This window comes from Hippoglossus stenolepis, chromosome 9 (assembly GCF_022539355.2).
Source record: "Hippoglossus stenolepis isolate QCI-W04-F060 chromosome 9, HSTE1.2, whole genome shotgun sequence".
In the NCBI taxonomy this organism is placed as follows: Eukaryota; Metazoa; Chordata; class Actinopteri; order Pleuronectiformes; family Pleuronectidae; genus Hippoglossus; species Hippoglossus stenolepis.
This window is the reverse complement of record NC_061491.1, coordinates 10,138,517-10,198,902: the sequence shown is the minus strand read 5'-3', so window position 1 is coordinate 10,198,902 and position 60,386 is coordinate 10,138,517. Positions and strand designations below refer to the sequence as shown.

The 60,386-nt window shown below is 41.2% G+C and overlaps 5 protein-coding genes, 1 long non-coding RNA gene and 1 other non-coding gene across 8 annotated transcripts; 4 read left to right on the top strand and 3 right to left on the bottom strand.

Moving 5' to 3' along the window:
- The first annotated feature begins 4,490 nt into the window (after positions 1–4,490).
- tmc1 (transmembrane channel-like 1) lies at positions 4,491–13,562 on the top strand. 2 transcript variants are annotated; one of them, XM_035166243.2, is made up of 20 exons: positions 4,491–4,710; positions 6,256–6,279; positions 6,639–7,119; positions 7,213–7,407; positions 7,507–7,597; positions 7,690–7,771; positions 7,878–7,984; positions 8,240–8,338; positions 8,511–8,653; positions 8,738–8,882; positions 8,967–9,161; positions 9,653–9,832; positions 9,923–10,075; positions 10,892–11,020; positions 11,149–11,216; positions 11,330–11,569; positions 11,649–11,774; positions 11,921–11,999; positions 12,467–12,575; positions 12,866–13,562. In XM_035166243.2, exons 1-20 carry the CDS (start codon positions 4,674–4,676, stop codon positions 13,087–13,089), a joined length of 2,907 nt encoding a protein of 968 aa, XP_035022134.2. In that variant the 5' UTR covers positions 4,491–4,673; the 3' UTR covers positions 13,090–13,562. The 2 variants fall into 2 exon arrangements, with proteins under 2 accessions (XP_035022134.2, XP_035022133.2); XM_035166242.2 differs by having other exon boundaries at positions 12,863–13,562.
- Positions 13,563–16,174: 2,612 nt separating this feature from the next.
- Positions 16,175–26,407, top strand: tmc2b (transmembrane channel-like 2b). Its single transcript, XM_047341498.1, has 20 exons — positions 16,175–16,313; positions 16,440–16,481; positions 16,636–17,035; positions 18,426–18,575; positions 19,556–19,646; positions 19,755–19,836; positions 19,945–20,051; positions 20,153–20,251; positions 20,632–20,774; positions 20,868–21,015; positions 21,734–21,928; positions 22,047–22,226; positions 23,238–23,396; positions 23,580–23,708; positions 24,045–24,112; positions 24,243–24,482; positions 25,050–25,175; positions 25,678–25,756; positions 25,846–25,975; positions 26,077–26,407. The coding sequence occupies exons 1-20, from the start codon at positions 16,268–16,270 to the stop codon at positions 26,280–26,282; spliced, it is 2,820 nt and encodes a 939-aa protein (XP_047197454.1). The 5' UTR covers positions 16,175–16,267; the 3' UTR covers positions 26,283–26,407.
- trnaa-ugc lies at positions 21,319–21,390 on the top strand. The gene has a single exon. It is a non-coding gene; the product is annotated as a tRNA-Ala (tRNA).
- Positions 26,381–33,116, bottom strand: LOC118115656 (aldehyde dehydrogenase 1A1). The gene is made up of 14 exons (XM_035166958.2): positions 32,979–33,116; positions 31,948–32,120; positions 31,066–31,170; positions 30,608–30,748; positions 30,341–30,470; positions 30,030–30,091; positions 29,438–29,566; positions 29,145–29,258; positions 28,867–28,969; positions 28,425–28,609; positions 28,176–28,340; positions 27,859–28,016; positions 27,577–27,651; positions 26,381–27,402 (listed from the first exon to the last, which is right to left on the bottom strand). Exons 1-14 carry the CDS (start codon positions 33,037–33,039, stop codon positions 27,330–27,332), a joined length of 1,674 nt encoding a protein of 557 aa, XP_035022849.2. The 5' UTR covers positions 33,040–33,116; the 3' UTR covers positions 26,381–27,329.
- Positions 33,117–33,885: 769 nt separating this feature from the next.
- Positions 33,886–37,496, bottom strand: LOC118114575. The gene is made up of 3 exons (XR_004697472.2): positions 37,429–37,496; positions 36,011–36,218; positions 33,886–35,900 (listed from the first exon to the last, which is right to left on the bottom strand). It is a non-coding gene; the product is annotated as an uncharacterized LOC118114575 (long non-coding RNA).
- Positions 37,497–38,598: 1,102 nt separating this feature from the next.
- LOC118114502 (cytochrome P450 1A1) lies at positions 38,599–45,190 on the top strand. Its single transcript, XM_035164946.2, has 8 exons — positions 38,599–38,823; positions 39,019–39,310; positions 39,401–40,021; positions 40,847–40,970; positions 41,081–41,170; positions 42,494–42,617; positions 42,965–43,051; positions 43,172–45,190. The coding sequence occupies exons 2-8, from the start codon at positions 39,041–39,043 to the stop codon at positions 43,452–43,454; spliced, it is 1,599 nt and encodes a 532-aa protein (XP_035020837.2). The 5' UTR covers positions 38,599–38,823; positions 39,019–39,040; the 3' UTR covers positions 43,455–45,190.
- Positions 45,191–56,183: 10,993 nt separating this feature from the next.
- Positions 56,184–58,119, bottom strand: si:dkey-96l17.6. Its single transcript, XM_047341445.1, has 4 exons — positions 58,000–58,119; positions 57,464–57,621; positions 56,638–56,826; positions 56,184–56,356 (listed from the first exon to the last, which is right to left on the bottom strand). Exons 2-4 carry the CDS (start codon positions 57,564–57,566, stop codon positions 56,328–56,330), a joined length of 321 nt encoding a protein of 106 aa, XP_047197401.1. The 5' UTR covers positions 57,567–57,621; positions 58,000–58,119; the 3' UTR covers positions 56,184–56,327.
- Positions 58,120–60,386: the final 2,267 nt, after the last annotated feature.

The window sequence follows — 60,386 nt, the reverse complement described above, 5'->3', positions numbered from 1 at the left end:
AGCTTTGTTTTGATTCCTCGAAATGTTCAGTTCCATTCACACTGTTGTGGCTGTAATTGTTGAGCGGATGAAACACTGGAGGAAAGGTGGAACAAACTAAACACTCACAGAGCGATGGAGAGATGAATAGAGGGCAACAAAAACAGGTTTGATTCACTGTGATGTGCTGATTCAGCAGCCACTGACCATTCAGGCCCTCACTTGTGCTGCTACACGACTCCTCTCTACACTCCTCTGGTGAATGTGTTTCTTGTTATTTCTGACCAGGGAGGAGTCCCCCCCCCCAGAAACTTTCCCAGCTCACGCTCTCGGTCTAAGCTCTATCCTTCTTCCCTTCTCCTCCCTTCTTCACACACACAGACACACAAACTTCACCTTACATGGGCATCTGGGCGATTGCTGGACTAGCACATTGTGTGCGTGTGAAAAAAGTGTGTGTATGTGCAAATGTGGCTCCCGTGTAAAGTGGCAGGAGAAGTAATACTTACTATGCTTTTAACCAACGTGTCCATGTGTGTTTACAGGCTGCTCTGTGTGGGTCTGTCCTCGGCAGCTGATATATGACACTGCATGGGCGCTTGGGTGCCTGTGTGTGGCGAACAAATGTGAGTGCATGTGTGCATGTGTGAAGGGGAGAGAGAGAGAGAGGGAGTGTGTGTGTGTACATGTGTGTGCAGCAGATGTCCTGTGTTCTGCTCCTCAGACTGGCTGCTCTTTGTTGCTGCTCCCTCGTGCAGACGGGCCTAGCCACGTGCTTCTCTGTCTGTGAGGACAAGCCACGCCCCCGTCTGTATAATCTGTCAATTGCAGCAAGCCAAGCCCCGCCCTTCGCACGACCCACAGTTGCGACAGGGACCGCCCCCCTGCTCGATGACGCGGTTTTACTCACGCATACTTACCATGCTCTCTCTCTTTTTTGCTCTCCCTCACTCACACCTACACACTGTCTCTCTGTGACTGGCAGCGTCATGCACACGCTTTGCAAAAGGTCTCTCCTGCACTTGATTTGTTGCAGGCTGAGATTTCTTTCTTTTTCGACTTCCACCACAACAGTCAGCTCTCTGCATGCACGCGTAGAAACAGGAAGGAGGAATTGAGTAAAGGGGAAAACAAGAGAAGAAGAAAAAAATTCCAGCAAATGGGGCCTCTGTTTCCAAGTAAAGACACGTGGCTGGTCCAATCTACCACTGTTGTTTTCATTTTAAGAACTAGATGATAAACTTCATCAATACTCAAAGATGTCTGTTTTCCCCTGTAAACCGTAAAAAAAACAAGTCTAACCTCTCCCCAATCAATCAACAGTCTTCCAGATAAACAGCCTGTGTCCCAGTGAGAATGCATGTGAGACACTGGGCTGTGGACGTCTTTAATGACAAGTCTACACTGATTGCTCCACTTTTAATTCTTCTGGCAGAAATGTGTTTGTTTTCTGAGTTACAGGTGTGTAACTCACATTCTCTTCTCACCTCTCTTCTCCCTCCTTCCCTCTGACAAAAACAAGCCAGGTATTAACCCTCGAGGCCACAACTCCCCGCTGCTTTGCATTTACTGTCACGAGCCGAGGACACGTTAATGTTATACCAAGTTCACTGGTGGATTGATATCAGTGGAGAAGGATAGGAGTCCACTGTCATTTGTTTTGACTGATAATAGGTACACTTTGTTTTAAAAAAAAAAAAAGTAACCTCTGACATTTATTTTAAACAAAGATACATTACAATTCCTGCGGATCTCACTCGATAGGGTTCCACTGTTTGGGAGCTGTTTTTTCCTGCCGCTCTGACCTGCATTAGGGTGAATGGAGCCTGGTGACAGACTGATCATCTGTTGCAGAGCGGCTGTTTGACTCATTACAGTACATTCAGGCACTTTGCAGGGCTCACTGGCCGTTTGTCACGCCAACAGATGGATGAATCACTGACTATCCCCTGCACACTGATAGCTCCAAATGATTTGAGTCTTTCACCAGACAGACAAAAAGCAGTACAGACTGTGTATGAACAGCAATACACTCCTATCAATTCCAGTTCAGAAACACATACGTACTCTTAGACACATTTGTCAGAACAGACCGGGACACAGTGCACTTTCAAATACATAACATTTGATAAGATTACGTTAGATTAATTTAAGCACATGTTAGTCTTGTTGTAGGGTTGCTATAATTATTAAAGGTGTTCTATAAGAAATGCAGTTCTTTAAGGACTTGACATGTACAGTTTAAACCATAAAGTGCACATACTCAGCTTCGACGGAATAGTATTGAAACACTGCATCTGCCCATAAGGCCACGTCACCTGTACAAATCCTTCTCTTTAAATGTTCTGTCTGATCATCCAAGTTTACTAAGGATAAAGAGTTTTCTCATTTAACCTGTCGTAAGTGGATACTTTTGAGTTATCTTTTGCCACTGACTATTTTTTGGAGTACAAAGTAGATTAAATGAAAACGTTTTTGTGGAAGGACAGTAACCATCTTTGACATTTTTTAACGTGTACTTTGACTTTTATGTTTGGTCAATGTCCCATCCCCTAACATGGAGGAGGTGGAATTAATGACCTATACTGCAGCCAGCCACTGAGACGGTTTGGCATAATCTTCTATCTTTATCATCTATGGACTATACAAATCTTCACAAGAGGTAAATTTGTATTGTCGTATCATTCTTCACTAATTGACTGGATACTGGATATATAGTTTTATCTGTATCAGTTATAAAATATCCTGTTGCTTCTTTTAACCGCTTTGTAGTCTGTCGGTAATCCTGATATATTATGTGCCGCATTGATGTATCCATTTACAGTCAGATGCATCTTGTAGTGGCTGCAGTTTGTTTTTCGATGCTACTCTCTGCTCAGATGGCCTCGATGACCCTCATCACCTCTGTGTTCAATGATTCCTCGAAATTGCAGCCAACTTTAGCACCAGGAAACTGATATGTCTCCTGTTCTTTCCCCTCCACGAACACACACGAGTTCATACGCGTACACACAAACAGACAGTTGTCACATGCTAGACTTTTTCCACATGTGCCAGCACAAACTGTACACAGACTCAGACACACATGCAGAAAACAAATGTGGTTGGGATAAAAGTAATCTTTCACAAGGCAGATATCTTTTTCTACTGATCGTGTAGAACAACACCGCCCTCTGCAGGTTCATTGGCTTGGTGCTCACCTCCTTGCTTTTCTTTGTGGGTTCATGTCGTGTCAGGACTCAAGCCTCATTAGTCACTACCCTTAACACTGATCTTTCAAATGGCCACATGATTTGTTCTGCATTTTCTTAAACTCTGACTTCTCCCTGAAATTCTGAAGATGATATATTTAACGTTGGGGATAAAAAGAATACGGCAATAACATTCAAAATGCAACCTCAACCCCAATCCTTATACCAACCTTAACCAACTCTTATACTAACCGTTATAAATCCTTATACCAACCTTAACCAACCCTTATACCAACCTTAACCAACCCTTATACTAACCTTAATCAACCCTTACCTTAATCAACCCTTATACCAACCTTAACCAACTCTTATACTAACCTTTATCAATCCTTATACTAACCTTAAACCTAATATGTAATAGTTTTCGTTGTGGGAGCCAGGCGAGTCTCTTTTTTAAAACTTGTTATTATACAACCACGTATACACAAACACACATTCAGATGTGTCATTTGACTGAACGGATCCAGAAACCTACATTACCACACAAGGCTAAGACAATATCTGTGACCAGTTTCTCATTCTTCATCACACTGTGAAAAGGTTTTATAACCACAAAAGGCACAACAACTCACAGATAAATAGTTAGCATTACGTAAAGAATAAGAGAAACAGGGCATGTGGTGTGCACACTGACTATTCAAGTATCAGCTCACCCCTGCTTATTGATATACAAACCTCTAATGAAAGCAAATTTTAAAAAAGCGAATTCAAAGAAGTAGTTGGTCAAGGATCAGTATCATCTAGATTAATTTCGCTATTTTATTCATAGGGGCTGATTCAGATATGACGAGGTTGTGGGTATGACTGTACACTGATAAAAGCCACTATAGACATTGTCCTTATTTCATGAATAAAAGCAGATGGTGGATCACAAGGACATTCAGCTACATAAGGTTAATGTGATTTATGAATATCTCTTCTTAGTAAACAGCTGAGTCATTTGTTATGATACCATTAAGACAAAAGAGCCATGACCCACATTTAGGCCTACTGCTCTCACAGCCTTTGTGTTTAGTTTTTTTGTCTGCCACACATACACACACTCAAAACATTCACAAACACACATTCACAGCTGCATAAAGGCTGTCATAATTGTTCTGAATAATTGATTGCCAGTGAAATTGCGTGGCTCTAGGGTTTCCATGGCGTCTTTGTCCCTGTTTCGGGTCGATGGGTGGTGAGGAAGAAGTGAACTTGCTCACCATCGTTCCAGCCGCTTGACACACACACACACACACACACACACACACACACACACACACACACACACACACACACACACACACACACACACACACACACACACACACACACACACACACACACACACACACACACACACACACACCTTCCCTGTAACGATGCAGCAGGTCAGAGCCCACCTCACATGCCCACTGGATGCTGGAATGACTGTTGCAGGAGACACAGGACCATGAGAGGAAGATGCCTCGAGACGGTCTGATCACCGCTGAGAACAACAGTAAGACCATGACCATCTTTATATTTCAAATTTAAAAACAAAATTGATGCTCTGCTTCGCGTATTTTTATATTGCGGGGCGTTTTTTAATGGAGGGTGTTTATCATTTGTACATGTTCAGATACAAAATTTCATAGATTTAGCTTCCATTATCCACTATATGTCTTTTTTATTAATTTTTCAGTTAGTGCCAACATCTTCACTAGGAGAAAATATTACAGATTATCAAAAATAAACAAGTCTGATTAGTTTTAGATTTATATTCATTTGTTTATTCTGGGACAATTCAGAAAAACAGGAACTTGATACTCATGTACTGCATGTAGGATTTCCAGCCGGGGCTAAGTGGCAATCCCTGTCTCTGGTGAGACTTTTCTAATCTAAAAAAAGGTCACAATACATTGTTGCAATAGAAATACAAATTAAAAAAAGATGTTGTCAAATGATCAGTCTCTGAGTTTGTAATGTGTTTTTATGATATAGATATATTTTGTGCTATATTTATTGAGTTTAGTGGAGCCTCAAGTTCAGTTATATGAAGAGAACATACATGTGAAAATGGTAAAGCTACTGTTTGAGTTTCTAAGTTCAATGATTGATAAAAAGCATCAGTCCACCACCACTAACACACATATACACTACTTTCTTGCGTCCCCCTTATTGGGCTGCATATTTGGGCGCTGGCCTCTGGCCCTCGTCTGTCTCCTCTGTCCTCGTGGGCTCAGCCGACCCGTCTCCCTTCATTAGACCATTGTTTGTCTCTTTTGTGCCCCTCTCCTGCACATGGCCGTAATGACCCGTGTGCTGGCCACTCCGGTTACACTAAGGACACACATCAAAGGGCCGACTACATAAATATCTGTTCAGTCTTTCAGTGGTCCTTTTTGTTCTCCTCTTCATCCCCTTTAATGCAGGACAATAGTGCCAGGTACACAATAAGTTAGTCATTCAACTCTGCCAGTGAAAAGGGTCATGGTGGTTTTTATAGCCATAATAAATGCACTGGATTTAAGGAGTTGAGGTCATCAGAGCAGGCAGTTGTTTGTAATGCCATGGAGAAGGTAGTTATTTAAGGAGTTATTTAATCATTAAAAATGCTAATAATACCAACAATAGGCTTTTTTGTACATAACAAAGTTCAAAACAAAGTCACTTTCCTTCACAGAGATATGATATAAAACAATGCAATAAAACTATCTAAAACTTAAAAGAAATAAAAAAACATATGAACCATGACGATGAGGTTATGATCACCTCATTTAACTGAACTACTCAGAGTCTGACTATAATGACGCAGACGATGCACTGATTTGATGCTATGACACATGAGGCATCTTTATCAGGTTTGGAAATTAATTCTGAGAATAAACTAAAACGTCTGGAGGACAAAATGTTTAAACTCTGAAGACAAAAGAAAAGTTGTCGTAGTGTAAAATAACAAATTGATTCCAATTCGTCACAAGCTGAGAGAAGTGAAAATTAAAAGGTTTTGCAAAACACTTTTCACCTTTATATTTTTTACATTGAAATTTCGTCTATTTTACAGGTGACATTGAACTGGAGTTTAAAGGTGAGTGTTTTTTTTTTTTTAGATCATAACATTAATCACTAATGCGTCACATGGTTTCGGATCACTTTTTGCTTTACAAAGTCTTCAGTGTCTTGGACCTGTTCTTCCTCCACTTTTCTCAGAGGCTTCACTGTCACTGCTGCCACCATGTATAAATATTGCTTCATGACCTGGGACTCTATTCAATAAAGACAATCCTATTTGCCTGTCTTTCATGACCTGGGTCCTCCTCTGTATGAAGGGGTGAATGTGGCTTGTACTGGTCGATAAGACAATATATAATACACTCCATTAATCTGTGCAGCATATTAATGGTTATTCTGCCACTGAATAAACACAACATTCACGTTTTACTGCAGGTGACGAGGATGAAGAGTCCACTTTTCAAGAGGAGCTGGAGAGGGGAAGACACAGAGGGAGGAGAAGGGATGGTGACAGAGAGAAAAAGAAGAGAGGGAATAGGAGGAGGAAAGGAGCATCTAAAGAAACGGTAGAAGAGGAAGAGGAATCCCAGAACAGGCTTGAGAAAAGAGAAAGGAGGAGAAAGAGAGCAAAACGCCATCAAGAAGCAAAAGGACGAGAGAGGGATGAGGAGGAGCAGGCCAAAATAATAAGTGGTAAGAAGGCAAAAACAAGGAAGAATGTCAAAAATGAGAAAACAAGAAAAGTGGAGGAAAAGGAGGAGGAGGAAGGAGAGGCTGAAGAAAGAAATGCAAAGGGAAAAAGGAAGCATGGAGGTGCCAAACATGAAGAGAAAAAAGACGATGGAGGTAAACACACAGTAAAGGAGAAAGCAAAGGAAGATAAGAAGAAAAAGCACAAGAAAGTAGTTGAAACAAGGTAAAGTCTTGCAGTTTCCTGTACTGAAGAAAACTCTTGGATCATGCTCATGTGGAGGTGCAACATTAAACCCACTACTCTTCTGTGTCTCAGTTCAGAGCAGGAGATGAGTGAGGAAGCCAATGAAGACAATGAGGAAGAGGATGTTGAGGAGAAGGAGTTGAGGCCAGAGTCTCTGTCGCCGGAGGAGCTGGAGAAACTGAAGGAGGCAGTGGACGAGAGGAAGAAACTGATCCAAAGTCTGAGGGGGAAACCCTGGCCAATGAAAAAGAAACTTGTCACTTTACGGTACTTTACTTTGCAGTATGACAAAAGCAGGACTTCATCCAAAATGCAATTCAAGTTATCACCTGTAAATCTGTGAATCATTCGCCTGCTCTCTTCCAGAGAGTCTCAGGAGTTTGTGGAGAAATATGAGGGCGCTCTGGGGAAAGGGAAAGGCAGACGGCTCTATGCTTACAAGGTCATGATGACCAAGGCAAGGAATCACTGACCTTTATATACAATATCATTTAGATCATGATGTAAAGGAATCTACGATGCATTTTCAATTAATTTATTTCTTATTAGAAATGGATGAAGTTTCAACGGGACTTTGAAAACTTCAAAACTGTTTGCATTCCATGGGAGATGAAAATAAAGGAGATTGAAAGTGGGTTTGTTTGTATATGTACAATACATAGATTGAGTTTCCCATTTAAAGTGTTGAAGTCATTAGTGTAATGATCATCCTTCCATTTATTCCCTCTGCCTCTCAGGTCATTTTGGCTCCTCAGTTGCTTCTTACTTTATCTTCCTGAGGTGGATGTATGGCATCAACATGATCCTGTTTGGTCTGACCTTTGGCCTCGTGATGGTTCCAGAGGTATGGTGCCATTTGTCATCAAAACGTCCTTATTATTATATTTGTCGTTCTGATTTTTGCAGGCTTTTGTTTGTTTTAAATGGATTTCTGCAACTCTTTAAATTCCACAAAAGTAAAAATGAATAAAATGCCTCTTGAGGAAAAAGCTATCTCCTTATTTAAGTATCATTTTATTGACTTCACATACTGTACAGTTCAAAATTATTTGTTTCCCTTTAAAGAGGGGACAATATTTTATCATTGTTGTTGTTACAGGCATTGATGGGAAGGCCCTATGGCAGCATCTCAAGAAAAACTGTCCCCAGGGCCGAGGAGGCCAGCGCCATGGACTTTGCTGTCTTATGGGACTGTGGGGTGAGTTGACAACATTCTAACCTCGCCCACTTTAAACAGCATTGTATGTTGCCTTGTTACATATATCTGATCGCCACTTTTTAAATAAAGAGCTTTTGCAGCACAAAGTTCGAAGTACAACCACAAATATGAAAATCTGTGATATTACGGCAACAGAAATTTGTATTCACAGGGTTATGCTCAGTATTCCGTCCTTTTCTATGGATACTACAACAGCCAGCGTGCCATTGGCTGGCTTAAGTTCCGTATGCCTCTGTCGTACTTCCTGGTCGGTGTGGGAACTGTGGCCTACAGCTACATGGTGGTCATAAGAACGTAAGTTAATCATGACTACAAACAATGAAGTGATCTCTCTGAGGCTCTGTGTTCTACTGAACCTGTGATGATCTCTTACTAAAGGATGGCCCGTAATTCCAATGAGTCGGGGGTTGGAGATGATAACAGCTTTAATTTCAGCTGGAAGATGTTCACCAGCTGGGACTACCTGATAGGAAACCCTGAAACTGCAGACAACAAGTTTGCCTCCATCACCACCAGTTTCAAGGTCAGTGCAGCGTTACTGTTTTTGACTTGTGTAGTAAGTGTTTCCATTTATGATACAATCATATACGTCCTCCTTCCTCTAAAGGAGGCGATCTTAGAGGAACAGGAGAGCCACAAGGACGACAACATCCATCTGACCCGTTTTCTGCGGGTGCTGGCCAACTTCCTGGTCTTGTGCTGTTTGGCAGGAAGTGGATACCTCATCTACTTTGTAGTGCGTCGCTCTCAGAAGTTTGCCCTAGACGGACTGGATAATCACACCTGGTGGGAAAGGAACGAGGTAGAAATGAAAGATGGAGAGACAGGGAATCATTTACACAGTGTGGTGTGGTAGCCTTTATAGTTTTTAAAGCATTAGTACAACAGGATGATTTTGAACATTTCAGTGTCCTTTCCTTTTTGCATTACTTTGTGGTGGAATAGTTTACTTGAGTAACACTCAAAAATCGTAACATCTTAGTACGATCATTTATTTTGTCACTTTTCCAATAGGAATAAACAACTTACACTTTATATGCTCAGTATCTGTATTTATATATGTTTGGGACAAAGCCACTGCGCTATGTATTGAGAGTTATAGGTATAAAGACTGAGCCATAAAAATCAAACGGTGAAACGCACTGCAAATCAACAGAACAAAATGTTTATATTGTCTAGCCTGACTAGAAACATAACAATATACTGACTCAAAAGAGGCTGTAAAAACATCTAGGCTGTCTATTTGCGTTGCCACATGTGACATGGGGTTTCTGAGAGCCATGTGTTTCTCAGGTAAACATGGTCATGTCACTGCTGGGGATGTTCTGCCCCATGCTGTTTGACGTCATCAGCGCCCTGGAGAACTACCACCCGCGCGTCGCCCTGCAGTGGCAGCTGGGTCGCATCTTTGCCCTCTTCCTGGGAAATCTCTACACCTTCATCATCGCATTGATGGACGAGATCAACCTGAAAGTGAGTGGGAGTGGGTGGGGACGTGTGAGATACTTTTGTAATGTCACATTTTGACTGATGTGAAAGCGTGTGTGTGTATTTCTGTCTCAGAGGGAGGAGGAAATGATCATAAAGTATAATATAAGCATGTGGGAAGCCAGTTTTTACAACAGCTCCGTATCAGGAAACAGCACTGCTCCTCCCATCATTATCCAACCTGCTGACGTGCCCAGAGGGCCCTGCTGGGAGACCATGGTGGGGCAGGTCAGTGTGCAGGAGTGTTTGTGACCTGTTATGTAGCTCTATGATGTAATTGTAGTTGCAGCATACAGGTATGGGTACTCAATGTGACTGCTTGATTATATGAGTACAAAGCAAAGACAGCTTTCATGTCCCACCACCATTTTCCAAATAACAAAATAATTTTATCTCATTTCAGTTCATTACTGTTTTTGTCTGTCAATCAGCGCTAACATGGCACAGGCAGTTTCTATCTAACTTGCTGCTGACATGGTTTGATTTAGTCTGTAGCCATTTTTAGTTGAGACGACTTTTTAAAACCTATGGATTATATCACTATTTATTTATCATGTCACCGTACATTGCAATGTTTGCCACCATAATCAAGATTGTATTCAACAATGATTTCTGTTGGAAATAGAAATGTGACCTTAGATTCGTATCACTTTTAGAAATGTTTGATTTATAAAAAACTACAAATCAGAAAAACACAAACGTCTTTTCACTCAGGCCAGGCCAGACAACTTTTTTTATTGATGGCTAGTGGGACATGAAGAGGATTAAAACAAATAAGATACAAAGTTACCAAACAATTACCAACCTTCCCTTTAAAGATGAAATACAATACATTTTGTATTGGGTAGGACATATACTTAGTTACACTGTGTCATTAGAAATAAACATATACAATCAACATTGCAACATGTTAACATGCATGTTACATATTGAAACATGCAAAGAAGTATAACCCCAGTTGATTGTCATGAGACAAACATCTATTCTATCTTTAAAATAATTTTACTATCAAATATATTGATTGTAATGCTTCATCCTCTGCAGGAGTTTGTCCGGCTGATCATATCTGATACCATGACAACCTACATCACGCTGCTGATTGGGGATTTCCTGAGAGCCGTGCTCGTTCGTTTTCTCAACTACTGCTGGTGTTGGGACCTGGAGGCTGGATTTGTGAGTCATCTTTTATAACTGATGAGTGTGCACATGAAGTTCAGGTGTGTATCATTTTGGTGCACCTGGCTGTGAAAAGATGAGTCACAGCAGAGGGTTATTTCTCTCTTTGATGTTGTTCGTGAAAGCCTTCCTACTCGGAGTTTGATGTCAGTGGGAACGTCCTGAGCCTGATCTTCAATCAAGGAATGATATGGTAAGAAAATGAAACATATCTCATTTCTGTGCCTTCACCAGTGTGATACAATACTGTGATGAAAAGCAGCACTTTGAGCCTCTCCTCCACTCCCTCTTTTCCTTGGCCTCCAGGATGGGCGCGTTCTATGCACCCTGTCTCCCCGCCCTGAACGTCCTCCGGCTCCATGTGTCCATGTACCTGCAGTGCTGGGCGGTGATGTGCTGCAACGTGCCACAGGAAAGAGTCTTCAAGGCCTCCGGATCCAACAACTTTTACATGGCCATGCTGCTGGTCATCCTCTTCCTGTCCACTCTGCCCGCCATTTACACCATCGTCACCATTCCTCCTTCCTTTGACTGTGGACCCTTCAGGTAATTGAGCTCCTTCGTGGGATGTGGATTTTACAGTGAGATGACTTTAATTCTGTCACAATCATTCTCCTCTCCTCAGTGGGAAAAAACGTATGTTTGATGTCATCGCTGAGACGCTGGAGTCCGACTTCCCTGCCTGGTTTGGTAAAGTGTTCAGCTCTGCTTCTAACCCCGGACTGGTGCTGCCCTTCATACTGCTCATGGTGTGAGTCAGCAAACCCCCAGCAGCAGACGTCATGAACATACATTATATCTTTCACACAGTTCAATGGGTTTTGCTTGTTTTCTTTTAGTCATATAGTTTCAGGTTTGATAATATGATGACAATATTAATGTGATTTAATTTTTCAGACTAGCCATCTATTACTTGCAATCCACATCCAAGAGCTACAAAGAAGTTAATGTGGAACTGAAGAAAAAACTACAAGCGGTAACCAAAATGATATTGATTATTACATAGTGATTTATGTGCTTTTGAATACATAAGGTTCACAATTAAGTTAAGAGAGTGGAAGAAAAAAATCAAATCTTTAAATATAGAGGGGACATTTAATTTCCAGACAAGTAAAGGTAAAAAAAATCGCAGAAGCTTTCTTGTTTGTTATTATATTTACTACATTTGCTTTTCCAATACAATTTGAGCAGTTTTGTAACTTTCCAACACGGTTTAAAAAACAAAACACAATGCACTGTGAGGTGTCTGGCTGACTGCTGTAAGTTGTATTAGTATCATTGCTTCAGCAGAGGGCAGCAGAGTAACATTTCTGAGTTTTACAATACATCACTCAGCACTGTGTCACAAGCTAAATAAAAGTCCTCTGACGAGTAATGTATATTTTCTTTAACTTTTTTTCTACATTTATAAACTAAAATAATTGATTGCGTGTCTCTTTCAAGCAAAATGAGGAAAACAAGAAGAAGAACAAACGAGCAGCGCTGAAGGCACAAATAGATCTGGAGGAGGCCAGAAATGCAACGTCACAGACTGCACAGCAACAACAAGAGAGTGAGACTTCACTTCTGTTCTTTTCTAAATAAATAAAATAAAATAAAATACTTCAATTTTATGACATCAATTTGTCATTTCAAGACTTATTTTACCTTAATTTACAAACTTTGGCCCTAGTCTCAAATTACAATAAAGTAGAATAAAGATTATTAGAACAGTCAAAGCTCTAGTTGAATACATCTGTTCTTAATTCTTCCAGTGCACTTTTCCTGCAATGTCAATAAGCTGCGTTATTATTTCCTACCCACATCTGAAATGCCTCCTATCTTGACCTTCTCTTTCAGCAGATGGAGACGAACAACAAGGCAGCAGTCAGAGGCCTCATCATGGCAAGAACGGACGCAACCCTCCGCCTCCTGTTGGAGACCAAGAACGCCAACCTCTGGCCACCAGGGCTCCCGTCCCCAGGCCCTATCACCACGACAACCACGGCACTCCCGGGTACCTGCCTGGGTTCTCTCAGCAAAGTGAACCCAGGGTGTACAGGGTGCCGAGCCTGCAGAGACACTGAGCAGTGACAACATCATGGCACTGACAGAGACTGAAAACAAAGCACTTTACTGAGAATTGATGTTCAGCTGCAAACTGTAAACTGAGAGGGAAGAGACTTGAAACACTAGTTTTTGTGAAAGGATGTATTCACAATTGAGAGACAAGCGAGATAAGTGTTTGTGAATACAGATGCAATTTTTTTTAACTTACATTTTCTTCAAATGTTGCACAATTCTTATGTCTGTCAGTGTTGTTTGAAACCACTAATCAGTAGTGAATTAAATCTGCAGTATTATTTTGAAATATGTAAAAGTGCATGTCTTTAAGTCAAATATGGGTGTGCAGCCTCCATCCAGAGAATACAGAGGTCTCCATTAACTCTGCTGGATTTACTCTTTCATATCAGAACAGCTCAATGCTCCAAATCTATTATTACCTCTGCCAAGGAGGTTATGTTTTTGTCTACATTTGTTTGTTTGTTTATCAACAGCATTATGGGGAAACTCCTGGACAGAAATTAGAATTTAAAATGTTCGTGTGGATCTGGATCAGAGGGCAGATCTAAGAATTAAAAAATAACCAAAAAACATTTTTGTTGATTTCTCAGAGACTAATTGATAGATTCAGGGGAGTGTGAGTATTTATGAGCGTGTGCAACTTGGTTCAGATCCAAATAAAATCTGGATCCGGTGAATTTAAATGTGGTTTCACAAGGGGACACCAGTGACATTCTAGATTTTGGATTGCATTAATTTTTCTGTATACTCCATTTTTGTCTTTAGAGACATATAGGATAATATTACATTTGGTTTCAATTTCCAATCATTTCAGTTATATTCCAAACTATAATCATTTTAAACTACACAGACAAATACATTTCTTTTGGCTTCATGGAAATTGAGTGCAGCAGTCACTCGATCTGTGACTGACAAGATCAATCACTCAATCTCTGAATTGACTTACTGAAGTCAGATTTTTAGCTGTGGAACATGTAAATAACTCACTAAGATCCAGTGTAAATCTCCTACTGGTCTCTCTCATATCATGTAGCGTGGTCGTCTAATGTGCTAACTGGATGACCGTCGGCGTTCCAGTAGCTGACTCTGATCTGCACTTGTACACTGAGTGGTCCTGTCAGTCAACCTGTCACTTAGCTCAGCTGTCAGTCCACGTGGTGCTGTGTCATTAGTCAAACTCTATTAACTGGAAATTCTATATATTGATTGTCATTGACAAGTCTTGTTCCTATTTAATTGAAATTTAAGCTCCACACAATGTAAGGGGTTACCTCTGAGGAATAAGTGCTGGGTCTAAATCATTCAAGACAACACGTTAATAAGCCCATAAAGCCACTGACATTAAATCACAGAGCCAATCAGATCCACTTCCATTGATGCTCATGATCAATTCATGGCAACTAAGCATTAAGTATTAATTCTGCAGTTATTTGATAGTATTGAAGAACGTCCCGATGATTTATTCTTTCCCCATGAGCCAAGGATTGTCAGTCACGTTATTTAATGAGGACTGAGGAGGCCCTATGAGGAGACAATAAATGTCCATCTTCTCTGTAAATTGGAGACTCTTTCCTACTCTTGTTTGCCCAGGTACGACCAACTATCTGCCCGCTGTTTCACCCTATTACTGGATTCGCTTTTTGGCTCTGTCCCAGTTTCCCTCCATGTTGGTACAAAGTGGCAGAAAACTGAGCCCTGACAGGATGCACGTGACCGGATATCTCAATATCAACTGTACCACAACGGGCATCTCTTGTTCACCAACACTACCGAAGGGCGGAGTGGGACATTGTGGGGCTACAAGAGCTGATTCAACTCTTTCGGATTGTGTCAGGTTTTGCTTATGAGAGCAAAGATTAGCACTGAGGGTGGGAAGTTAGAGTGAGGTATCTCGAGACTAAATGCGTCCAGGCCTTCTTTAAGCCTAAGTACAGTATAGTGAGGAGGAGGCATGACGGGTGTGTTATTGCAGGAAGTGGAGGGGCACAATCAGGAGGAGGAGCTAAATGAGGAGGACATGAAAAGCTTGTCTCTCAGGTACAAGCCCTCGAGCCAGCATTCATATAACCCTCGCATGAGCGTTGCTCTTTGTGTCAGCATCCCTGCGTCTCCTGTTTCCTCCTGCATTATTCAGGAGGGTCAGATCTGACATTTGACCATAACCGCCCAGGTAGTAGCTGCATCTTTATGCATTAGAGCTGGAAACACAACATGTGGACATTTCAGTCTCCATCCTTCAGTCGTTTCTGTCGTCCCCTTTCACCCCTGTGCTTTAAAAAAGCATTTTTATATCTGTCTTACAACAAAGATAAACATGGGTTCACAGGTTTAGACTCATAAATTCTGAGTTAGTCAAATCTAGTGGCTTTGTGTTTTAAATACAGCCATACAAAACATCTCCACATTTAATGTGACTAAGTCTGACTAATAAAGCGTCATATTAGCTCCAGCTGAACTTTTTTATCAATACACAGAATCGTTACTTTGGATCGTGTTCCACATTATTTCACTGAAGTACGGTATAAGTCTAACAGATCACTGTGGGCTGTATTTAAATACAGAGACTTGTTTCACTTTGCACTCAGGATTACTTAAGCTTCCATCCAACTTTAATGAGACCTGACCTTTATGTCTACATTTGCTCTGGTGTCTTGTTTCTGGGACACAGCTGAATGATTCCAAAGGTCCAACCGTCAGTTGGAGTCAAAGTTATTTGGCACAGGTTGAATTTGAATAAATGTTGGGATTAAGCATGTGAACTGTGTATGTGATCTTGTTGCTCCAGTCAAATACTAATCAGCCATTTGATTGACAATACCATTGTCTGACTCTGTTTCCTCGCCTGGCTCCTGATTATCATCTAATGGACTGAGTGTCTTTGACCGTTGTCAAGGAGCCAGGGCACTGAACAGCCTACGCCTGTGTGTGTGTGTGTGTGTGTGTGTGTGTGTGTGTGTGTGTGTGTGTGTGTGTGTGTGTGTGTGTGTGTGTGTGTGTGTGTGTGTGTGTGTGTGTGTGTGTGTGTGTGTGTGTGTGTGTGTGTGTGTGTGTGTGTATGCAACCTGGCTTTTTGACATGATACCCTCACAGGTGTATCAGCTGCTTACACTCAGTGACTCATGAATGGAGAGTCTGAAGTGAGCAGGAGAGGACAGAGACAACTGAAGGAGAAACAGAAGGATGCCTCCAAAGAGGAAAAACAATACCGTGATCAACGTTGAAGATGGTGAGAAAAACACATTTATTTCAGCTTGAAATATTCACCTTATTGCCTGATAATGATTTGGAAAAAGTAGTTATTTGAATGCTGGACTTGAGTTTGGGTTTTTATATTTTCGTTCAAATGTTCCAGTTGGGATGGAGGTTGATGCTGTGTCAGACAGTGGAAGTGAAGGTAAGATTTGTGAGACATTTTTTGTATGCATTATTAGAATTATTATTATTATTTGTACTTGTTGTAAGATAGTAAGAGAGTATAAATATTATTGTCAGTGGGTGAAAGCGTCTGCCTTTTGTGCACAAATACACACTGTATATTTGTGTCTCAGATGAGGCCCGGAAGAGAAGTAAAAACAGAAGAACCAAGCCACAACGTAGAGCCAAACGGGTCAGTGATGATGAGGAAGATGAGGAGGATGAGGATGAGGCACCACGGAAAAGAGGCCGAAAGAAGAAGGCCAGGCCCAGAGACAGCGACGAAGATGATGAGGAAGACGACCGCAAAGTGAAAAGAAAAGGATCAAAGGCCTCCAGGAAGAGAGCTGCTAAGGAGGAGAGCGACGAGGAGAGCGAAGACGACCGAGAGAAGAAGAAAAAGGGAGGAAGAGCGGCGTCCAAAAAGGAGAAAGAGGAGCAGAACAAAGGGAAGAAGGGGAATGTTAAAAAGAAAGAAGGGAAGGATAAAGATGTTGAGAAGGACAAGAAAAAGAAGAATGGGAAGTTGAACAGGTGCAGTATTCTCTGAGAGCTGCCTCTCACATACCTGCACGCTCCACACACATGTATGTACAGGCTTTCTCCACGCACTCATCCACATACCTGACAGACTCTGGTCATATGAAGCTAATGTTTGTGTCATTTAATAAGGAAGATGACATACTGTTTACTACTTCAATATTATTATAACACAAAATACACAGTTAGCAGATAAAGGATTTTTACACTATATCTGGTTGATTATTTAAAGTACTGTAAAACTTCTTAGAGCTCAAGTTTCTTTGTGTCAGTATGAAAAGGTTCGTCATCATCCAAAAGATATGAAAGTCAGTTATGGTGGGCAAATTTAGGTGATAACGATTTTTGGCTGTGGTGTAATCCTCATCCATTACTTACTGCTGCATTGAAACAAAAGCAAAGGGACAAAACATCATGGGACACGATACCTTCCCTCTGTTTTAATGGTGTGTGGTAGCTGGCTGCACTTTAAAGAGTAGCAAACTACCAGTTCTGACCATAGAGTGTCAAGAAAGAAGATTTGAACATAATTCAAAGACCAATGCGCATCACAATTATTGATATAATAATGAAATTTGGGTAAAAATGTTATGTTTTAACAGAGTGCTGCTTAGAAGGTAAAAGTGCTCGAGGGTAAAGACAACTGTTTATCCAAATAGCACAACCTTTGTCTCAAGCTTCCCTTCATTCACAGCCTGTACAATTTTTATTATTTTTGTAATAAACAATTTGCGTTTGCTTTGTAATTTTTTGATTTTTGTGACCCCCGTGGCAAACAGAAGAATGCATGCTGCCATTCAGGAAATTAGTTAAACTAATTGTTTTAAATCTTTAATGATTGTATTGTTGTGGCGACTCTGGGGAAAGACAACACTCATTTACATGCACAGCAATATTCCGATACTAACCCAATTACCTTAACCGGAATAAAGTCATAATGGAAATAAGCATAACCGAATTAAGACCTGTAGAGTATTCTGACCTTAGTCACATTATGTAGACATGTAGCTTTATGTCATTGGATAGAAAAATAAGATGCAGTTGCAAATCATTTTTTGCAAAATTAGAAAGAAATCATCTCAAATGGTAAACAGTAGAATCGAGCATTTAACCATGGTGGGTTAATGTCAGAGTTAATGGTGTAATGGACAGAAGGACATCATAATCAGATTATGCTCTGTCTTTTTAGCTCTGTTTTTGGTCAACACCACATCCTGAGGGAAATGTCCAGCCCCTTATCTGCTAAATGCATGACTTCGTTCACCAGCTAGTCGCCAATTGTGTCATCCAGATTTTAGGTTCCTCTATTTTATACAGTTGTTCATACAGATAAGTTGTAATTCTGGTGCAGTGCCTCGTCAAAGTGACCGCTCTCTCCCTTCAGCAGCTCCTCTTCTTCCTCTGACTCCGATGATGAATCGCTCTCGGAGGGAGAGATGGAAGCCCTGAAGGAACAGGTCGAGGAGAAGAAGAAACTGATCGCTACATTAAGGAACAAACCGTGGCGCATGAAGAGGAGGCTCGTGCTGCTCAAGTAAAAACAAATATGCAAACAGAGGCCAACTGTAACTCACACGCTCGTCATAACTGTAATTTCTGGTTTTCGTTGTTGCACCTGCGTTTTGTTCTTATTTTATTTTGCTGTTTTTCTTGTTTCTTATTTATTTGTTTACACTTTCCTCTATGCCTACCATCACTCATGTCATGTACATGTGATGTTGATCATGCATTGTTAAAACTTTGATTCATTGACTTTAGGTGTTTGATACTTCTCATTGTCAGTGCTGCGATCTACAGGCAGTCGAAACTATTGGATTTTTTAAAACAGGGATGCTTTAGAGAGAGGTCAGAGCAGGTTTCCTACGACCCTGGTTTGTCTTAATACAAATCAATACTTTCAGGAAACTGGTCACAGGCAGGACTGAGCTGAAGCAAATAACTCATCAGACCCTGAAAACTATGAAATTGATTAGATCCAGTCAGATATTTGAAATTTTTTCAATTTAAATTTCATGTTCTCTCCACTGTTAGATGCACAAGAGAAACATCTATAAATCTCAGGAAAACACAGACGGCTGCCTGTGGTTCAGCCTGTTAGACACCTTCAGTGTGAGAAGGCTGCGAACAGTTCAGGCCACCTTGCTCAGGTCAAGGAGTTGTAGGTTAATGTGTGTGTGTGTGTGTGTGTGTGTGTGTGTGTGTGTGTGTGTGTGTGTGTGTGTGTGTGTGTGTGTGTGTGTGTGTGTGTGTGTGATGCTGTGGTGTATGTTTCTCTATGTAAACAAGGCTCTGGGAAGGGAACCCGATAAGTGCGCTGCATTAGTTTTTTCATGAGCTTGACACTGTTTAATGCATGCAGTGAGCGGCTGAGTTGCCAAGTCTAAGTAGTAGTGTATCATCAATCAGTAAATTATACTACACCCTTCTGTTTTAACATCCTGTTACCACAGACTATTGCATTCATTGGTTGGAGAGGTCACGGTTTCCTGTGTTGTCTTCTGATTGGTCACACAGGGAGGGCCAGGAGTTTGTTGAAAAGTTTGAAGGCGCTCTTGGGAAAGGAAAAGGCCGGAAGCTGTATGCATACAAAGTCATGATGACAAAGGTAATCTGTTTATGTTATAGCTTTGTTGACACATAAAAATACAGAACTGCTTAATTTATTTATTTAAAATGTTGAAATAACCATTTCAAACTTTAACCCCCCCCCCAGAAACTGATCAAGTTTAAACGTGACTTTGAGAACTTCAAAACAGCCTGTATACCCTGGGAGCGGAAAATAAAAGATGTAGAAAGTTGGTACCACAGCAACTTTATCTGAAAAATACTCACTGAGATATGATGGTGCTCTTCCTACTTAGCTGTCCTTAAAATTCTGAGTCAAGTTCTCTGTCTAATCCTAGGTCACTTTGGGTCATCAGTGGCTTCCTACTTTATTTTTCTGAGGTGGATGTATGGTCTGAACCTGATTCTCTTTGGGCTCATGTTCGGTCTGGTGATGCTGCCCGAGGTACAAACGTTGTCAGAATACAAGTCAACAGATGATACCTGATGTAGCAGACATTGTACATGTTTCCTCACATACACCTTTCCCCTCTCCTCTGTGTTCAGCTCCTCATGGGTCTGCCCTATGGCTCCATTCCCAGGAAAACTGTGCCCCGAGAGGAGCAGCCCACAGCCATGGACTTCTCTGTGCTCTTTGAATTTAGTGTGAGGATCTCCGCTCCATTTATCGGTTTATTTATCCTTCCTGACATTTAGAGTGTGCGGCAAAAATAAATCTATTTGATAGAAAAGACAATGTATGAAAGCTGCATTTGAAATACTTGGCACCTTTGGCAGAGGCGTGGGTAAAGTGATGGCAAGTCGTCCCTCAATTTTGATTTCAGACTAAGTATGGCTCTATTTAGCCATTAGCCTGGTTTTAGCTTGGCTTTGTCTTGTTTGTTTTTTTCAAATCAAAATTTAATGTTACTATTCTTAACATTTTCTTAGTTTTGTTTAACAAAAATGGTACAGTTCCTTTGTATCTGCTTGAACGACTGTGATTTGTATCTGTAAGAATGAACATTTCTACCCCTCATCACCAGGGATACTGCAAGTACTCCTTTTTGTTCTACGGATTCTACAACAGCGAGCGAACCATCGGAGTGCTGCAGTTCAGACTCCCTCTTTCCTACCTGCTTGTGGGTGTTGGCATCTTTGGATACAGCCTGATGGTTGTCATTAGAACGTAGGCAAGACGCACACATGCAGGAAATCAGATGTACAGTGAATATACACAAATAGTTGATTTCTTTTGTTCGGTGTGTTTTCGTTTTTTCAGAATGGCCCGTAACTCAAATGAAGGAGGAGACGGGGCCGAGGAAGGAGAGTTCACCTTCAGCTGGAAGATGTTCACCAGCTGGGACTACCTGATAGGAAATCCTGAGACTGCAGACAATAAGTTCGCCTCCATCACCACCAGCTTCAAGGTTAGCAGGTGTGTGTGTGTATATTTGTGTTTAAAGGATAATAAGAGTAAGAGTTTCCTTTTTGAGTAACCGTTTTGTACCAAAATCTAATAATCATAAAGGGAATATCCTAAAGGAGGAAGCTGGGACACCAGTGTTTTCACCATAAGACATTAGTTTCACCTGCAAAGATGAACGGTTTATGAATGTTTTCTTAAAATCTGGCACAAATGTTCACTCCTGCATGAACTGATTAGATGTGTGTGGTCATAAATCAAAGGTCAAGGTGACGCTGATTAACAAAACATGTGCATAGCCTAATGTGGGGATGTAGCTCAGTGGTAGAGCGCGTGCTTTGCATGTATGAGGTCCTGGGTTCAATCCCCAGCATCTCCAGTCTTGCTAATGTGTCTGAGATCAGTATGTGAACAGAGACTGACATTGGTACTTTTGTAAAAAGTGAGTAATGCTAATAATATGTCAGGGCTCAGGTGGTAGAGGGGTTGTCCTCCAACTATGGATGCACTGTATGAATGGTTTAATCAACGCTAGTAAGATGCTGTACAAATACAGACTTCTTCATTTGAGCAGAATATATTAAAGTCTGCCTCTGGGGAATAAACCGATTAAGTACAGTATTCATTTGAATATGAAATTATTTGAAAAATGTCAAGTGCAAAATGATACACAAAACAGGTTTGAACCTTTATTTTAATGTTCTCCAATTTCCCTCCTGTAGGAATCCATCGTAGATGAACAGGAGAACCAGAAAGACGAGAACATCCATCTGCGACGGTTCCTCCGGGTTCTCGCCAACGTCATGATCCTGTGCTGCCTGGGAGGCAGTGGATACCTCATCTACTTTGTGGTGAAACGTTCTCAGGAGTTTGCTAATATGAAGGCAGATAATCTCTCGTGGTTTGAAAAGAACGAGGTAGGCTGACACTAAACTTAAAAATTTGATTTTTCTGTTTGAGCGCTATTTATTAATGTGGCAGATCTGAGGCTTGATGATAAGAGTGTCACCCCTCCTCTCTTGTCCGATGTATCAGGTGGAGTTTGTGATGTCTCTGCTGGGGCTGGTGTGTCCTCCTCTCTTTGAAACCATTGCAGAGTTGGAAGATTATCACCCTCGTATCGCTCTGAAGTGGCAGCTGGGTCGAATCTTTGCCCTCTTCCTGGGAAACCTTTACACCTTCCTCTTTGCCCTGTTTGATGAGGTCAATGCCAAGGTATGACCTGTGATCATTAAACATTTATATGAAATTGCCCTAATATTTCCCATTTAAATGGACCATGTCTCACTTGACAAGAGTCAAAGAGATGCTTTCCTCGGCTTCAGATATGCTATAGAATTCATTCTTGTAGATATGTTACAATTTAAGAGCTAATAGTCTGCATTTCTGAGCCGCTCTTAAAATACTACATTGACCCTCAGTTACTATGTTGGGACAGCTCTTACCGCTGTCCGATATTATGCATTTTCGTTTTTCCCTATCCTCTAGTGTGCTATATGGATTTTTGTGTGTGTGAAAAGGTTTGCAAAGTAAAAAAGCCCAAAGTCTGCTGTGAAGGGAGCTCCTCCCTCTCACAGACAACACTGCTCCAGAAGCTCCTGAAACACCTCTTCAGTACTTATGACAATTCTTCTCTCTGCTAGTCTGGCACGCCCCCTAACAAAGCCAGGTAAAGTGAGCCCGGAGGCGGACATTTCCTAAACCTGCTGGAGGTGACCAATAACAACAGAGTGGGCCAGCAATAAGACAAGAGCTAAAACCAAGTAATCCAGACAGAGGCTGATAAGAGGAGCTGCAGCAATAAATTGCAGCAAGCACGTAAATCTTTTCCAGTAATAAACTCTACTTAAAACTATAAACCTGAATATGAGCAGAATATGGCTCCTTTAAATTGTGAGATATTGGACAATATGGTTATTTGTTTGCTGGAGAGAAGATTGATAATACTTCCAGTGTTAGTTGGCTTTATGTAACGCTACAGTCACCAGCAGGATCCCAAAGGAAACAGGGACCAGTGTGGCTTTGTCTGAAAGTATCTAGCTTCCTGTGTATGAGCTGCCGGCTGTAGCTGTATTTAACAGGCAGATATAAAAGTGATATTGATCCCATTTAACTCTCATCTGGAAACTTCTCAATCCCCAACCATGCTGTAAATAGTGTATTTGTGCGACATAAATAAGGTTTGCATGGCCTTGATTATTCTTTGATACATTTTCTGTTCTTTAGTTGGAGAGTGAGAAGTCAATCAAGAATGAGACTGAATGGCTTGTGAATCAGTACTATGCAAACTACAGCCTCCACTTCAACACGTCCGACGTGCCTCCTCCGACTGTGGACCCAGCCGATGTCGTCAGAGGACCCTGCTGGGAGACTGGAGTGGGAATAGTGAGTAATGGCAGAATATAGACAACTGTTGTCCAATGATGAATAACAATCAATTTTGGATGCAGACTTTTGCTTGATTTGCATCATTTCTCTACGTTGCCCTCCTCAAACTGATGTCACATGTCTACTTTCATTTGCCAGTTCATATTTGATCTTATTTCTTTGGCTTCTTTTTCTGTGTAGGAATTTGTGAAGCTGATTGTGTCAGACATGCAAGTGACCTATTTGACGATCCTGGTTGGTGACTTCCTGCGAGCCGTCATTGTGCGTTTCCTCAACTACTGCTGGTGCTGGGACCTGGAGGCTGGATTTGTGAGTACTTGCAGTGTGTCTCCATTTGTGTGCAAAAGAGTATTGAGCCAGGCATAAGAAACAAAATGAGAGGAGGAAGATTTTTAGTTCAATTTTATTCTCGAAATGCTAATACGCTTCCCTACATACTGCGACCATGTCATTTAACTTTAATGGAACAGAGTGAGCACGGTTCGTATTGGATCGAAGTCAACCTGATACCATACAATGACATCTGGCATGGCAGGTGATCCCTGACATGGAGCGAAAGAAGACACTGCAATGAGAAGTTAATTACAGAGAGAGAGAGAGAGGTTAACGCAAAGTGTATCAACTTGTTTTTTGTGTTTTCACCAGCCTTCATATGGAGAGTTCGACATCAGTGGAAATGTCCTTGGGCTTGTCTTCAATCAAGGAATGATTTGGTGAATCACTCTTTATTTGATGTCTCTTATAAATATGTCTGCACACTTCTCCTCTAAAAGCAGGGATTCTCAAATGGGTCTAAAGTTTGATAAGCTGCCCTCTAATGAAAAATGCTCATGTTTTCCTCAGGATGGGAGCGTTCTATGCTCCAGGTCTAGTGGGTCTGAACGTGTTGCGTCTGCTGTCCTCGATGTACTACCAGTGCTGGGCGGTGATGTCCTGTAACGTTCCTCACGAGCGAGTTTTCAAGGCCTCGCGCTCCAACAACTTCTACATGGGCCTGCTGCTGCTCGTGCTGTTCCTCAGTCTGCTGCCAGTCGTCTACACTATCATGACCATGCCCCCTTCCTTCGACTGTGGACCGTTCAGGTCAGTAGCACTGACAGAGGTAGACTACTTGATGATGAAATATAATTGAATATCTCAATTAGAATATAATGATAGTTCATGGTGAGTTCTTCTTCAAGTTTTAAGTATTTTAGTGTCTACCTGATACATTTAAGAACATCTAAAGTGAATTCAACCAAATTTACTGGTGGTTTAGGCACCTGAGGTTTTGACACTAAACCACTTCGAGAAAACAAAAGCCTTTTTTTTCCCTCAGATGTCAAATATGTTAAACATATCATATAATTTAGTTCTGTTCATTAAAAACACAACAGGATGATCACCCCATACTATTGGGTTATAGCAGGATTATCATACTATACACTTTTCAGATTAAGTTGACATTTTTTTTTGACATTTTTGGAAAAAGCATTAAAAAAAACCAAATCTGTATTGTATTGTTATGGATAAAGCAAGTTTTCACCTGCTGTCATTTATGCTCAAGTATAGTAACAATGTCTTGTCTTACATATGCAGTTTGGTGGACTTTCTTTTAATCCAGTCATTATCTGCAACAAACAATGTGCTGTATTTGACTCTTTCCTCCAGTGGTCAGGAGAAGATGTATGAAGTGGTCATGGAGACGATAGACCAGGATCTACCTGCCTTCATAGGGAACATTTTTACGTACGCCACCAACCCTGGACTCATCATGCCTGCTGTCCTCCTCATGGTGTATGTATCATTTATCATTTATGTATCATATAGGAGGTGAAATACTGTGTTATGTCTGTAGGAAAACTAAATAGGAGATGAAATGCCATTTCATGTACTGTAGAGGAAGGGAAATGTATGAAGGCATTACATTATAACCTCTGAAATTCAGCTTTCAAAATGTCCCTGAAAATGTATTTTTTCATTGTTTGTATTTTTTAGCTTTACATTTATAATTCAGTGAACTGACTGCACCCATTGTGCATGCAGATTTATAAATTGATCATCTTTGAAAATATTTTGATGGCATGAATTATTGTCCGTAGGGAAACGGGTCATAGTAGTTGTAGTCATATTATCTGCTGTCAACCACTATCTTTTTTGGTTCAACCACAGGGGGCGCTAAAGTCTGACATTTTAAAACCCTGTAGAACGTAAAGTCATAAAACTGCACTGTGGCCTAGGCTGTTGACTGGTTTACAATGGCTTTCACCTAAAAGAGTGTTGTGTAATTCTTTAACAGATTGGCCCTCTACTACCTGAACGCAGTGTCAAAAGGATACCAACAAGCCAACAATGACCTTAAAAGGAAGATGCAAATGGTCAGTCCCCTTTGTTTCGCTGTTTTTTCAAATTTCCCTTGTGAAAGATTCAGTAAAAAAACGGTCTGCTTTGTGGATGGACACTTTAGGCTCGAGACGAGGAGAAGAACCGCAGGAACAACAAGGACAGCACTAACCAAGTGATGAAGGACCTGGAGGACTTGCTGCCAAACAAGTCTCTCATACCGCCTCCAGTCAAGGAGGAGCCACCCCCACCTGGTACTCTCACACACTCACACATTCCTTTATTGCTCATGCTATCAGTCAGTTTGCACCTGACTATCCTCGCCACTGTTTTTGTTCTCAATCTGTCTTCTCAGCTGTCGTAAATGAGAAGGGAAGCAAGTCTCCTAAAACGAAGCCAGGTGCAGCCGGGAAAGGGGTAAATCTGCAAAGGGACGTGTCACTGGCTGCCACCAACCCCAGAGGGCCAGTGACCCGCGCACCAGGGCCGAGAGGGGGGCACCCTGGAAACGCCAGGGGGCCTCAACCGGGCAGAGGAAGGGGTCGGGGTGGGCCAAGGTAATAAGAGACATGGGTCATGGACCAAAACTGGGACGACACATGATAATATGGAGGATGGAGGTACCACTGGGATAATGGAATAATAACAATGGATAATAATAATGTTTCACTAATTTATTATATTATTATAGTTATTTTACTGCATATATGAGAGGCATTAAAGTATTAGTATAATAAACATGCATTCACTATTGTACAGCTGAAAAGTCTATAGTTGCTGAAGTGTAAAGACAGAAATTACTGCTTTATGTTAAATACTAGTATTACAGCAAAAATGGCGACAAATGTTATGACACAGTACCAGGTTGTAATCATAGACTGTATATAAAGATGGAAAACACGTCTTTACTTCCTCCCACAATTCAGAAATGAAGCTATGGATATGAACTCTGCCATCTTGCGTTTTTGGAGAGTCTGCACATTATTGATCAGGGGATCCATGTCCCATCCATTAATATGGAGGAGGCAGGATTTATGACCTATACTGCAACCAGCCAACAGGTGGCGATCAAGAAACTTCAGCTTATATACAGTCTATGGTTGTAATACAGATATATAGCAAGGAATATTAACCGCATTGAAATCAGTGTAAAGTTGACTGGTTATCAAGATGGCTGAACAGTTTTATTGATTTCATTTTGAAATCCCTGTAAATAGTTTGTTCAATGTCTTTTGTCTATTTTTTGTATGAGGCCAATTCAAATGATGGTATAAGTGCTATTTAAGTTGTAACTTCAGAAAAAAACAACAGGCTCACAACAATGTTACTACTGGAGAAAACATTACTGTCCACAAAACCGTTAAAGTAAAACATCGGAGAAGAACACAAATTGTCACAGAAATATATAAACTAAAAGAGACGTAACACGGACAAGATATTGGGTAAAAACAGGAAATATCTCAGCAGAAATGTGAAGAATAAATGTTCATGAAGTGACACAGAATCAAAGATGGCTTCCAAACACACCTGTATGACTGCCCCGCGGAAAGTCTGAAGCCATCGAGAATTTAAAAGACACAATAAAGTCAGTCCTGTGATATGATGGTGTTACGAGTTCTTCTGGGAGATTTTGATGGTGACTGCCTTGACCTCTGTGTACTCCTGAAGGGCATATTCTCCCCTACAATAAAACAAACAAATGATTACATTGAGTTGTCATGACGTTTCCTCACATTACATGAGCAACATGTACCCAAGAACTGAGCTACTACATGTATCTATGTGGTGGACACACCGTAAATACAGTGAGAATAAAGGACTATTGCATGAAAGATTAAACAGTGGTGACACTCACAGCTCCCTCCCGTTGCCAGACATTTTGAAGCCACCAAACGGACACTGAGCACTCATGGCATTGTAGCAGTTCACCCTAGAAAAAAGGCTCCATTAGATTTTCCTCTTTGCATCAAAATCAGAGGCTGACACTCATTTACCAAAGCCATTCATTATTATGTACTGATATCATAAGTAATATCACAAAGTGTAGTAAAACTTGAAGGAATGGTGTCTGTGATGATTTGCTGTGCAGATCCTACAGATCAACTAAAAGCTGAACTGTAGACGATCTGATCCGTACCAGACCATGCCAGCCTGCAGCGCAGAGGAGACTGTCAGGGCTTTGTCGATGTCGTTGGTGAACACGCCCGCTGCCAGGCCGTAGTGTGTGCCGTTGGCTCTCTGGATGACTTCATGGACGCTACGGAAACACATGATCTGCTGCACTGGACCAAAAATCTGGATAAGAGTGTGAATGCGGGAGGGAAAAGGTGCAAATGTAAAGAGGAAGAATTTCAGAGCACAGTGTTAAAATGAGGATGCAAATAATGTGGGTGCTTGTCATGTGCATCATGAATTATGGTTGGGTACTTGCAGACATGTATGAAAGCAGGGTACCTCTTCTTTGGCGATGCGCATATCATCTGTGACATTTGAGAAGACGGTGGGTTGGATAAAGAGTCCCTGCTGACCCCACGCGGACCCCCCACATTCCAGCGTGGCTCCCTCCCTCTTCCCGCTCTCTATCAGCTCCATTATCTTATCAAACTGCTTCTGGTCAATCTGCAGAAAACAGCAATCAGTGTTCAGCAGTAGTTTTGCTTCCTGACCAGTGAAACAACATCAGTTCATAGGGTTCCTGTATACCTGTGGCCCGTGATCCACCCCTGGCAGCAGTGGGTTTCCCAGGATTTTGGATGTGGCCCTCTCGACGCTACGACGGACAAACTCCTCGTAGATCGGTTCCTCCACAAACACCCTGGATCCAGCCAGACAGCACTGGCCCTGGTTGAAGAACAGACCACTGTGGGCCTGCTCCACTGCGTACTCTACTGCAAGACAGACATGCACACACTGAAGTCTGAACGGCTGCAGGTAGATTGTTGACATTGAGTAAGAAAGGTTAGACAGTATCATCAGAGTGTATATTTGTGTGTATTTTATGTTCATGTTCAGAATCTAGTTCTCTTAAACAGTGCAGAGAAAAAAGCAATCCCTTCAATAGTGTTCAGTATGTTTATGCTGAAAGTACAGCAAGATAACAACATTTAAAAAAACTACTATAAACTAAAGAAGGAAAAATACTCACAGTCACAGTCTGCAAAGACAATATTTGGATTTTTGCCACCGAGTTCCAGTGTAACTCTCTTCAGATTGCTGTCTCCTGCAGCCTTCTGAATGAGTTTCCCAACCTAGCGACCAAGATACACAGTAACTTTACAGAGGAGAGGAGAGAGGAGAGGAAAGGAGAGGAGAGGAGAGGAGGGAGAGGAGAGGAGAGGAGAGGAGAGGAGAGAAGTGGAGAGAACAGGAGAGAAGAGGAGAGGAGAGGAGAGGAAATGTTTCTCATGTCAGCAGAATACTTACAGCGGTAGATCCGGTGAAGGCGATTTTGTCTATGTCCATGTGATGAGAAATGGCACAGCCGGCTGTCTGACCGTAGCCCGGCACCACATTCACCACACCCGGAGGAAACCCGACCTGAACCCGGAGAATTGGAGGGAGCGATATAACAAACAGGAACCACACATGCACATAATCATAGTCGTCATAATCTCAGAGCAGCTACTTTTACAGCTACGCAGGTCTCAACAATGTCTGAATGAGAGTTTATGGCTTTTGTCCACATGTTCTCTTACTAACAGTTATAATCCCAGTACCTCTTTTATGAGTGCAGCCATGTGCAGGGCTGACAATGGAGTCTGTTCAGCAGGTTTGATGATGACAGTGTTCCCACAGCACAGAGCAGGAGCAATCTTCCATGCAAACATCATCAATGGGAAGTTCCACTGTCGTCCAATATGCACACACATGTTGAGATGCAACAACATAAAGTGAGTATAACTGATTTTAACAAGCATTAAAATACAGGAGGATGTGGCATAGTCAGACTCATTCAACAGTTACACTGTCAGTTAAAACAAGTTTTAACATTTTACTAGACTCAATATTCTCTGTTGTTAAAGTGTGTACAGATTACATTATTGTGTTACATTGTTTGTAAGTGCTGTACAGATAAAGTCTGATATTGTCAGAGCTCACTCTTATTGTTGGCTGCAGATTTGATGACCTCACACAACCCTGTGACCTTTTTATCGCACATACAAATGCGAAACTGGATGTATATACTTTAATGCCTCAAACTAAATTTTCTAAACAGAATGTAAATATTTCAGTGCTATTCCTAAACTACATTCTTAAAGTGCTGTATATGTCTTTCTATTTTTTAGACAGAATAGTTTTTCTACTCACAGGAATGATCTGGCCACATACTCCAATGGGCTCATGTCGAGTGTAAGTAAAGTACTCTCCATCTAAAAAATATATATATGTGGTTATATATATATATATACATACACTGTAAACGGAATATATACAGTGTAACAGTGTAACAGTATCACACACACACACACACACACACACACACACACACACACACACACACACACACACACACACACACACACACACACACACACACACACACACACACACACACAAACACACTGTTTAAACGTATCTGTCTATAATCTTAATCTATAATTAAAACGACAACAACTCACCTACTGGGATGGTTTTGCCGTGAACCTTGTCGGCCCAGCCTCCATAATATCTCAAAGTTTTGATTGTTGCCATCAGATCTACAAAATACGCCATGAGAAACACTTTGCCGGAGTCCAGAGCCTCCAGGGTCTACAAACACACAACATAAGAATCAGTAAAAAAATAAAAATAACAAAAAGCCATTGCTTCAGTATTGATCTTTATTTTCAAATCAAAATTGTATATATATGTTAGTGTGTGTGAGGGTGTGTCTGTGTGTTTCTCACTGCCAGTAGAAGCCGATCTCGCTCCACTAAGTCAGCAAGTTTATTAAGTAGATGACCTCGGTCTGAGGCGTCCATGGATCGCCATGGTGACCCCATCTGGAAGGCAGCTCGGGCGCTCCTCACTGCCTTGTCAACATCTTCCTAAAAGAGATTAAATTTGAGTCAAGTCGGTTTCTAGGCTCTAAAACCCAATATCACAAATGACAAATTGACAACTTGTGAAGCATGCAGCCTCTAGCTTTAGACACTGGATACAGAAAAACTCCCCAAAAATGATTAATAAACAGGAAGAGTAACAGATTAGGGATCCCTCCTGCAGGACACAAAACTCTACAGACCCAGAAACATTTGTAAAATAGGCATAATATGGTACAATGAGCTGACTCTGCCACCTTAATTCTCATATTCTTGCTCAAACAGAGTTAAGAAGCACTTCTGATTTAACTGGTGCTACTTACTGCATCAGCCTCCTCCACATCACACAGCAGCTCTCCTGTGGCGGGATTATACACAGGAATCTTTCTCCCACTGCATGACTCCTGCCACTCGTTGTTGATGAACAACTAAGACACCAGAGGAGAATCAGAAAGAAGTTATACATTATCAAGTTCGTTTTTCTTTCTCCTTTAAGTGGTGTCTCCCCCGCTTGTTGTCTCAGAGCAGATGGTGAACACACAGTGAAGTGCATCAGCTCCTCTGATAAAATGAATGACAGGCTTGCTGGATTGAGAGGGAGGTGTTTTTGCCTGATATTTTTAATGTGGTGCATCTGCATGCTGTAAATCATGTAGAGTATATTCAGGAAGTAGCTTTCATCAGTAAACCTACTGATAAAGGGCCCATAAAAATAGTTTCCCATAGTTATCTTGTTAAATCCACATTTCCATTCTCCTCTAATTACAAGCAGACACATTTATTGTTTTCATTTTGGACACAAACCAAATATACTTAATTATTACACTTCAACGTGCCATATTAAAGGGCAACTGAACCTCCCAATTATCACCCAGCCGGGTGCAGCAGGCAGAGGCAGGAAGTGACATATTAACTTCGCTGCGGAGATCGCATGATTTTCTTGATAACACACAGGCACTGGATAAAATACCAAAATCTGGAATATTTTTAAAATCAAAACACAACTTGACCAAACTTGATCAAAACTTGATATCTGAATGTAAAACACCTACAAAGATCCCTCTGCCGTGGATGTGTCTGTGCACAGTGCTTATAATAGTAACTGGGAAAGTTGAATCCACCATGTACTTACAGCGGTTGATTTACAAATCCCTTTAAGATTATACGTGTGCTGCTTTAGCTCATCACCTCTGGGTTTATCTCACCTTAGTGTGTTGGATGGTTGGCTCTGGGACCGGCATGGGCAGGGCCTGCATCTCAGGTCTGTCCACGCTCTGGGGTTTGTGATTCTGGTTTGGAACCTGGTGGTTGCACCCGTTGCCAGACTGCTGCTGGTGGTCGTTGTCAGGCTGGGAGTTCATGTTTGCATGTTTTCCCTCTGAAAAACAGACACAAATGTTTGTGTGCATGCGTGTGTGCTTACCCATATACTGTAGTGCATGTTGGTGTGACCCCTTGACTGTGAAAGTTAATCTTGTTATCTTGTTCACCGAGTGAGAATAGTTCCTTTCGTGTTGGCACGAGATGCCCTCCCAACCCAGTGGAGTAACAGAGACCGTGCCAAATTAGGTACTGGCATTGTCGGCAGGGTAACACCACAAGGGCCAGGGGTTACGACTGGCACCGTAAAGTCGGGCTGGGTCTGAGCGGTGGACTGGACTGACCTCATTTGGACGGAGGGGATCAGAGAACAGCAGGATGCTGCTGAATACTACAGAGGTGTGCTTCATCTAATTCACCAAAAAACTCAAAGCTGTGATCAGAAATTAGCTCATTTAAGAATATTTCCTATTGTTTGCCCTCAATTTCTATTTTCAACGTATAAAGCACATTGTAACTGTGTTTTGAAAGGTGCTTTATAAATAAAGTTTATAATTATTATCATTACTTTTATTACTATTAGTATTACATACACATACACTTAAAACTGCATTTAACCCATGCACACAGAAAGAAAACAACATATTGCCCCTGACCAAAAATGTTTGTCAGTGTGTCTCATCTTCTATATTGATTAGTATTGAATACATATAGATATTGATCAAACACAATTTATTACCTTTAGATTTTTATGAGCATTGTTCACAATTCTCTGACATAAATGGAGAAAAAGCATCAATTAAATGAGAAAATAATCAGTAGAATCAGGAAATCTTAACTTTAACTATCATTAATGAAGTAGCTGGTTTGGATTGAATATCCAATCATATGATAAGATGAAGTGAGAAGTTGTTACCTGTGGGTGAGGCTGATGAGGAGGCTCCAGCCTGGCAGATTCCCCCTCCGGTGACCGGCATGTTGCGGCTGCTCCTCTCTTCCTCTCACCGGCGTTGGAGCGGAGCCGCGTCTTTATAAGAAGAGGAGGAGACCGCATCATCCCGCACTGTGGGCGTACCGGAGCCCCCCCACCACCCCTTCCTCTGCACGCGCTAATTATCGTTCACACGGAACCAATCCCACTTCACCCCACGTGCCCCCCGGGGCGAGGCAGACACCGCTCAGGAGACGTGACCGTGAAAAGCAGTGTGGGTTTTCCAATTTGAAATATCATAAAGAAAAAACCCATGTTGTGAGTAGTGATCAGGAGCTCACTGCATTCAGCTCATTTTACTGTGGTGGAGTTTAACCTGCAGCAATTATTCTAACTTGAGTCTTTCCATTACATGCAACTTTATAGCTCCCTTCAAACTGTTTATATAACAGCTCGACTTACTGGTTACTTTGCCGATTACGATTCTGCAAACAAAATACAAATACAAAATATGGTGCATTCCATTGGCGGATCTAGGATTTTTCTAAATTGAGGGCCATTGAGGTGCTCCAATTTTAACAAAGGGGCAAATGATATGCCCAACATCCATGCACTATTCCTTATTCAGTAAGGTGCACATCTAAAGGGAAAGTTCACTGCAGTAGTAACTATGGAGAAGGATAACAGGGGACATTTAGGCTAAAAACATGGTGTAAATTACCTCTTTGGAGTCGAACTTGGATGTCGGGGCTTACAGTCACTTGGATGACACCCCAGGAGCAGTATGGAGGCATTTTCTGTTTTTTTTACATTTGAAGATGAAGATTGCGTACTTCAAAAATAAAATTCTTAACACATTTTTATATATTTATATGTTTATTGTTGTAAGTAAGTGACATGTTGAAAGTTTTATTTACCCCCCCGAAAATGATGTCATTGTCTATGTCTATGTATTTCTACAAGAGTACAGACTTTTAAAAACATGAACTTCATACAACCACAAGCTGCTTTCGGTCAATCGTTACATTACTTCTGTTGTCCATGAATCATTTCAGCCCCACAGCCTGGACAGGCCCATCTACAAGGCAGCAAACATAATTGGGAAGATGTTTGCTTTGATAAGAGGCCTCCTGCTGCTTCACTGTCTCCCGCGAACAATGTGATCACATAACTTTGTCTGATGTGCCTATTTTGATCTAGAAATACACACATCGCTTTGACAAATATCCCCTGGGACAACGCAACCTCTGTAATTAACCCTTGTTAAACAATGAAATGATCAGCAGAACTGCATTCAGGGAGTGTTGCAAAACACAGAGGAAACTGTCTACCCATTCCGATGTGTATTGCTCTATTTTGTTGACTAATTTGTGCTATGAAGGCAAAGTTTTAAGTCTGAATGAGGGATTATAACTTGTATTTAATCTTCATTTGCTGCAAGTGTTTTGAGTCATGTATGTATGTTAAGTCAGTAATCCTGCTCTAATGTCTGACTGGAAGCAACATGTTCTCCTTCTAGACACTTCAGCATCTAGTCCGTCTCCACAGAGTCTCTGTCTGCCAGAGTTAATGACAAGACCAGACCGCCTCAGCCTCGAGAGGACGTGGACCACTGGGTCAAAGGAGCTGTCGCTCGGCCTGACAGCACCGGGTGTCCCACGTTTGAGCCTGAGCCGAATCGACGGTTCGATGGAGAGTGAGAAAGAAAGGAGAATGAAAGGAATGAAAGATGGAGAGGGAGAGATAGTGAGAGAGCTGGGGAGGAGGAAGTAATGCAGGCGTGTATGAAAGGAGGGAAAAGGAGGGATGAGGGGGCAAGAAGGAAGAGAAACAAAGGGCTTTGCTAATCAGTGAGAGGCAACAAGGTAAACATGGCAAATGATGAAAAATTAAAATGATGGCTGCTTGAATGAAAGGGAATTTAATCTGTCAGGTATTATATAGGTAGCTGTTGACTTGAGAGTTATTTTATGATGGTGATCCACATACTGTCCCACACATTATTTACATATATTTCTTTGAGGGATGTTTTGATAAACCTGAGGCTGGCTCTTACAGAGAAGGGCCAGTGTTAAGCTGAGGTCTGTATCTCTCAGCAGGCAGACCAACCTGCACTCACTGTGCATGGTGCACATTGTATGCATGTTCACGGAGCATTATCACAACTTAATAACATTAGCACTGTCTGATTGAGGTATAACATGTTCTCAGTGTTTGCATCACCCCTCCAATGCTTGTCACATTTTAGCTTGCACTCACTGTTACACTCAAATTCACACAGCAGGTCACCGACTGAAATTCATTAACCAAATTCACTATTACAATTTCTCTGATTGGCAACGTACATTAAGTAGTTTATATGATGCAAGTGGGTGCCTTGATAAAGATGAAAACATTCAGGTGCTTTTCCATGTGCACAGTGGAAAACAACTGAAAACTCCCCCAGCTCCACCTGAAGAAGACTTGTGACAGTGCAATCCACTAGTACTACAACCCCGTATGAGGCTTATGTTTATATAGGAGGCTGAATGTGTGGGAGTCATTCGGAATAAAACTGAGGATCCTGGTTTGAATCTGCAGGAAAAGTCACGGAGTGTGGGAGTAAATCTGTCATATATAATATATCCGGGCTCCAACACACACTGCTGGGAGGGATGGGCAATGGACGATGTGTAGGCGGATTAATCAGAGTGATCATCTGTATGTAAAGATGTGCTTTTCTGTGACTGCAGGGTCCTTTTTGATACTGTAGCGGCCAAACCCATGTGATTGCAAGCTGCTAGTAGCATGCGGAGGACATCTTGAAACGCACATGCATACTGGTCCTTTTGCCCCTCCACAAATAACCAGACTTCAGGTTTGACTGGGACACTTTCCTCTAAATCATGGAGAGCCACATGAACATGTCTGCGGAAAAGAAAAAAGAGATACATTTTGATTTCCATGAAGGGAATTAGACATAGAAAACACTGACATTCTAAATATCATGATGTGTGTATGCATATTTCTTTGCATACAGTATGTATCTATGTGGCAAAAATTGGTCGTCAAAAGTTCAGAGTAGTTCACTAGTTCACTCTTCCAGGAGTCTGAGACCGGTGTGGTCCCACTTAGCTTGGCAAAGAGAGACAGCTCGAGACAACTGCCTTCAGTGCACTGTACTGTCTGCAGGTGAAGGTCTGAGGTAATGCTGCTCCACTGGCAGCATCTCCACATGTCCACAGCCTGGAAGACAAAACAGGATCAGATTTAATAGGCATGGATTAAACCAGAAATTGCAAAAATCGTATACAAATGATATTTTTAAACAAGCAATATATTTAGGATTTTCCCATTTCCAACAATCTGTCTTTAGGTTCAGCATCGCACTGAGTGCCCAAGTTCAATATAATAGAAGTATTCATGTATATTTTTGACTCAGAACAGTTAAAAGTTTGCATCATCGATACATTAGAATTAGATTTTTATCACAACTGATGTTAGATACTGTCTATTTAGGACTTTTCGCTTACATTTAAGGTCTGTGTCCTCAGTTATAGACACAAACAACTACAGTAACCACAATGATCACTCATAATAAATACTTTATACAGATGTATGAGTTCACATCATATCATTAAATATTAACTGTATAATACCTTAAAAATTATATATACATTTTATCATGTGGTATTTAGTATGGGATAAAGGGAAGACACATTTTATGTGCACTAAATCATGCATTGAATGCATAATTGCAGGATGTGACATTTTAATGAAAGCATGCAGTGTAAATCTAAGTGTTTTAAGATAAGATATGATAATCATTTATTAGTCCTACAACGGGCAAAGTTGCCATGTTACAGCAGCAAGGAGGAATAATAAGTAAACACGCAATATTTATAAATGTAAGGAAAAATAAAAACATAAGAAATCTAAATGGAATAAAAAACTGTAAATACAGTGAAACAGAATATGTTCAGTGCAACGGATTGCACATAAGCCATTGAATGGCACAGACAGAAGTGGGTGAGTTCCCCTGAGTGTTGAGCGAAGTCCATCATGTGAAGAATGTGAGATCCCACTTGAGTTTAGCTTCAGCAGGTTCACAAACGCTGCTGTGTCCCAGAGTTTAGATCTGACTTCACGAGTCTTTGTTAAACCACCTGTAACCAACTCACTGCTACTATCTACCAAACAAACACATGAAGACAAGTCCTGTCAGTTTAGTTACACCTGTTACCTTCCAGTGCAGTTAACTCGATGCGTAACGATGCGAAACTTATGATGACACATGTACCGCTAGTATCTGCTAGCTAACTAGCTAGCTACGCCAACCTATTCGTCACGGTTCGAGTGAGCATCATTTATTACAAACCATAGAAAAGACCTAAACGGGTCGTCAGATAAAAACAGTCTGTTCTTTACAGCTCTCTCTAACTTTGTCAGAACTCACCGTCAGTCTCTCAAGAGGACGCTTCTTCCTCTGTATCTTGGAGACCAGTCTTCTTCTGTGGTTCTTCTGGACATCTAAATGCTTTTACTGCCACCTAGCGTGCGGAGTTATAATTCGTTTTCAGGAGTTTTCTATCTCCCAAACCAACCACATTTCATACTGTTTAGAGCCGCACACACGCACACACACACGCACACGCGCGCACACACAACGCGCGCACACACACACACACACACACACACACACACACACACACACGCACACACATTGTGTTGAAACAATCTGACGGGGACAGATTGGAGAGCGGTAAGTGTGTCAAAGACATTAAATTATAGGTTCAAACATGGATACAACAAATAGCAGAGCACTGGGGTCAACAAAACCAAAGGCCCAAAGACAAAATGTCAGCAGAGACATTGATCTTCGGACAAACACAACATGCCTGTTCCTGGGGGCTTGTGGATGTGATGATGTACTGTATACATATCATGTGTGAAATCATATCAGCACTATCACAACTATGGGGATATGTAGCCTCAAAGCACAACCACAGTCAAAGTGCAGGGGACATGAAGTCAACCCAAACAGATAGAGACCGCCCCCTTGTGACACAATATGAAAATTACACTGTTCATAAAAATGATGGGGTCTGTGACCCTGTGATGGATTAATACTCAGATCCTTTCCTTATGTAAAATGATTACGTTCCATATTCAAGTTTTACTTACACCTAAAGTGTCAAAGGTGGTGCAAGACTGAACTAATACAGTAGCTAATACACTAATATAAAAGCATTTTCCTCATAACCATGTATTTGACTAACAAAGTGTTCATGTTATTTTTCCTCCAAAACACTAATTCAGAAGCAAGCTGTAAAAACATACTTACATTTAAGCTTTGAACGTCCTTTCTTCAAAGTGTATTATTTATTAATATCAGTAAATCATTGTGGTGCACTTGCATGATGCTCACAGGCAACCCTGTATATTCTAAATCACATTCCTTAATATGTAAGGCCTTGAAAAGACATTGTGTTCTGCAACAAACAGCCTCCACCTCTATAAGGGGCTAAAGAACAGGAGAGGGGGGGGGGGCTCGTGTTATGAAAGGTTCCGGTCTGCGGTAAATGGGTCGATGCGGTCACTGGCTGACCTGAGGCCTGAGCCAAGTTTCTCGCCATGTCTGCCTCTCTATTGTGAGCGGGCAGCAGCTCCCTCTGCAGGGGGCCCGATCGCTGCTCAAAGGGACGTCCCGGACTGTGAGCCACTCTCACTAACACTGATTTCCCCAGGATCAGACCTCAGACTCCTGCCTGTCATTTTGTCTCTGCTTTGCTCTCTGTTGTTTGGTTCTGACTCTACCGTTTGACACCAAATTTACAGAGGACCCTACATGGTGAGTTTTATTACAAAATTGATTCCGACATTTCTTTTTTTCTATCTTTGTCTATTTGTTTTGTTTTCACCCTTCTTCCCGTGGAATACTTTTTGTCTTTTGTAGAAAAATTCTCTCTACATTTTCAAACTAATTAAATGTTGGTCTCTTTCCACTCTGAAACATACGTTTTCACTTCCATCCTCTATGTCTCAGTATTTGCAGTTTACCAAGCAAGATGAAACCCACGTTTGGGATTCTGCCCATCAAGGAGAACCCATGCGCTTCTATTTCTAGTGTCACTGTCGGTCTGTGTCTTCTCACCCTCCTCCTGATGGCCCTCAGGGGCCGAAAGAGCCACCAACACACCTCCCAATTGGACCACACTAAATATCCTCCTCTTCCTGGCCCCACACCGTGGCCCCTTGTCGGTAACCTGCTCCAGATGGGGGACCAGATTCATCTTTCTCTAACACGTCTGAGGCTCCAATATGGTGATGTTTTCAAGGTATATAGAGTTAAATGTGTGAAAACATTTAAGATGGTCTAATGATGAGGTATTTGCTCATTCTATCACGTGGTCATTCCTGTACCTCAGATGCGTCTGGGCTCTTTGACTGTTGTGGTCCTGAGTGGATACGCCACCATCAGACAGGCACTGGTCCAACAGGGGGATGCTTTTGCAGGGCGGCCTGACCTTTTCACATTTTCTGCTGTGGCCAACGGGACCAGTATGACCTTCAGTGAGAAGTACGGACCGGCCTGGATGCTCCATAAGAAGCTGTGCAAGAACGCCCTCAGGTCTTTCTCCCAGACTGAGCCCAGGGGGTCCGGTGCCACCTGCCTGCTGGAGGAGCATGTCTGTGCGGAGGCTGCTGAGATGGTGGAGGTGATTCGGGAGCAGGTTGCTGCTAAAAGGGAAATGGGCCAAGATGTGATGGGCATAGATCCAGTGATACCTTTGGTAACCTCAGTGGCAAATGTTGTGTGTGCCCTCTGTTTTGGGAAAAGGTATGACTACAATGATAAGGAGTTTCTCACTATTGTCCACATCAACAACGAGGTCCTGAGGATCTTTGCAGCAGGGAATCTGGCCGATTTTTTCCCTGTGTTTCGCTACTTTCCGAGTCCATCTCTGAGGAAGATGGTGCAGCACATCCAGAGGATGAATGGATTCATGGAGAGGAGCATTGAGGAGCACATCAACACCTTTGATAGGGTAAGGAGACCTGTAGATTCACTGGTAGACCATCATTTATATCAGTTAAGATGGAGGACAATGCAAAAGAAATGCATGATAACACATAAATGCAGCTACAGCAAAAATGAAAACATTATTGTTTTGCAAACAAAGACATTACTGTATTTCTTGAAGAACAAAATCAGCTTCTGAGTGTTTCAGGACCTACGTACATCACATATTTTGAGTGACGATTGTTGGACACTATACAGAAAAATACATGAGTGAAGCCAAAATTTTAATCTTTGAAGGACAGACAACAGAAAATTTATATTTCAAAGAAAAGTACAAACATATCTCATGAGTATCAAGACCAAGGTACCATCTATTGCAAGGTGATCACAAAATACAAACATTATAGATTCAGGACGGTCCCATGTGGTGGATAACGTAATATAAAGTGTTATTTTCTTTTTATCTGTCGCACTAATTTGCTGCCCACTATTTAATCTGACATTGCACTCATGCAGTAGTAGTTGTGAGTGTGACTGTAGCCAAAAAAATAACAAACAAGTTCCCTGGGAGGGACCTTTGTTCTTGTGCAGAGTGGATAAAATGTTCGCACACACTCTAATTAGGAATTGGCAACCTAGTGGAAGACACGCGTCGTACCATAACTGATTATACTGTCTCTTCCCTAATTATTGCTTTAAAATATTTAACCACCATTTTTACACAATCACAAATCACCCTGTTGTTAGCAAAGATAGCTTGATGCTTAGGTGATGGTGATGATTACAAACATGATTCAATTTCCTGTCATATTGTGTCTGTGAATGTGAATGTGTGTGTGTGTGATTGCAGAACTGTATCCGGGATATTACAGACGCTCTGATTGCACTTTGTGAGGACAGGGAGGAAAATAAGGAAACGTCTGTGCTCTCCAACTCTCAGATCATTCACACGGTTATAGACATCTTTGGAGCAGGTTAGAAACAGCACATTCATTGATGACAAATAGTGATAATGACATGGAATGGATCGTACTGATCGAAACCATTGATCTATTTTCATAGTGTTCTTTGTTATTTTCTGAAGGATTTGACACCATCATTGCTGGTTTACAGTGGAGCCTGTTGTACCTCATCAAGTTTCCTGACGTCCAGGACAGAATCCAGCAGGAGATAGGTACTGTCTTGTGTTTTAATATTATATATTAAGAATAATATAACATTATTGATAAAATAATGGAGCAAATATTGTGGCTGGTAGTCTATTGGTTATACCAAACTAGTAGACATAGAGAAAATAAAAACAGAATAGTGAGGTTTTAAGGACCTAAACATGTGAAAATGCATCTCTTTCTAACTAGTGTATCATCATCACAGGAGGAGCCGGGCACAGAAGTCTAGTAGGAAGTGTCAAACATCAACATTTTAGGCAAAAATCACGGCAACAAAAAAAACAACAATGTGCGGACCCGGGTGCCCTCCCCGCACAGACAGAATCTGACAGCCACGAGAGAAACTCACAAAAGATCAATCCAATTTGCTGATGCCAGAGCTACTTTTGAAGTCTGCTGACAGAAGTGCTGCTGTCTTCTGTTCCGAGGCACTTTGCGCTTTTCGCAGAGGGGAGGTGGGATGGGTTGGAGGGGGGCACACTTAGAGAAGAACCAGGCTGAATCAGGAAGAGAGAGAGAGAGAGAGAGAGAGAGAAGGGGGGCACGAACAGCCAGAGAAAGACAGACAGAAAGGTTAGAGAGTTGAACCAGACCAACACAAAGACAGTAACACGCAAGGCATTGCACACATATAGATTAATACTCTTCACCTACTGTAGGCATCACTTTAATTAAGTTAAAATGAATACAATGCATTGACTGTGAAGCTTTTCATTCTATTCTTTAAAGCAGTTTCTCCACTTTAATGGAGACCTATTAGTGATTTAATACAAGCAACATTGATTTGAAAGACGAGCATATTTATGTCTTTGTAATTGTGAAGTGCGTTTTCATGAAACATTAGAAACTCAAATAAGACAACACAACTCAGTCCTTTCTTTCAGCATTGAACTGAGCTGCAGCTATATTTTACATACAAGAACTTGTGAGCAAATCAAAACTACTGATCATGCAGTTATATCAGATGAAATAATTAGCTATAGAGTGATTTGATGTCATTGCAGACCCCAGCTTCAGTAGCTCTGAACCTGCATCATAGCTGAGGGGTTGTAATGTGTCTAGTTTATGTTGCAACAACCTGTGGTAACTTAAAGAAATATATCTCGAAAAGTATCATTGTTCATCCTTATTGCATATACATAAGATTACTATGTATATTACTAAAGCACTCTGTCTTGCAGTGAAATATTTATTTGCGATGTTTCATTGCTCAACATTCACCGACAGAGTTCAACAATCCTTCAGAAATATGTTGTTTTAAAGTTTGTGCAAACACTCACCAGTTCCCTACATTTGGAACTTATAGGAATAGTTCTTTTCTCTTGCAGATGACCACATAGGCACAGCCAGACTGCCCAGGTTTTCAGATAAGACCAAGATGCCTTACACGGAGGCGTTCATATATGAAGTGTTTCGTCATGCTTCCTACGTCCCTTTCACCATACCTCACTGGTAAGACGTTTTGTGTACAGTAAAGGTCTGTATATCTGCAAAGCATGTTATGTTTGTTGTTTAGCAGGATTACACAAAACCTACTAAACCTACAATTTTGTGGAGGGGTGGGACATGACCCAAGGAAGGACACATGGAATTATGATATGGATCTAAATCAGGGGCAGATCCAGGAATCTTTTTCTTTAACATTGTGAGATAGGGTGTTTTTCAACATTTTCCTGGATCCTGAGTGTGTGCAATTCAGTTCAGATCCAAGTAAAAATCAGGATCTAATGAATTTAAGGGATCATCATAGGGGAGCTGAAGAGTGCCATTCTAGTCGTTCACGCTTTCCGCTCTTTTAGCACCACAAGAAACATCACCCTGAATGGATATTTCATTCCTAAAGACACATGTGTCTTCATCAACCAGTATCAAGTCAATCATGATGTGTGAGTAGCCACAAGCAATCATCACTTAATCGTGACTTTGGATTTAATATGACACTGTATGGTGTGAATTATAAGAAATGGTGCACATTACTGGTCCTCATGTTTCTCCCTCTGTCCCAGTGATCAATGGGGTGACCCGGATGCATTTCGCCCTGAACGATTCCTGGGTCCATCAGGACTCCTCAACAAGGAGCTGACGGAGAAGGTTCTCATCTTCGGCATGGGGAAGAGACGCTGTCTCGGGGATGGATTTGCTCGCTTGGAGATGTTTGTGTTTCTCACCACGCTGCTCCACGGGCTGCGGATTGAAAACGTCCCGGGGCAAGAGCTGGATCTCAGCACTGACTTTGGTCTGACGATGAAACCACGTCCATACAGTATCACCATCTCCTCCAGGTTTTAGATCAGGTGTGGACGTTTTGGAATATCACAAATACTAATTATTTTGTATTCGCCACTGTTTTTGGCAAACCTTCATCACACCTCAGAAATACAACACCTCCCTTTGTTCATAGATTGGAATATTTGTTTTGGCAAATGTGGTCAAAACAATCAGCACAAATATGAACAACATAAGATGAAGTATACTTTATATATCAATCTGTATGTAAGACATTAATGTCATTTAATATGAACTAACTTCATGTATTGAACTCAATATTAGCCGGGTGAGGGTCATTCAAAGTGCCTCTGTGCCTATATTTTGAAAGGGCGCGTAAAGTCCCTCTGCCTTCCTGTCCCACCACATTAATAATGAAACTAGCTGAAAACAGACCCTCATTAAAAGTCTTTATCTTCAGATATTAGTTACAGTTAAACACTGAGGGAGGGAGAGAGAGGCTGTTTCAGATTGATGATCATCGCTCCAGGCCTCAAACTGTGTTCACGCAGGGTTCATCCTCACTCTCACTCGCCCTCTTCTTCCCCTCCTCGCCTCTTTTCTTCCATCTCCTCCTCATCACTTGCATTCCCTTTCATCTCCCCATCCCCCTCGTGTCCTCGTCTTCGTCCTGTCTTCACCCCCCATCCCCTTACTGGCTCCTCCTCCTTTTTAAAGTCGCTTGGAGGGCTGCACTGCCGAGCTAACTCGTCCCACCTCCATGGTCTCCTCCAGTGGCTGCCTGGGGAACAGTGGAGAAAAGTGTATATTAAGACATTTTTAACCTCCTCCTCCTCCTCTCCCATCAGCACTGTGACCTCCCACACACTCAGATTAGATACAGTCCCAGACGTCTTTGAGCGAAGTAAAGAGGACAGCGAAGCATGAAATTAGGCGGTTCTATTTTCATAAGATAAATGTAAAGAAGCATGGCAGTTTGAACAAAAGGGGTTGTTGGGCACAATCCTTGTGGCGAACTTTATCCTTAAAATGAAAGTTTGAAAGTTACGTCCACAACAACTCTGTTTTAAACTTTTGGGGAAGTCTACTGAGCTTTCGTATACCTTTCCAACAGATTCATACCTGTAAACTGACAAATCCCTTAAGACCACTCGAGCACTAGTCTGTCCCAAGGATTCAAACTGGCAACCCTCTTATCTTCACTAACCTCTATAGCCAGGAAAAGGTGTTAAATTGACTAAAATTGTCTAAGATTTCAAAAGTAACAATAAAATGAATAATTGGATATTTGACCTTTACTGTGCAGAGTGACCGTTTTACAACAGCTGGCAGTACTCAGATGAATTTGCTGTAGAACAATAACTTCATGTTTATAGATTCTGGGTATTTGAATGAGAAGGTGTAGACATGTAATTTCAAGACTTTTCCTTCTTGTTTTTAACACACATTCATTGCAAGGACCAATTGATTTGTTGTGTGCTATCATAACTGTCAGAGTTATTCATTATTTATAACTGCAAACATGTTGAATGACCTCTTGACAAGATGAACTCAGAGCAATAATTCCCACAGCAACTGCTTCTCCTCATTGTAGTTGATAATGACAAGAGACTTTTATTATGTATATTTTATAGGGGAAACTACTTAAAATGAGGAAAAGAGTGAAATTAATGGGAATCATAAGCTATGAGTTATATGTACACTAAAAACAGTATAGACTGCCTCTAACAATGTCTTTTTATGATGCACATTTTCTGTAGAAAAACATGTAACTTGAAAATAAAAAAGGAAATGGTTAACCTCTTTGTTGTAATATTTCTATTTCCCAGGTAACTGTCATCTGACTCTTCTTGTACGTATAACAATTCTCAGATTGTCAACAAAAGCAGTGGTGGAGGAGGTTTTAAAACACTTTACTTAAGTAAAAATACAAAGAAGTACAATGCAATGTATTCAAATGAAAGTATAAGTACCAGATAAACTTTTATACTTGAGTTAAAGTAAAAAAGTACTTATACTTTTTGCTATACGTAAAGTATAAAAAGTAAAAGTAGTTCCCCAATACAACAGTCTACTACTTTTATTATGACTGAGTCCCGGCAAAGGCTTCTTCCAAATCCAATTTCAGGTGTTTCTTCTTCACCAGTGATGCTGCAGGAGGCGGGGTCTAATGTTACTGCTCTGATTGGATCAGTGAACCAATTCCCCTCTTGTTATTTATGACTTATAAAAACCTAAAAACACAGAGTGAAAATGTAACACAATGCATTGTTAAATGATAGTAGTATAGAGTAGGAAGAGCAGTCATTTCCTGTTATATGTAGTGGAGTATAAATGAAAAGTACCTGAAAATACATCTATAAGTAAAGTACAAATACATAAAAAAATACTTAAATATATTGACTAAGTAAAAGTACTTTGTTACATCACACCATTGCTCAAAAGCACCCTGTCACAGTGACAGCTCCCCTGTTGTATGAAGTCATCAATCACAGCTGAGCTGTGGGTGGTCATGTATGCGAACCATTGACCATGAATTGGTTCGTGTGGATTGATTAAACAAACACACCCAGAGGATGAGACCTCGGCCTCAGACCTCCATTCGCTTACTGCAGCACTGTGCGTCTTTGTCCCTCACTTTGTTCTCATCCACAGTCTGGTTTAAACTATCGCCCTCATTAAAGAATAACAAATCACATGAGAACATGCGCTGCGCGTCCTCTGATCTAAAGCCCCCAATAAAACACAGAAGCTATAGGAATCATGGCTTTAACGTGGCGTATCAAAGAAAAGCACTTGCTGGGCCCGCGGTATAGATTAAAAGTGCTGAACAATTAAGATTAGGCCCAAGAAGACAAAAGACAGCCTACTTATAGAAACTGTTATCCCTCATCAGGGCCGAAGTGCCGTCCTGGCTCAAACACTTTCTATTTGAAGCCTTGGATTTGGTCTGACAGTTTTAGTCAGACACAAGGCATCTAGTGCGAGAAAAACAAACCAATAAGCAGCAGAATGAATCATCTTTCCACGACTTTAAATCATATAATTGCCTTCTTGTTATATAAGAAACAGTAGCATATTCACATGTGGGGAAATAAATGCTTGACGGCATGACCTACTTCATTTAATGTAATAATGTAATAACAAAAAAACGTCCTCCGTCAATGTTGGCACATTTTAAGCAGCGTTTACCTTTTGTCATAAAGCTCTAATTTTAGTTAACCAGAAAAAGAAAGCACATAACAAGGCCTTTGCGTGTGTGAGAGCGTCCGTTCCCAGCTGGGACCTGACCCTGCAACAATATAGGGACAGGTCATGGGCCCTGGGGACTTAACCTCTCAGGTTCTAATGGGCTACAAACTCATTGCGGTTTACCCCACACAATAGAAGGCACACTGAATGACCAACTGACTTCCTATTTGCCTATTCAGTTACATGTGGGGCCCCCATATTGTGGGGGGCCTCATTCTATAGACCTGGCAGCCAGCACCCATTAACAAACTGCACGCAATCCCCTGAATGTGCCCGGTAGTGATGTCACCCATCCCGCCATGCACGTGACTAAATATAATGTTAAAGTTGTTAAAAAAGTGCGTCCTCGTTCCTAAGAAGTGATGCATAAAAGACACAAGAAAGACAATCCAATGGAACCACTTCACTGCAGTGTTGTCGAGTAGTAGAGTTCAGACATCCTCCTCCTCCACAGTCTGTCCCGACCTCAGCTTCATGATCACCTGTCAGAAATAACAGAAAAAGGAAACAGAAATAAATAAAAAATGTATTTGTGCATTGCCAAGAAATTGCATAGCTGTTTTGTGGAAGTCTGTTTCCCATCTCCCCATAACTAAACTTTTTTGGGGAAATTCATAACTGCATTCCACTTTAAAGTAATTCACACAAACCTTTAGAAAATAACTATAATACCTTTTTGAAAATCCTGAAGCCCTATTTGACCTGTATTGACACATTACAGACACCTATATCAGGTCTGATATAAAAATGTAACCAGAATCGACACAGCCTTGGTCGTCAGAGTAAGCTATAGGATTACTTACATTGCCTCTTGTTTATTCATTAATGTTGTTCCCATTCATATATTAATTATCTTTTTTTCCTTCAATTTAACTTTGACTTCTACCTGCTCCTTTTGAGAGAGCTCCTTCTGTTGTTTGTGGGTCAGGGGATCAGGAGCCATGTTCAGGTTTTGTATGTCTTGTTAAGCTGAAAATTTGAAAATAAAATAATAAAAAAGAAAACCACACTGTACCTCTTTCAGCTGGGCGATCTCTTTGCTCTCCACGTTTCTCTGAGCATTGTTGGTTATGGCCTTCACTCTTGTTGCGTAACTGGAGGGTTCAGGAGGATCGGGTGTTATTTGGGAGTTTTGTGAACGTGACAGATAAATGAGAGGAAGAACCTCTCTCTGTGCTTCTTACATGAGGGATGTGAGAGTCTCATCGACGTTGCACTCTGAGGGAGAAATGTTGACGATCATCAGGGTTTTGGCATTACCGCCCAGCGAGTCCTGCATCACCTGAAGGAGAGGACAATGATTTAGCAACTTAATGTTCACTGCTACCGTCTTTGTAATTTGTGTCTGATGACAGCAAAGTGTTTCAATTCACTCAAAACTGAATCAAACTGGATGGTCACAGTTAGGGCCAGGTAATAAGGCCAATAATGATATCAAGATATACATTTCATATCAGTTAATATCAATAATTACAATAATGTTCATGTTAAATGTCACATTATTATTTCCTTTATGTTTTGCTTCTCTTCTTTATGAGCAGACAATGACAAACACTTACTGTGTACGCCTCCTCACTGTTTGCACAATGCATAAGTAATATATTGATTTATATTGAACTTTTATTATATTGCTATTAATGAAAATTATATTACGATAATTATTCATGTGGTTTCATCGCCCAGCCCTGGTCTGAATTCACTGCTTTATGAGATAACCTGTGTCAGCTTGCTGTTCCTGTACGGTACATGGGGCAGCTCCGCAGACAGGGCTGAGATCACATCGCCCAGGGCGCTCAGAGACTTGTTAATGGAGTTAGCCTCCTGCAGAGGAGTAGAGAATTTAAAGAGACCATTAGAAATACTCGTCACTTGTTGGGCCATAAGGTTTGAGCGAACCTTCAGCTGGTGGTCCTTGGCGCCAGTCTTGGCTGCTCTCTCACTGCCTGCCAGGTCCACCAGGCTCAGCTTCCCAGTGCTCACGCTCCCATTGGTCAGATTCCTGCTCTCCACCATGATGCCAACAATGAGATGGGAGCGAGAACTCTCCACATTCATTTCTTGGAAAACATAAACCGTAAAAAAGGAGTATGGATTATTAGGGCCCCAACTAACAACTATTTTCAATAATTAATGAATCTTCAGTATTTTGTAGATACATTTTTTCAATAAAAAATATTTGAAATGTCCTATTTTTTCTTGATCGATTACAGATCAACACTCCAACTGTCAACATTGCAAATGATCAACAAATCAATTGATCATCTAATCATTTCAGCTAAAGTCAAGTTTCTGTTGAAAGACATTTCATAATTACGATAAATACACATTATTCTTATTCCTATTTCTTTATCAGTACTTTTAAGTGTACACTGTCAATCGACTTTATTTGTAACTGTTATTTATAAGGTTGTAGCTGGATTTACAGTTTTGTTGCTCTGCCACTCAAAGTCCAGTCCAGTAATGATGTACCGAGCTGATGTTCCCCTCACACTGACTGTAACTAACACGATTAATCCAAACCATTTAGCAGGGCCCTGTTTGAACTAGGCAGCATGGCACGGTACAGAGAACTCACTGGTGGCAGAGATGTGTCGGTTGGCGCAGGCCTGCTGGAACAGAGCATAGAGCTCCTGGGCACTGGAAGCCTCCTTTGTCTCTGCTCCTTGGGCGAACACAACCCCCTTTCTGTTCCTCTTGATTTCCACCCGCCTGGCCTGGCCATGGGACTGGGGCTGTGCATGGGCCTCACCAGCCAGGCTCACGAAGAGGTCCTGCAGCCTGTCGTTGTACAGCTCGAGCATATAGGCCGAAACCTAAGGTATAAGGAAGCACATGAAGGAGGAGGAGGAGGGCATGGACAGAGAGTGAAAGATGATGTGAGGTTCTCTAAAATCTTTCCTCCCAGTGAGATCCTGTCCGTCACCTTGTAGTCAAACTTGGTGCTATTCTCCCTGATGATATCAAACATGGCATGAAAAGATCTCGGCAAGATCCCGGGGTTCTTCTGCTCCTTGTCGCCCACCATGGTGAAGGTCTTCCCTGTGCCCGTCTGGCCATACGCAAAGATGCAGACGTTGTAACCATCGATGGCTGACTGGATCAGTCTGTGGGGGGAAAAAATACTCTGAACTACTTAGCTGAGAGCATTAAATCTGTAGATTTAGGGATTACACGCCTCTCCGGGGGGCTTCCATTAATCTGCTTCATTAATATTACATTTATTTCATGATCAATTAGATTTTTTTAAAGTTTTCAGTGGAGAAACACATTTGGTGCCCATTATATGTGTGTTATGGTAAATTTGTGAACTGCATTGGTTCCCTGCTTTAGAAGTAATCTCTCCCCTCACCTGTTGGTGTCATGAAACAAATCTTCCTGAGAGGTTTCTGCACAGAACACCTTGTCAAACTGAAACTCCCTCGGCCCACGAGCGGTTTCCACCTTCACAGAGAACTCATCTACTTTATCCACAACCACAGCCTCGCCCTGTGCAGCCTCGATTCGGCTCGGTGGCCGAATCCGACATAACACTCGGATTTTACCTGAGGGGAAAAGAAAAACGTGAAACCTTGATAACCTTAGAAATAGTTAGGCTTGAAACTTTTGTTTGTTTCTGTACCTTTCATATCTTCCACCATATTGTAATACTTCATCCTCATTGTCCTTTCTGATGTGTAGTTCTCAATTGTTTTCTTATTCTCTTCTTTCATTTGCTTGAGCTTTGGCGAGGAGAATATGAAAATAGGCATGAAAATGCAAAGATTACTAAAATTCCTTGACAAACATTTCAGTTAATCAATCTGGAACTTAAAAAAATAAACATTGGAAAGGTCAGTGGCTTTGCTACAGTGTACTCAAAGTGTTGATTCACAGACACCTATACAACTATAGACACTCAAGTCCACCTCCACCAAGGTCCAACAGTCCCCTCATGAAACCACATTTAAATTCACTAGATCCAGAATTTCTATTTGGATCTGCACCAAATTATATGTACTCATGAATAACAGTGTCCTAAAAATACTTTATTTTCTCATCAAAATCCATGAAATATAACCAAAACCATTATATGATAGGATTATGTATGATGCTTCATTAATCAAGATGAAAACATCCTAAATCATGTCTTAAGTTGACACCTGAAATGATACAGTGGAAGCTGGAATTTATCAGATTCACCACTGACATTACAGAAGGACGAGGCCCATCTCTTCCTGTTGTTTAATGCACTGCAGGGCAGCTGGGAGATTATCATCAGCCCGGAGGTCTGATGTGAGCAGAGACCTGTCTGATTAAAGAAACAACAACCTGATCCTGCATCAGGAGAAGCTGCTGACCGACACTCTTCACTCCCTCTGTGGTTCGGATCGTCCCTTGTCCCAAAATGTCCTCCAGCTCTGAGACCGCATCACAATCTGAGTAAAACAATTGTTGAAACTTAAAACCACTGATATAACAGATGCACCTTATACTCAGTTGCACAAACATACAGCTGTAGTAAGTGATGCATTACATTACTGCACATGTTGACATGACTGCTTGGATGCCTGTAAAGTGATTTGAGTGAATTTAGCATGAAAGTATCATAAGTAACCAGGAGTGTGCCCCCTAACCCAAAATAGAAGCATAAAGAAATATATAATGCCAAACCACATCATTTCAATCTCCAAAATCCAGGTGATAAACAAAGGCCCTACTGTGCAGACACATATCAGTTGTTCAAATCTCCATCCTATAGCAGGAACATCATACACACACATTTAGTCTTTCTAGTTTTCAACCAAACTTCTAAAATTAAAAAGGTTTTGGCAGAAAGGTTTGTTGTGGTAGAATTTAAGGGGGTTCTCACAAAAGTCATTGCCGTGCACTAATGTAATCAGCTGTTCCTGAGGGGCCCCCTCTCAGTTCGAGGCCCCAGACGACTGCCTGCTTTGCTGACTCTTACACGGTCCTAAGTAACATTTCCAGTGGATTGAAGCTGTTTATTTACCATTTGTTTCTGGGCTCTCTCCAGTTCTGATGCAGTCTAAAGCCATTTGAGAGACCTCGTACTCCCTCACTCTGTCTTGGAGCAAAGACAAACTTGATTCATACTCACTTGACCTATAATGTGGAAGAAAATCGTTTTAATGATAATTAGGGTGGCTTTGGCTATTCCAACAAACAAAAATCAATGTAATGTTTGCTTCCATGAGATCTAACCGCTTTAGGTCAGTGGTCTTATCCTGTCTGTCAGTACTGTCTTCTGGAGTCATCTGTAGACTGTCCAGTTTGTCTCTGGCTTCAACCAGAGCAAAACGATTCTCCTCAATCATCTGGTCCAGAAGAGCTCGGCTCTCACTCACTGCACAGCAGATTGCATGAGCCTTGAAAGACAAAACAAAGCAGTTGTTGGGTACCAGTAAAAGAAAGTCATAAAACCAGACTGATGTCTAAGAAAACAGACTAAAGTTCACACTTGAGCATAACAGAGAATGTCATATTGAGAGGAGTTCACTGGCAGGTTCACAGTTGTGTATGTACCTTGTGTATGAGAGTGGGGAGCAGAACACTGCAGGGTGGCTGAGGAAGAGGAGGGACGGGGCTCCTCTCTGCCTCCAGCAGCTCAGTGATCTCTCTCTCCCTCTGGTACAAACTCTCCTTTAGATCCTCCAGACGGGCTTTAGCCCCCTCCAGTGGCAGATCTGACTCACTGCAATCCTGAAAATAGAAGCAGAGCAAAGGGTCAAAACACCCAAGTCACAAAAACATATTTATCTCCACTGAGGAGGTTATTTTTTCACCTGCGTCTGTCTGTTTGTTGGTTTGTTTGTTTGTTCGCAGGACGACACAAAATCTAGTCTCCACCTAACCTAACCTGGGGGAAGGCATGGGTACTGGGCCAGGAAGAACCCAATGGTTTTAGGTGTGGATTCGGATTAAAGGGCAGATCCTCTTTTTTTTTTCCATTTCCCTCAGCTAGGATAGGGAAATGATGAAGGTTATCAGGCCACTTCCTGTTTTCTTTTACATTTCTACACAAGAACTAGACAATCATGTGCAGGATTGTTCGGCCTTGTTCACTCTTCTGAGTGCCAAACCACTGGGTATATTTCTAATAATAATAATAATAACAATAAGAATTATTATTATTATTATTATTATTGTTTATTTATTTTGACTATGACCTAAAATGTCTGGGGGGGACCGGCCTCTGTGTGAATCTGTGTACCAAGTCATGAAGAGCATCAACAAAAAATTGTACACAGTCCATTCACCTATTATCCAAATCATTAAAGACAATAATCTCAGCGTTTACAGCATCATATATAACATGAAATATCAGAAAGGTTTATCATTCAGTTGCAGCTGGGATAGAGAGGCTATATAATATTGCGGATTAGTGGTATTGAATTATTGAAATTCATATTTGAACAGTAAATGACTCCTAAGTATAAAGGTCTCAGCAGACACACACATGTGCCCTCGATGTGCATTGGGTACAGGTGATAGTGTGCAGTGTTCATGTTCATACCCCCCATCCCCCTTATCATTCCCCACTATTTTTCAAATCCTTGCTACGGCCCTGCTGGTGATCAAAATCATTGTTAACGAGAAAATATGACACTGGCTAATCATTCTCGCAGAAATACCATCCAGATATGTTTGCAATCTGTTCTGAGATACGAGCAGCAGATTGTCATTGTAACTAATCCCAACCCACCACAGTCTGTTGTTGTACTTTGTTCTCGGGGCTTGCACCTTCCTCTGTGGCTTCCTGCTGCTCCTGCGATGATGCCATCAACAGTTCTTGGACTTTCCCTACTTCCTGTCGGGCCATTTGCAGCTCCTGTAGTGCTGTTCGGTGTCACAGAGGATTAATAAAGGTGTCATATAAAGGCTAATGGTTACACATGCTTATGAATGCATGCAGACTCACTGGAGGCCTGGTGGCTGTGCAGGGCGTCCAGCCTGGTGGAGAACAGCTCCAGCATTTTGCTCTAAAATGAAAACGAGAAGCAATGTCTGTGTAATAAATATGACAGGAAGTTTGACTGTAAAGTGACCAGAAGAGGGTGCTCCATTCCTATTCTACCTTTTCTCTGTGCCACTGCAGGGCCTCCTCTTTACTCCTCCTCCTCTCAGCTCTCTGCTCCTCCAGCAGCAGCTCCTTCTGAGCAGTCAGGGCCTGCAGCAGACAGGGTCAAGCAAAAGGAGAATTACACAAATTACTGTTTGTTATGTCACCTATAGATGAATTCATTTTGAAAAAGAAAGAGTTTGATTGATTACTGAAGTGTATGTCCCGGAAGAGCAAAGTGTACCACAAGAGGCCAGCAGGAGTTGAGCCAGATATTTATGTAACAGGGAGAAAAGAACATGAGGTTGGTTTGGGTCTTGAGACTTAAGTAAGAGACACATTAAAGGAGAGATGGACAGCGACACTGACCACAACTCGCTTCTCCCACTCAGTGTTCTTCTTCTCCACCTTCTCCTGGTACAGGTCCAGGATTCTCCGCAGGGTGTTTAATTTGTTCTGGAAATGAGATCTGACCTTCTGCACCGTCCATTCCTGATAACATAGCATCCTTTCCATTACTGTCATGTACACACACACACACACACAAACTTAAACACACTTAAACACACACACACACACACACCTGATTCTCTCGTGCTGTGATCTGGAAGTTCTCCTCCAGCTCTTGCACCATGTCCAAGTGTCTTCTCTTCATTGCTTCCATGTCCTCGGCTATCTGCGTGTTAGCACAGATTGCATGAACCTCACATACACGAAATACATGTAGTCATGGAACTGATAAAATGCCTTCAGGGCTACAGTTGCAGCATCAGTGCATGTGAGTGTTAGCGAGAACACAACAACAACTTCATTGTGTGTCTGCATGCCCTCTCACTGAACAACTGGACAGAGCCCGTAGTCACATGTCTGACTAATATTCCCACTTTCACAAGATTAAATACAATTTTATCTGCTCTCAGTATGTTGGAGGGTAACTTTCAGATGCCCACGTACATTTTTTAGAATACATAAATTGATTAATAGATTCTACTCTTAATATAAATACACTGACGTGTGGGACAGTAATTGCTGTGTGCTCTTTCTTTTACCTGAGTGATGCAGAGCTCAGCTGACTCATACGGGATGTACATCTTGACACACTGTGATCTCTCAGCTTCTGTTGCCTGACGCACATCACTGCTGTCTGACAGCTGAGAGTCTGAGGAGCCTGGAGAAATAACCATTCACTGCACAACCATGGAAATAAACTATAGTGTAGTAAAGTTATACTTTAGATTACTAATACTTATACTTGACATGAGTATTTCCACTACCTCATACTTCAACCTCATTACACTTTAGGAAAGTGAAAGTCCACTAAATGTAGGAACCACTAGTTGAATTTTAAACAATGAAATTTTTTTTCAATCTAACTGTCATTGTTTAAAATTCAACTAGTGGTTCCTACATTTATTTTACGTTACATGCACCTATTACAAAAAGTGTTGTCTGGTTGGGGCCCTCATCAAGTTCCAGTCTCTGCCTTCTATAGTTTTTGAACCCTTTTATCAAAACTTTTTTTTTAGATGAAGAAGATTCAGTAGACATAACCAATTCGCCCTCCATCAACAACAATAAGAAAAGTAACAGTTAAATTATGTGGACACATGCATCAGTATCGGTACTTTTCAATATTGGTTCTTAAGTTCTTACAGAATTACCCAAAAACCTGACAACTTAATGTAAAGACACATACATTGTACATACTGCTCCACGTTATTATTTTACCCCACCTTGGTTGACCTCTTGTCCAGGTTGTTTCCGTCGATCTATGCTGATCCAGCGCCTGAACGCAGCCCACCTCTTCATCCACAGAGGTTTGTCAAGAGCAACAGCTTGAACAATGAAGCAAACGTTGGTGGGCAGTTGGAATCAACTTCACAGATTCTGTTATTGCCTACAATGTTAGGAATGTGCTGTGTGATAAGACATTTTAGAACATCTTGAGTAATAAAAACTTATAGAGCCCTAAATCAATTCAACAAACGTGTCATTTATGTATTTTTCTCTGTCAGTGCAAGGTGCATACATTTTCCGCTGTTAAAAGGTTTTACAGGAATGCACTAATTACCATTTAATTTCAAATAATCTTAATTGGGTGTAAGAGCTGATGCATCACTCCTTCAGCTCTGTGTGTGTGTGTGTGTGTGTCAGATCATCGCTTCTTATTATTTAAAGTCAACTAAGCAATTCCATCAAGTGTTTCAACTTGGTTCATTCACAGTTTTTCTTCTGAAAAACTCCATTTATAATGTATTTATCATCATTTTATTGCATTTGCACATATGCATTGATTGCAAACAATAAAGCACATATACTTCAGTAAGACAACATTTTATTTATTAGATTTATAACAGATTTACATCCTTATCATTGTAATGTGTAGGTTGACAGACCCATGTTTATTTTTCAAGATACATTCATTCAAATAATCAAATAATGTCAGTAGTTCAATTATTTAGTATTATTTAGGCCCTGTTTATTTTTCATTTTCAAATTAATCCATGACTGTTGTCAAGTTTTTCTGAAATCCTGACAAGGTTCCTCTGAATATTTAATAACTCTCTTGTCTCATCCCACCCTCTCCCCCCTGTGTTTCGTCATACAGGAATGTGGGCGTGTCGTCATGCTGTTACTTTCCTCCCAGAAACACCTTTCAGTGGAGAGACAGAAATCATGTGAGGAATTAAAGAGATGAGACGGTTGAATTAAAAAAACAAAACATTCAGGTTATCTGTTGCACAAGCTCAAGAGCAGGTAGAGTGTGACTGAAAAACAAAGTTGAAACTTTAAAATGTTTAATGAGGGGTTTATTAATCAGATGATCGGTTGTAATCACTGGGTCGTGTATTTTGAGTAAGAGATTATGCAAAGCTTCAGTTTATGTCTCTGTGATTGCATGAATGTGTCAGATAAGGACTGTGCAGGTCTCACCTGCTGTGTTGTCATCATACTGGGGAAACTGTGTGTTGTGGATTATTGGACATGGCCTCTCGTCCTTCAGCTCTGGTACGCTGCCTGGTAAAACCTCCAGCACATGTGGGGCCACTGGGGCCCGTGTGGCCCGTGAGGACACCAGAGGGTCCTCAGGGCCGGTGGACATGTTTGGTGTCTCCCAGGCACCTGAGAGAAGAAAAATAAAAAAGTCCATACAGACAGATAAATGAGGAACAGGGTATAATCTTTAAACAGCTGGATGGAGGACAGATAACTTTCAGGCAACAAAAACATCTGGATGGAAGATGGTGGACCTTACAGTGACACAATGCAGGCATGAAGCCAGTCTTTCCATATAGAAACTCACTGCCTCTGCATGCAGACCATGTGACTACACATGCATGTATGGAAAGTCTGAAATCACACAAAACATTTCCAACTAATTCTTCTGTAATTCTAAGGAAAGTGTGCAAATATTGTAGTTATCTACGTGTGTTGGAAGGTGTGTTTGAGGCTGGTCCTGGCAGGCCGTCATGTCCAGATCTCACACCAGATGCTGCCGGGAACTGTGTGGCATGTTGGTTCTGATACATTCACTGCTCCACTGCTTCACAAGAGAGGCAGCCAAGCAGTTGAAATATTTAAGCCTCGTCTAACTTCACCTGTCTGCCTGCAACACATTCATCACACAGAGCAGCTCCCACTAAACAAAGTCCGATATCTGCTGCAGAAATGAGCACGAGGATGTCAACGCCATCCTACAGATGGATCCATTACTGATGTGTGAGGTGTTTGCTAGATGTTAGTTGTGTCTTACACTCACGTTGCTTGCCTGCAGGAGCCACAGAGTGATGTCTCCCGACTTTCTTTCCCAGGAAGGTCAGTGAATATGATCCACTCTCAGCTCCAGGAGAGTTCACGTACATTGTGTGTATAATTGTGCTTCCGCTGTCACTACTTTTCTTAGTTTGCTCTTTGAACCTGCAGAAGAAAATATAGTTAATTTTGGTTTAAAGCCACACAGATCCAAGATAGATGAATGCTATTGCAAATCCCAGAAATGTTTCTTCTATATCATAAACTCTCGCTCAACCCTCAAACTGTTTGCAGATGTCAGAAAGCTTCACTAGAGAAAAAAACTGAAAATCCCAAAGTTCCTCTGATTTCACTGTGCTATAAAGAACAAATCTTACATGTCCCTTTGTAGGATCTGGCACAATGCCACAATAAAGTTATTTCAATTGCCTGGAAAATGAGCCACACAGCCATGAAACTAGATATAAAATCAGACATATATGAAACCATCAGAAAACACATTTACTTTCATGAGAGAAGAAAACTTGACAATAGAAGAGCTACCTGGCCTCGGAACAGTTCAGGTCCCTCCCGTGTGATTCAGTGCAGTTTGAGTGCTGCTATGCTGACGAGGACACGTCGGTCCTGATGTCAAAGGGGAACCAAACTCTCGACAGTCTTTAAATATTAAACCTGTGCAGATGGAGTTTCACCAGGTACAGGCTCAAACCCCACACAGCTCTTCTGGCAAAGAGATGCCCCAAACAGTCCTCAGGTTTCCCGTGTGTAAGATAGAGATTGTAACTAGATGCTTACTCATACATACTGACACACACATGTTGGTCACACACAGTCATTCTGTTTGTTTACCTTGGGACCCCACACTTTCCTCAACTGCTTGGGTGAAGGGTATGAGCCTGAAATAGGTCGACAACATTAAAACGTATTGGGATATTGTTTTTATGTGATTCTGTTGTTGTCAGGGACCGAGCAGTTAAAGGACAAATAGGCACAGGATTTCTTTAGAAAAGATGGGATTGAAATTCACCCCAAAATGATCAAAACACAAAGGAATGAAAAATAAGCAGCTTAATTGGAGACCTAGGCCCATAACATATATCAACCATACAGAAGTCTACTCAAAAGTACTGCTAACAAAACAGGACATTAACTCAATCGACTGACCTAAAACACTGAGACATATAAACTGGCTGATCAAACCATTTGGGAATGATAGGGAGGAAACAAAATAGACAACAACTAAAACTACAAAGAAACCCCATTCCACCCCCATGCAAATGCAACACTTGGTCTGACCCATGGGTCTCTGTATTTAAACAGACTCCACCCTCAGTGATTTTTTTGTCCAAACCAGGAAGGAGGACAGCAAATCAGACACAATAACTTAAAGACAAAGAAAACGGAATCAACAAAACAAATAAGGGAAAAACAATACAAAGGTGCATGCCTCATTCAGAATACAATGCAGTGTCAAAACATTTAGCAATAAACAAGATTTTAAAACCCCAAAAACTGTTTGTTAACTGATGTGACTGCAAAGAAAATAACAAAACCTGTGATGATGATGTGAGTGTGTGAGACCATCAACCTAAATTAAATCCAATGTAATGAGTGAAAATTAATTTGAAATGTGTGGCTGTGGATACGACCATTACAGTTGAAGAGGGGAACATCTGGTATATAGATAGAATATATTTGCTACAGTGGTAGGTTCATATACATCCTAAAACTAATCTATTTCATGGTCTTAAACGTAAGCTACTCTCTTTTTCCTGTTGTTCTTGGCCAAGCTCCTCTGAGAATTTCTTTTCTCTTTCTTTCTCCTTTCTAAGACCAGGATACTTATTTGGAACATTTGGGCAACAGCCTGAGCATCTGTTCAACACACCTTGCTTAAAGATGAATCCAGATGTGATGCTACTTTAATGAAAATGCAGCTTTGCCTCCTCCTTCCTTTTTTTCAAATCCAAACGTGCCCTGACGGTATTCCACTGTATTGTAGTGTAACATTTAAATTCTGCAAGGTCATTAGTCAAATGTGTCATCATCCTGGCTGCCTTACATGCAGTCTGTGAGCTCAGTGGGCCAGTGTGTTGAGGCAAGCAGTCTGCAGGTGGTGTCAGGCCCTGGCTCTACAATCATGACATCATGCCACACCTTAGAGAAAGTCATTACCTCCCCACATAAAAACTAGACTCTTCTCAGGAATCTTCAGTAGGTCTATGTCCACTTCTTTCTATAGGACAGATAACGGATAGATACACAATGAGCTATGGATTGATTTGAGGCCTCCTCTCCTGATAACAATTTTGCAAAGGGAGAAACACTGTTAACAGCAGGAATGTCAAACGAGCAATACACACACTTCACTCTGTCTTCTGTCAACATGAAACTGTTGATTTTGCCCGTGGACACATAATCCACCCCAGCAGTGAACACATTCCCTGTAGAACAGATGAAAACACCTGCATGTGTGTTGTCACAGTCCCAAACTGCACGTTTAGTGTCTGCAGAAGGTCTGATGACTGTAGGATTCACTTCCTGTTAAAGTGTTTGCTTAGTTTGTGTTGAGTGATACCAACAGCGTATAGGAGGCTCTTTACACTGGATTTGTTTAAGGCACAATCAGTGCCAGAGTTCTGTTTCATATATTCAGTGTCAAAGGAGAATGGTTGTGCTTTAATTTTGGTGGTTGTGACAGTTTGACATAAATGAAACTGTATCTCTACTTCTGTTGTGATCAAATATAAACTAAGAACTAAAAGAATAAACTACTACTTCTTATGAATGCTTTAACAATTGACTTGTGCTAAAACTGTTTGAATAGCAAAATAATGCATGAATTAAATGACACCTAAACTTCTCAATCCAACATTGTAATGTCTAAATGTTGAGGAAGTTCTCTTCAAATCTGGAGTATTGAAATGTAA

What these genes read in the sequence shown, in the direction of transcription:
- tmc1 (XM_035166242.2), top strand. Translation starts at nt 4,674, where the DNA reads ATGCCTCGAGACGGTCTGATCACCGCTGAGAACAACA. An exon ending in GAAAATAAAGGAGATTGAAA is followed by an intron (nt 7,772 to 7,877) that starts GTGGGTTTGTTT and finishes TCTGCCTCTCAG; the next exon opens with GTCATTTTGGCTCCTCAGTT. An exon ending in TTTGACTGTGGACCCTTCAG is followed by an intron (nt 11,570 to 11,648) that starts GTAATTGAGCTC and finishes TCCTCTCCTCAG; the next exon opens with TGGGAAAAAACGTATGTTTG.
- tmc2b (XM_047341498.1), top strand. Translation starts at nt 16,268, where the DNA reads ATGCCTCCAAAGAGGAAAAACAATACCGTGATCAACGTTGAAGATG. An exon ending in AAGAATGGGAAGTTGAACAG is followed by an intron (nt 17,036 to 18,425) that starts GTGCAGTATTCT and finishes CTCTCCCTTCAG; the next exon opens with CAGCTCCTCTTCTTCCTCTG. An exon ending in CCATCACCACCAGCTTCAAG is followed by an intron (nt 21,016 to 21,733) that starts GTTAGCAGGTGT and finishes TCCCTCCTGTAG; the next exon opens with GAATCCATCGTAGATGAACA.
- LOC118115656 (XM_035166958.2), bottom strand. Translation starts at nt 33,039, where the DNA reads ATGCCGGTCACCGGAGGGGGAATCTGCCAGGCTGGAGCCTCCTCATCA. An exon ending in TGCGCATCGCCAAAGAAGAG is followed by an intron (nt 28,017 to 28,175) that starts GTACCCTGCTTT and finishes ACTCTTATCCAG; the next exon opens with ATTTTTGGTCCAGTGCAGCA. An exon ending in TCTGGCAACGGGAGGGAGCT is followed by an intron (nt 27,403 to 27,576) that starts GTGAGTGTCACC and finishes GTTTTATTGTAG; the next exon opens with GGGAGAATATGCCCTTCAGG.
- LOC118114502 (XM_035164946.2), top strand. Translation starts at nt 39,041, where the DNA reads ATGAAACCCACGTTTGGGATTCTGCCCATCAAGGAGAACCCATGCGCT. An exon ending in AATATGGTGATGTTTTCAAG is followed by an intron (nt 39,311 to 39,400) that starts GTATATAGAGTT and finishes CCTGTACCTCAG; the next exon opens with ATGCGTCTGGGCTCTTTGAC. An exon ending in ACATCAACACCTTTGATAGG is followed by an intron (nt 40,022 to 40,846) that starts GTAAGGAGACCT and finishes GTGTGATTGCAG; the next exon opens with AACTGTATCCGGGATATTAC.
- si:dkey-96l17.6 (XM_047341445.1), bottom strand. Translation starts at nt 57,566, where the DNA reads ATGTACGTGAACTCTCCTGGAGCTGAGAGTGGATCATATTCACTGACC. An exon ending in GGCTCCTGCAGGCAAGCAAC is followed by an intron (nt 56,827 to 57,463) that starts GTGAGTGTAAGA and finishes TTCTTCTCTCAG; the next exon opens with GTGCCTGGGAGACACCAAAC. An exon ending in GTATGATGACAACACAGCAG is followed by an intron (nt 56,357 to 56,637) that starts GTGAGACCTGCA and finishes CTCCACTGAAAG; the next exon opens with GTGTTTCTGGGAGGAAAGTA.